The sequence below is a fragment of the Spermophilus citellus genome (assembly GCF_964194105.1).
Source record: "Spermophilus citellus genome assembly, chromosome: 5".
Classification (NCBI taxonomy): domain Eukaryota; kingdom Metazoa; phylum Chordata; class Mammalia; order Rodentia; family Sciuridae; genus Spermophilus; species Spermophilus citellus.
Window position 1 is genome coordinate 23,072,866 of NC_138186.1, and position 72,089 is coordinate 23,144,954.

At 40.7% G+C, this 72,089-nt stretch overlaps 3 protein-coding genes and 2 pseudogenes across 6 annotated transcripts in view; 3 read left to right on the forward strand and 2 right to left on the reverse strand.

The window, feature by feature from the left end:
• The window catches only part of LOC308649749 (serpin B9-like), a 12,019-nt gene extending 5,255 nt beyond the window's left edge, over positions 1 to 6,764 (forward strand). For both annotated transcript variants that reach the window (XM_081295562.1, XM_081295561.1), the window contains exons 3-7: positions 992 to 1,129; positions 1,710 to 1,827; positions 3,175 to 3,317; positions 4,455 to 4,610; positions 5,192 to 6,764. In XM_081295562.1, coding sequence (XP_081151688.1) covers positions 992 to 1,129; positions 1,710 to 1,827; positions 3,175 to 3,317; positions 4,455 to 4,610; positions 5,192 to 5,596 — 960 coding nt within the window. In that variant the 3' untranslated portion in view covers positions 5,597 to 6,764. The remainder of the gene's footprint in view (positions 1 to 991; positions 1,130 to 1,709; positions 1,828 to 3,174; positions 3,318 to 4,454; positions 4,611 to 5,191) is intronic.
• A 10,113-nt stretch (positions 6,765 to 16,877) lies between these two features.
• On the forward strand, positions 16,878 to 27,526 carry LOC308649750 (serpin B9-like). The gene is made up of 7 exons (XM_081295563.1): positions 16,878 to 16,918; positions 18,409 to 18,586; positions 22,135 to 22,272; positions 23,094 to 23,211; positions 24,528 to 24,670; positions 25,527 to 25,682; positions 26,797 to 27,526. Exons 2-7 carry the CDS (start codon positions 18,419 to 18,421, stop codon positions 27,199 to 27,201), a joined length of 1,128 nt encoding a protein of 375 aa, XP_081151689.1. The 5' UTR covers positions 16,878 to 16,918; positions 18,409 to 18,418; the 3' UTR covers positions 27,202 to 27,526.
• An 11,136-nt stretch (positions 27,527 to 38,662) lies between these two features.
• LOC308649289 (pseudouridylate synthase PUS7L-like) lies at positions 38,663 to 39,313 on the reverse strand (annotated as a pseudogene). Its single transcript has one exon. The product of its transcript is annotated as a pseudouridylate synthase PUS7L-like (transcript).
• Positions 39,314 to 39,649: 336 nt separating this feature from the next.
• On the reverse strand, positions 39,650 to 41,846 carry LOC308649290 (pseudouridylate synthase PUS7L-like; annotated as a pseudogene). Its single transcript has 2 exons — positions 41,619 to 41,846; positions 39,650 to 40,022 (listed from the first exon to the last, which is right to left on the reverse strand). The product of its transcript is annotated as a pseudouridylate synthase PUS7L-like (transcript).
• Positions 41,847 to 44,084: 2,238 nt separating this feature from the next.
• Positions 44,085 to 47,275, forward strand: LOC308649291 (serpin B9-like; the record flags this gene model as incomplete). Its single annotated transcript, XM_081294926.1, has 2 exons — positions 44,085 to 44,252; positions 46,883 to 47,275. The coding sequence occupies 2 exons, from the start codon at positions 44,085 to 44,087 to the stop codon at positions 47,273 to 47,275; spliced, it is 561 nt and encodes a 186-aa protein (XP_081151052.1).
• Between the last annotated feature and the right edge of the window lie 24,814 nt (positions 47,276 to 72,089).

A 72,089-nucleotide genomic window follows, 5' to 3' on the forward strand; every position in this document is an offset into this window, starting at 1 on the left:
AATATTTATTTTGATTATTTTCTAAATCATCTGTCATATATTTAGGATAGTAACTTAAATAACTCTTTAGAATCATTTATTTAGAAGAGAATTACTTATTTAGAATAAACAACTTGTTATTTGGCTGTTACATAGAGGAGTTATTTCTTTAGAAAGTGTTTTTAATAATTACTTAGTAGGTTGAAATTCCACATTGTTGGTATTTTATTTGTAGTGCTATTAACTTTAAGTTTACTACATTGAGCTCCTTGAATATAAACTGTGTCAACTGTGTAATTTGTAATTTTAGAGTCAATTGAAACTTTTCATGGCCTAGTATGTGACAATTGTTTTGAAGTATTAAAGAATCTTATATTATCTCTCAAGAGTACTGTTTAAGAACTCATTTACTCTAGCTGGGGATTGGTTCAGTGGTAGAGCAATTGCCTGGCATAGGTGAGGTCCTGGATTCAAATCCCAGCACAGCAATAAATAAATAAATCTTTTAAAATACAAATAAATAAATAAGTAAAACTGTAAAAAAAGGAACTCTGTTCTTATTAATCATATCAATTATTTTACACTTTCATTTCTTTTCAAAGATTATTGTTATAACCTGTCCAATTTTTTTCTTGGATTTTTGTGTTTTTAACCGCATATTTTTTTGTACGATAAATTATAGAGGCTAGTTTTTCTCTATTTCTAACACATTTATGCTCTCCCTGTGATGAAGGACTTAAGAATAGTCCCTTTTCTGAACCTCTCTTGCCCCTTTTAATTTTTTCCTAATGCTCATCTATAAACTATGCAGAGAGCTCCGTACAGGTGCAAAACCCGTATCTTTTACTCACCAGTTTCCTGGCCCTTATCTCCACCCACCCCACCAGTGTCACTTCTCAATGTGAACAACTTCCCATCAAAGGATGAATTTTATGGAGTATTTGAGAAAAAAAAATTGCTTGCAAATTCTTATTGAGACCAAAATTCAGAGTTTTCTTGCTTTCCTTCACAGGCAATGTCTTTAAACACAGAGGAAGACATCCATAAGGGCTTCCAGATGCTTCTCACCCAAGTGAATAAGCCTAACTCAAAGTACTTGCTTAGCATAGCCAACAGGCTCTTTGGAGAGAAGACCTGTGATTTCCTCTCAGTAAGTTGAGTCAGCAGAACAATAAAAGTTATATTTAAAATACCTGGTGATATACGACCCAGAAGAGAAACCCTAGAGACCAGGCAGGATGGCACACTTGGGAGCCTGAGGCAGGAGGCTGGTGAGATTTAGAATAGCTTGGCCTCCTAATAGGACCCTTGTCTTAAAAATAAAATGGAAAAAGGTCTTGGGATATAGCTGCTTGATGGAGCATTTGCCTAGCATGCTGAAGGCCCTGGGCTCAATCCCCAGGACTCAAAAAAAAAAAAAAAAAGGAACAGAACCCTAGATAACTTGAGAAATACATGGCAAACTTTATTTTTTATAAAGACCCAAGTTCTATAATCATACCTTGTATTATTTCAAATTATGCCACATCTAAAATTTTATTGCATTTCATTATTCATCTGTGGTTATTCAGGGAATAGGACATACCTCCTTACAAACCTCAATATTTTATCAACTAGTAGCTTAAAATTTCATTAGGTTTAAGAGATATTCCTGCATTCAGAATGTTTTGAAGCTCACTGACATTTTTTATTTGGCAACATGGCCTCACTGAACACTTTTCTCTCCAAAGACATTTAATGCGTCCTGTCTTCAGTTCTACCATTCGAAGCTGGAGCAGCTGTCCTTTGCCAAAGCTACAGAGAAGTCCAGGAAGCATATAAACACCTGGGTCTCAAAAGAGACAAAAGGTCAGAATTATGAGTTAATTTACCCCACTCCCACCCCAGCTCTCTCCTCCTCTCTTCTCTCCTCTCCCTCTCCTCCTGACTGCTAATGTCACTGGTGTTGCAAGAGGTCAGAGCAAGGTTGCCTGGCTGAGCCTCATGGTGTGTGTGAACCTTAATGGCTCACAGAAGACCTTATCAATGCTCAGGTTTTCAAAACCAGAGGATCAATGCTGTCTGTTCTCCTAGGATGAAAGTGACTGATAAAAGTGTCCAAAAAAAAAAAAAAAAATCCTCATAGGCCAGACTTTACATTAGAACATATTGTCACTGTCCTGTAATGTTCACATGGCAGCTGACTGTCCTCTCTGGGAGAAGATCAGTGGCCAGCTCTTCTCCAAGTCATGCCCTTGGCCCTCCTCTTCCTGGGGTCAGTTTGGACTGCATTCCTCCCACTTTTACATGTGAAACTGACTTCTACTGTTTCTTTCCTATCTCTCACTTAAGTGCCCTTCATTAGACTGAGAAGCCTCGACTTGATTAGTCAACCACGGAGCCTCTCCCAGCACAGATCAATTCCACACACTGAAAACACTTTCCGAGTGGAGTAAAAACTAAACATTCTAACCTTGGTGCTCAAGATCAATGATGGTTTGATGTTTGAACCATTCAGACACTTATGTACTACTAGGAACATCCCTATTTCTGCTAACAAATGAGACAGTAAAAAATAGAGGTAATTATTTCCACTATTTCTTTTTGGAATCTTTATGTCTTGTGCCCCTTTGAGGCAGCAAATTAGCAGGTAATACTCTTATTTCTTGGAAACATACCCTTTGATATCCAGGGTAAGAAGGAAGTACCTTCACCTACCCAAATCATTGTCTGTTCCAGGGATACCAGGAGGATGCAATCATAATATCTCTTCCAATAGTTTCCAGAAACTCCTCCTGTGCCCCTTGTGTGGAGCCATCCATTCCGGCTGCCTCTGGAATGTTGCCAGGTAGCTGTACAATGTTAGAACCAGGCCTGACCACAGGGCCTTAAACCTGACACTGCTCTTACCCACAGCAGGTAATGTCAGCTCCGACCTAGCCCCTCTCTCCTTTCCTACTTGTCTTCTCCAACCTGGTGTCAAGTTTCTTCTTTGTCCCAACCTGCTTTCCTCCAGTGACTTAGAAGTCTTTCACCATCTTCAACTTGGTGGCTCTTCTAGTGTCTGTCATAACTGAGATTTTTGACTTTTATACATATCATCAAACTCAGCACATTTGAAAACAGAATATTTGGATCTCCAAGACATCATTCTCATGCTTAATTCACCACGGATTCAGAAAAAGCAACTGACAGAGTTTGTGCTTGTTTTGAAAGGTAAAATTCCAGACTTGCTACCAATGAACTCTATTGATAAGCAGGCTAGGCTGGTTCTTGTCAATGCCATCTACTTCAAAGGAACATGGAATGAGCCATTTGTCAAATCATGCACGTGTGAGATGCCTTTTAAAATAAACCAGGTAAGGAAAAACTTTAAAAAAAATCATGCTTGTCTGATGAAAAACTTCAATAGAAAAGGTTAACTTCATAAGGTATAAGTGGTTAAAAATAATTTCAAACTTAACATCTATCTGAATGAATTTTTAATTTATTAGAAAAATTCATATGAATAAATAATTTCCTATCTATTATGATTTGCATCTTATTACCTTTAACTGCTTTTGATTAAGTCTCATGCATATATTGGTTTAACCTCATTCCGGAAACAAAGAATTTCTGTAGACACAAGTTACCTAGATGGATATATATATATATATATATATATATATATAATATATATATATATATATTTTATATATATATATATATATATATATATATAATATTATATTATATACACATATATATCTCACACATAAGGCAAGGTACAAAGAGGGAATATGATGTCACATTTCTATAATTGTGGTTTTGTTTTTGTGATATTCACAGTGCTGTTGATCAACCCCAGGACTTGTGCATGTTAAGCAAACCCTGAATCACCATGCTACAACCCAGCCTTTTATTTATTTTTATTTTTAATTTTTTTGGTACCAGGGATTGAACTCAGGGACACTCAATCCTTGAGCCACATCCCCAACCCTATTTTGTGCTTTATTTAAAGACAGAGTCTCACTGAGTTGCTTAGTGCCTCACCATTGCTGAGGCTGGCTTTGAACTCATGATCCTCCTGCCTCAGCATCTCGAGCCTCTGGGATTACAGGCATGCACCACCATACCCAGCTATTCCAGCCTTTTAATCAATTATTTTAAAAATTAAAATAAACTTTCATTTCAATTGTTGTTAGTACTAACTTATCATTATTAATTCAGCATCTGTTGCTTTCTACTATTAAAAATGAGTGGCAAAGGCCTTTGTTGACTGTGAGGTATAACTTCAATTAAAGTAGAAATGAGATTAGTCTGCCAAATTCGATAATACCTTAAAATATAATTTAATGCAATGAGGAAACTTGTATGCATTAAGCCCTCCCCTTTATAAGGCATGTTTCAGATAACTGTTTATTAATTTCTAGCAGTGCTGGACCACAGCAGGGTTGAATTTTCTTGTCTCTTTTTGTACTATTTTAAATTTGTGCTCATCTGTTCATTCCTCTCAGAAGGAGGAAAGACCCGTGCAGATGATGTGTCGGGAAGCCTATTTTAAGATGGGCTACGTGAATGAGGTGCAGACACAGGTGTTGGAGCTGCCCTACGCCAGCAAGGAGCTGAGCATGATCATTCTGCTCCCGGACGATGGTGTGGATCTCAGCTCGGTGAGTCAGGAGGGGCTGCAGTCCTTTGCACTCAGAATTTGTGTGGGAGGATTCCAGTTATATCCTGTGCACCTTTTCACCAGATCTCCAATCCATCAGTTTAAAATGACCCATCCCTCTTCTTGCTTCCTTGTGGTATGATCCCTATATTGAGAAAGTCACCATCCTCTCAATGGGGCGGGGAGGGTAGTGCACTGTGATACCCTAAGAGATCTCTGTGCACAGAGTGGCCTCCATGGGCTCTCCCTCTCTCCAGCTCCCTAACTATGATGAAGAACTAAGCCTCGTTCAAACCAACAAATATCACTAGATGAGCACCATCCACTGGGCGTGGACACTTGTCAGAATGACACATCCACAGTGGATGGATAAGGAGGGGCAGCCACAGTCTTCCTGCAGGGAAGTCACATATGGGATAGCACGTGGGGGGTGGACAGGTCAGAGCCCTCACAAGCTTCCGAGCAGCTGAAGGAGCCACCCATCCTGTGTGGACAGTCAACATGGAATGTTCATGCAAATGTCTGTGTGTCCGTTGATACCCACCATAGTCTGACTATGAACCTGTGATTCTGGTCTTTCAGGTGGAAAATAACCTGACTTTTGAGAAATTCATAGCCTGGACCGAGGCAGCCTCTTTGCAGAATACTGAAGTAGAAGTTCTCCTTCCAAGATTTAAACTGCAGGAGGATTATGACATGGAGTCTGTGCTTCAGCGTTTGGGAATGGTCGATGCCTTTCAACGGGGCCAGGCTGACTTGTCTGCCATGTCAACTGAGACAGACCTGTGTCTGTCCAAGGTTGTGCACAAGAGTGTCGTGGAGGTGAATGAAGAAGGCACTGAGGCTGTGGCAGCCACGGGCATAGTCATTGTGACAGACTGCTCAGCATGTATACCAACGTTCCGTGCTGACCATCCCTTCCTTTTCTTCATCAGGCATAACCAAACCAACACTGTTCTGTTCTGTGGCAGGTTTTCATCTCCCTAAGGGTTGTACTTCCTCTCCATGGAGAGTTGTTCTCTTTCTGTGTCCCCAAGTTTCCTCTACAGTTTATAAGGATGGGCCTTTAGCTGAACAGGGTCCTAAGCCTTCTGAACAACTTACCAGTGTGATCTCATGATGCAGCACACTCAGCCGTCCCCATACTGTCCACTGATTTGAACCATAGAACCAGGTCATGGCCAATAGGCTGTCCTGATTCCCTGTTGTATTAGGATGAGTGCAGTACAGATGCCATAGCATAGATTGCAAACTTTCCCCTGATGGCCCCGAACACATTTCCCAGTCATTCCACATGCAATGCAATTCCACCTGCCTTAGCCTGAATGCCACAGTAGTAATAAATGCTAGTCTACTATTACTACTATTCTAGTTTAAACAAAAAAAACTTTAATGCACACTTTAATTTTATCTTTCTTTGGCTTTCACCATTCACCTCGTATATGCTAAGCACTGAATTAGACACTGGGGATACAAGGGGATAGAGTCATGGTCCTTTGACCCCTGCTTTTTTATGTGGGTTCCCAATTCATATAGTGTTTATGACAACCAGATTGGATGGTTGTATAACTTTGAACTACTCTGTGATCCTCTTGCAGCCAGGACACCTTGCCTCATGGTATTGCATTGCTCTACCTCCTACCCCAATAGTTAAATGACATTCAGCCCTCAAAGTTAAAAAACAGTTCAAATGTCACCGTCTTCAAGACATTTTCCTATTCTCCATAATCAGATATACATCTTTGAACTTTCACAATAACTCCCCATGGTAGTTGAATTATTTATTTATTAACTGTCTGTATTCTTAGTTATGACTAGGCCTTAAACTCGCCAAGGCTTATGATTATGTCCTGCATGTGTTCATGCTACTTATAGTGCAATAATAAATAATTTGAGCATATAAGACCTCTGTAATGTGTGTTTTTTAAGTGCCTGAATAACAACAACTCTATTATTCCTTTTAGATATTTTTATCCCAACGACACTTGCATTTACACAGTCCAATGCCATCAAAATATGTTGTGCAAAAGTATTGTGCAAACATTAGTTTTACTGTCACCCAAATTTTCATTGCCTCAAAGAAAAATCCATATCCACTAAGCAGTAAATCTTTATCCTCACCTCCCTCCAGCCACTGACAACCATGAATCTGCTTTTTGTGTCCATGGATTTACCTGTTCTGCATATTTCGTATAAACTGAATCATGAAATATATTACCTTTTGTGTCTGGCTTCTTCATTTAGTGTGATATGTTCTAGGTTGAGTCATTTTGTAGCATGTATCTGTATTTTAATCCTTTTTATGACTGAATAATATTCCAGTACCTGAATATGACACAATTGTTTTATTCACTCATCCAGTGGTAGGAATTTGGATTTTTGCCCTCTTGTGGTTGTTTTTAATAGTGCTGCTATGAAAGTGCATGTATGTGAATTTGCTTGAATACCTATATACACTGTTTTGTGCATATACAGATTTAGGCATGAAATTGTTGGCCATAAGGTAATTCTATTTAACATTTTTTTTTGGGGGGGCACTGGGGATTGAACTCAGCGGCACTCAAACAATGAACCAAATCCTCAGCCCTATTTTGTATTTTATTTAGAGACAGGGTCTCACAGAGTTGCTTAGAGCTTCCATTTGCTGAGGCTGGCTTTGAACTCTCAGTCCTCCTGCCTCAGCCTCCTGAGCTGGTGGGATTACAGGCATAGTTTAACTTTTTGAAGAACCACCAACCATGTAACATTCCTACCAGCAATGTATGAGATTCCAATTTCTCTGCATATCTTTGTTTCAAAATCATGAACACACTAATGGTGATTCTTCTCATGGTGTTGGATACTCTGACTCATCCCTGGTTCAGAGCCCTGGAGCTGGCTAACCATGGACAGAGACTCTGCAACTGTGAGCCAAAAGGAAATCTCCTTCTCCTGGTCATTCTGGTCAGATATTTGGCCACAAGCAATGAAGAGTTGACACAAATGTCACAGGTGATTGCAAAAAAAGCCTAGGATAAGTGGTCCAGCTACTTTCCTGCTCGGGGTGTGGGGTTGGGGGGACCCCCCCTCTGGTGAGCAGAATTAATAGTTTTCCATTGCTTTTAGGATAAAGATTAAGCTCCTTTTGAAAAGCTCACCAGGTAGTTCCTAATTTAGCCTTTTCTCCTGTCCCCCTTTGCCATTTCTCAATGTCAATACTTCACTCCAGCCTTATAGAATTTTTTGCAGTTTCTGACTATTCCAAACTCTGCCTTTTCTCTGGGGCTGTACAGTTGTGACCAATTGCTAGGAGCCACAACCAAATAATATGATACATGGCACTTTTTGGTTATAAGGTGATGCCAGCTAGCCATTGAGATGATATGATTATGTTAAGATTTACGTTCATATGGAAATTGGATTCCTGCTGTTCACCTTGGCGGGCTACGGGACTCATGCTACAGGACTCCTGGAGAGTTCCCATTGGTTGGGGAAGGATAATAGGAGGGAATTCCGGGGGGAGGACCTGGGCCCCGGTTCCAGTAGACGCGGCGCGTGGGTGGACCGGTTTTGGCTTGCCAGCGGGTAAGGAGTATTGACGGCTTTTTCAAAAATAAAGTTTTGTTCCTGCTTGAGTGGCTCGTGATTCTGTGCCCAGCTAGACTGCGGCAACCAATGATAGTTAGCTTCCCATTATTGTGACAAAGTACTTGTGATAATCAACATAAAAGAGGAACCGCTTATTGTGGGTCACAGTTTCAGAGGTTTCAGGCTTGGTTGGCCTCTTTGGTTGCTCTTGGGCCTGTGTCAGGACAGTTCATCATGGTGGCAGTAAGTGATGGAGCAAAGATGCTCACTCACTGTGGCCTGGAAAGCAAAGGCTGGTGTCCTGAATATTCCCTTCCAAGACACACCACCAATGGCTTAACTTCCTCCACTAGGCCCCACCTCCAAAGGTTCCCCCACCTCTCAGGATGTGGTCCGCAGAGTGTCAAATCAAGGGGACCACACAGGTTGCAGGCTCCTGAAGCAAGCTTCCCCTAGAAATTTCTATGAGTGGGGGGCAGGAGGGTTCTGAGACTGCCTCCTCTGTTAGCAAGCCACTGGCCTGTAATATAGTCTTAAGAACAAGTTCCTGTTAGTCCTCAAAAGGTGCTTGTGATAGTTTAACATTTCTATTAAATGCATGCATTGGATTATTTGTTAACTAAGCACAGAAGCTACTTCTTACCATCCATCATTAAGAACTTTGACAGTCTTTTCTAACTTCGATCCTTTCTTCACCATTCTGGAAAATTTTCTTTGGGGGTGATTTTTCTGTCATTTCTATCTTAGAAGAAAAGTTGAAGTCAAGAAAATCCATGTCCAAATGATGTTAATTCCCCAAAAGCAAAAATTAAAAAGAAAAGAAAGAAAGAAAGAAAAAAGAAAAAACAGCCACAACTTTGCTACTGGTTTGGAGCCCCCAAAATCTTCAAATGGTCTTCAAACGATTATAATGACAATGGGTCCCTTCCACCAAAATATTGCTGAAACCATCATCTTGATTCTGGATTGTGAAGTCAAATTCAAATAGACTGCGAAAATGACTTCCACCACCTCCTTCTTTGCCACATTTGACATATGTGTCCCATTTTTAGCATCTGAAAAAATCATCATATGCCTCAGCCACTTGTTTGAATTTTCTCTCTGCATCTTCTTTATTCTCAGGATTTTTTTTTTTCCTGGATGCCACATTAGTGCCAGTTTCTGCTATGTCTTTTTGATACCCATGGGTGAGGTATGTGTCTGCACACCTAGAACTTCATAGCAACACATTCTGTTTTAATCCAATTGTTGGAATGAGTTTGAGGTCACCGCTGCAGGAAGTAAGAAGGACAACAGGAAGCAGTGGGCCTCCTTGGTCTCCTCAGGGCTCCTCCCACTTTCCTGTCCCTTCCTCCTCACTTGCCATCATCTATTTAATGAACTTGTGGACAACTTGGATAATTACAATTATTTGTATTATATACTAGAGTATTATGAACGTCCTCAATATTTTCTCATATCCTTTGTATTTAAAAAAGAAAAATCCCTGAAAATGGTGCTGTTGAGATTAAAGTTGGGCATATTCTGAAGCTTCTTTCCAAGCTGGTCTCCAAAATGTTGTACTGATTTTCGCTCCCACATACACTACCATTTACGCTACTAACTGCTGCCAGCTTTTTTATGAACTGAGCTGCACACAGTGTCCACTCCTGGTCCTTATCTTGGACTCACAGTTCGTGACCTGTTAAAGAAGCCATTCACAAAATAGCTCTTACTCAAAATTTACCAAGCTGGATCATGTTCCCCCCAGGACCACATTCATTTCAAGGAACATGCTTTTACAAAGTGGATTTGGCAAAAAATAAATCTACAGAACTTCGCAGCTTGTACCTAAAAGTTTTTTTTTTTAATTTCATTTACACCTCTAATTTTAAAAATATATTGTTTCATTTTTATTGAGGTATAATTGATGTGATAAACTTCATATATTTAATATATACTGTCCCAAGCTGTCATGGGCTGTGTGTGGAGTGTTGCACACACCAACCTCCTGAGGGGATAGGTCTGGCATTGCAAACTTCCTGTAGCACCCCCTCAGGGACTGATGGCCTGAGGCAGGTGAACCTCCCCCTCCAGCTCTGCGTAAGATCTCACGCAGCCAAAATGTCCACAAGACATCACGAAGCAAGACTCTGCCCTTGAAACCTTACCCCTACGTTTAATATACCCCCTTAAAGAAAATGTCGGAGCCATTTGGTCTTTGTCTAGTTTAAGAAACTCATGTGGACTAGATCTATCAGAGGCTTTGCTTTTGTAAATCTATTTCTGAGTGTTTGTGTTTTCTTATTTGTTAATTATAGGACATATTAATATTTAGAGTGGCTTAATTATTTAAGATATTAAGATTTGGAGTGGCTATTTAGGGTGGCTTGGATTCCTCTGGGCAGAAGAATCCTCCAATGAGACACTGACCATCTTCCCCTTGAACATATACAACTTAATGAATTGTGAACGTTGTATGCTCCAGTAAAACCATCACCACCATCAAGAAAATGAGCACAATCATTACACTCAAAACAGTCCTATTTTGCAATTCCTTTTTCCATTTCTCCTTATCTCACTCCACTGCAGACATGTTTTTCCATTTTTTAGAATGTTTTTACTTTATCAGAGTGTCATTTTGTAGTTTTTAATGTATATATATGTGTGTGTGTGTGTGTGTGTGTTGTACATTGTTAGTCAGGTTTATTCCTAAGGATATCCTGCTTTTTGATGCTGTTATGAATGGTGTTATTTTTTATTTCAATTTCTGAGTATTTGTTGCTAGCATATAGAAATATGGTGTTTTTTGTATTTCAACCTTGTAAACTTGTTAAAGTCACTTAGTAATAGCTTTTCAAAAGAGATTACATTGGATTTCCTATATAATTTTATCTCCAGCTAATAAAGACATATTTTCATCTTTATTTCCAATTTAAAAGTCTCCTCCTATACCCCCTATCACCTTTTCTCTTTCTTTCTTTCTTTCTTTTTTTTTTTTTTTTTTTTTTTTTTTTGCTTGATTGCACTGGGTAGAGCCTATAGCACAGCACTCAGTCTTATAAATTATTTATGATGTTAGCTATTGTTTTTTAGTAGATGCTCTTTATCAGGTTGATGAAATTTCCTTCTATTTCTAGTTTGATGAGGGTTTTAAAATAAGAATGGATGTACAATTTTGTCAAATGCTATTTCTGTATCTTCAAGATGATCATATTTTCTTCCAGATTGGTAATACGATGAATTACATTGCTTAACCTTCTAACATTAAACCAGTCATGCATTATTAGGTCACTTTTTAATTTTGGTTTTGAGCAATTGTATTATGACATGCCTTGGAATATATTTCATCCTGTTTTCTGTGCTTGGGGATTGTTGAGTTTTGTGGATCAACAGGATTATAGTTTTATCAATTTTGGACATTGATCATTTTTCAAAATATTTCTTCTGTCTCCCTTCTCCCTAGGGGATACCTATTACATACATATCAAGCTGCTTAAAATAGTCCCATACTCCTTTCCCCTCTGGATAGTGGTACATTGTCAACAATTTAAGATTTAATTTGCTAATATACTGTCTTAAGAGGGCATAAGTAGTAAAAATTCCATGAAGAAATGGGGGAAATCATTGCTCAGTCCCAAGGGAAACACTACCTATGTTAACAGAAATACAAATATTCCTAATAGTTCTCTAGGGTTTGACTAGGGCTTATCCGTGCCCTCTGAGATTCATGTTGAAATGTAATTCTCATTGTACAATATTAAGCAATGGGACAAGGTGGGACATTTAATAGGTGATTAGGCTCCAACCTAATAAACAAAGTTATTAATCCATAAAACCAAGTTAACTAAGGGTTAATGGGTTGAGAGTGGGTCCGATATAAAAGCTGGTTTGGCCATGTGTCTAGTGTGCTCCGCAATTCTTGCCATGGATACTTTGCATTGCACTGGGACTTTGCCCTTAAGTCGGCCATTGCCCGGTAAAGACCCTTGACCCTGGACCAGAACTGTGAGCCAAAATGAACCTCCTTCCTTTATAATAAAAAGCGTCTGTGGTATTGAAGATGAACTAAGTCATGGTACTCAGTTTCAATGGTGCTGAGGCACCTAAACAGTTCAACCATCAGGCCATTGTTGATCTTGGGGTCCAATGTTAGAACATGTCACTCTGTAAAAAGAAACAAATGAAGTACAAACACAAATGGAAGGTGTCTTCAATCTGTGGAACTGATCAGCCCTGAGAAAGGGTCTTTAGTTAATCAATCAAGTCTAGATTTATCAATTCTGATTAAAGGACCTTGAATAAGACACATGAAAGAAGCAGTCACCTTAACAGGTAAAGGTGATAGGAAAAAAGACTCAGACTCTAGGAAGAGGCTTCCCAAGTGCATGAGTTGGGGGAGATGGGTCCATCAGTCTCTGTCTCACAGAGATGGTACAGTCAGTCACCTGACGTGTTAGAGAATGGATAAGTATTTTAACTCTGGGAAAATTTAGAATTCACCACAGAGATGAGGAAATAACCAGAACTCGTGTAGTTAAAACCTGATGTTAAAAAACTCAAAAGTAAAATAAGTCCTAAACCATTTTAAAACTAGGCAAAAGCATTTGAATGGGCATTTCTTAGAGAAAGATAGATAATAAGCTAAAAAGCACATGAGAAGTTTGACATCATGACTCATCAGGAAACACAACTCAAAGCTGTAGTAAAATACCACATCATGACTCCTTATATGACATGTTCTCAGTAGGCAAATGCACTTAGAAAAAAAAAATGGAGTAGTGGTTCTAGGGCTCTGAGGAGACGGGGGGGGGGGGAATGAGTAGCCCATTTGTTTTTGAAGTAATGAAAATATTCTGGAGTTAGACAGTGGTGACAGTTGTACAGCTTTATGAATATACTGAATTATATGCTTTAAAGGAACAAATATTATTAAAGCAAAATTTTGAGATGGAGACATCTCTGAAATAAATGGTGTTATATAGCTGTGCAGGTTGTTAGCCTGGTCCTAGGGCAAATTCCCTAAGTCACCAGCAGCATTGCTAAGTAGCATCTGGAAAATGGCCACTGGATCTAAGGATATTTTATAATAAAAATCCAGAGATCAGTAGGCACAGACTGGTGAAGGCGTTCCTGCACCCATTGTCTGACAGGGTCACAGCGTGGGGGATGCTGAGGCAAGGCTGTGCCATTTGGAAACCAGAACCATTAGGAATATTAAGTGTCTTGTTTATGATACTCATGATATGGATAACAGAGCATACGTTAATTAATAATAAAAGGACGTATTGCCTGAGATTGCAGGAAAATTCCCAGAATGAGACTAAGGATACAATTGAGACATGCCATGAGGTGCATTTCAATGTCTCTCAGGATACAAACAATGGTGTTATTCCTCAAGCTTAAACAACAAGAAATATTTATTCCATGGTTAACAATTTACACTAGCCCCACCCCCCCCCACCCCCATCCTAAAGCCACAACCTGTACAATAGCCCAGGTACAGAAAAACAATTGCTGTGCCAACAGTACAAGGACCACCATAGTAGCTTATGGTACCTCCTCGAGGACAAGAGGCTAATAAAAATACATTCCCCAACCAATAGACCCTCCTTTGCTTTACGCAAAAACTTGTGATGAAAATGGAAAACACATAGTTAATATAAATGACAAATGGGTTGAGGTGTGAAGCCTGCCCTTTAGTTAAAGATTACAAAGACATAAGAATTGGTGTGTTTGACCAAGGATCAAGGAAGTTCTTTAAGAAAGCAGTTGAATAGGTCATATGAAAAAAGAAAATTATCTTGGAAATTAAAATAGAATAATGTAAAATTAACATAGATATATTTTAGAGGCACTTCAGAGTAGTAGGCTTTTAAATAATCGGCTTTCACTATGTTAAGTGTGTTTTACTGAGATTTTAGTTTAGAAGTAAGAAAGCTTACCAATAATCATAAGTATGCTTTAAAGTTAAAGGTTAATGAAATAATTATAGGTATGCTTTAAAGTTAGAAGTGAATAATAGGTCAGGAGTCGTGTAGTCTAGTTGCATCCCCTAGCACCTAGTGATGGAGGTGAAAACCTAAAAGCTTAATCATAATTGACTAAGGTTACAGAAAAATATTTTGAACAAGGCACTCAATATCTTAGGTAATCAATGTATGTCAGAAAAGATTGTAATTCTTTAAAATTATGTAAATCAAGAGAGTTTCAGGCTTTGAAGCTATCCATTATCTATCTGAAAAAACACCTGCAAAAAAGGTATAAAAATAAAGGTCCCTCCAGAGGCAGCATGAGATGTCTTCTGGAGGTTGCTCCTAACTTGCAACCTGTCGTCCAGACTCTTCTTCTTTCCCCTATGCCACTCCTCCTTCAGGACCATCCTGGACCCTCACTACCCCCTCCGGGGCTGGACCTCAGCAACAGATTACTTTCATGAACCCTACATTGGCTAGAGAGGAGAGGGACAGGACAACATGAAGTACACAGAGACCTGGGAGTGGAAGAGAATCTGTACAAACAAGTTTCTGTAGTTTCTTGGTTGGTTGAGTCTATAAGCAGGATGGAATTTAGTCATGATGGCTAATCTTGAAAATATGGGAAAGGAATGTGAGGCAGTTTTACTTTTCTTTCTTGGTTAAGCTTGAAACTATCAGTTAAACTCTTACATTTTCTTTCCTCCATCCTGCTGGTAACTTAATTCAGGATGTCTCAGAATACTTCTTTTCAATTTTATGATGTGCATGTTATATATTTAAAAGGTGTTATTTGATAAATATTTATTTATTTATTTATTTGGGGGTACTGGGGATTTTAGCCAAGGGTGCTTAACCACTGAGCCACATCCCTAGCCCTTTTTATTTTTTGAGACAGGGGATCACTAGATTGCTGAGGCTGGCTTTGAACTCTAGATCCTCCCACCTCTACATCCCTAGCTGCTGGGATTACAGGCATGGGCCAGAGAATAAAGATGTTATTAGAAAAAAAAATTAAGGAGGACCTAGAGTTGGGGCCTCCTTAAAATTTTAAGAAAGTGTGCCTCCTAAATGTTTGGTGGTAAACATCTGTCTTGCCTCACCTTAATTCTGGCCCTCAGGAGAGAACACTAATTTTCATTAATTTGAAACAGGTGGGGTAATCTGCTCATGGACAAGCTTCTGGGAAAGGTTCCCTGCTTCAGAGGAAAAGTCATTTGGTCTGTTCTCTTCCTGGGGACAACAACATGTCAACATGAAATATTTCCAATTGCTTCCAGCCTTGAGGATAAAGCTGATACAAAAAAAAAAAAAAAAGGACAGGGAAGAGTGTGGCTCTTGGATGACATGAACTACTAATTCAACTTGCTTAAAGTGGTCCCTGCTCTGCACCTCCTCATGAACACAAGCCATTTTACTCAGTATCTGTTTCTCTCACATTGCTAGAGAAGAGTAGAGCTGATTATATACCAGCACCACAGCCTCAGCACCAGAAGTTGGAAAAGAGCTCAGTTGCTAAGACTTAGGACACTTGTGTTCCCTATGAGGGTCCTGGACTAGTACTAATTAGTGGGGAAGGAGCTAGAACCAACAGTTTTTAAAAACATTTTTTAAACAATTATGAGTGGATAGAAAGCATACCAAAAATATTACGAGTGAATAGGAATCATACCAAAAAAAATGGGTTTCTCTGTTGCAGTTTCATACAAGCATATTCATATTTTCACTAGATCCACCCTACTTCTTAAATTCTCTTGTCACCCCATGCCATACCTCTGCTCCTATTCCCCTTCTCTATTAGTTCCTACTTTCATGTCTTTTTTTATTGCCCCCTACATTCCACATAGGAGAGAAAAAAGTGAGATATTGTTTTTCTGAGATTAACTTATTTTGCTTAAAATGATGATCGCCAGTTTCATCCATTTTCCTGCAAATTAACTTATTTGGTTCTTTATGATTGAATAAACTCAGCCATATATATGCACATATATGAATATATGTGCATATATATATATATATAATATTTTCTTTATCCATTCAACTGCTAACAGGCACCTAGGCTCATTCCATAACTTGGTTTTTGTGAACAGTGCTGGGATAAACAGGGGGATGCAGCTGTCTCTGTACTATGCTGACTCTGATTCCTTCACATACACATGGAGAAGAGTAGCATAACTGAATCATAACGGTAGTCCTATTTTAGTTTCTGAGGAACCTCCCTACCATTCCCATACTGATGGAGCTAATTTACATTCCCACCAACAGCCTGTAAGAGAAACAGACACATCCATCCAGCTGAATCCCTCCTTCCTGTCAGGCAGGACGCTCACACTTACAGGACTTTCCTCCCCTAAAATCCCAACCTCTCATTCTGCCTTTCTTTCTAGAAGCAGGAAAGCCCAGAGTTCTAGGTTTTGTGTCCTTCCCCAGCCCCAGCCTCTTCCTGTTAATTTATTAGTTTTTTCTTTCGGTTTCCCTGAGAAGGCAGTGCACAACAGCTCCAGCGTGTGGCGAGGTGCTGAAGCGCAAAGGGGTGGGTCACCAAGGCGAGGCCAGTGGCAGGAGGAGGGGATAGTGACTCATTCCTGGAAGAGTCACAGGTCACCCAGGACACCTCCACAGAAATTTCCTGCGGCCAAACAGGGCTGATTAAAGATCTCTGCGAGTGCTGAGTGTCCGGGCTGAACAAGCCTAGCTGCAGCATCAGGGTCCTTCCTGGTCGTGCAATTCAGAGGTCCTTATCCCGCAGCACTGCAAGTAGAAGAGGCCTTGGTGCAGAAGGTGGCAGGTGAGGGTTTCTCTGCGCGGGGCGGGGTTTAGCAGGGGAACCTGATGCAACCAAGTATTGGAAACCAGAGGCCCCAGCTGGGAGGTGGGATCCTGGAACATGGAATGTGAGCAAAACAAGAGAATCCCAGAAGGCAGGAGCTGGTCCCAGAGCAGTGCAGTGCAATTCCAAGAAGACAAAGATGCTGCTCAGCCTCCTGCTTCTCTGCTTGCCTCTTACCTGCCCCTGGCTGGCCCTGGCCCTCATCCTGGTGGGGGTTCAAGCTCCAACACAGCTCCCTCTTACTGGCCCTATTTTCTCCCCTCTCCTCTCTCCTCAGGGAGTCACAGCATGACTTCTGCCTTACCTTTCACTGTGCTTTTAAAATCTCCAGTCTCCAATTCAAAATCCCAGCACCCTTTATTCATCTGAGATTCCCCCCTAATTGATGGAGTTCTTGCTGTTTCCTGAGCATACTTCCAGGTGCTTAGACTCAGGATAACAGGCACCTTTCCTGCAAGAGCAGCCAGTCTTGTGGGTCCAACAATAGAAGAGACAAAGAATTACAATAAGGAGTGAAGAGTCAGGGTGGGGAAGTGGGGAGCTCTAGAGGAGGACATCAGAGGTCTCCTGGTGCTGAGCCTAGGAGGGAGGAGGGAGTGATTGGATCCTGGTGACAGGGATGGTGTAGGGAGTCTTTTAAGTTGTATATCACTGTTTTTCAAGGCTCAGAGGTGATGGGGGGATCAGGGAGGGTAGAGGTGGAGGCTGTGAAAGGTGGGAGACTGGAGCAGGGGATGGGGCCAGGCAGATGGGAAGCCATTTAGAAAAGGCATTTTTGAGCTTATTTCCAGGTCCACTGGAGATTTAAGGGAAGGTCATAGGATCAAGATAGTACTTCCTTCTCAGGATGCTATGTGTCTGTCCATCTGGGGTCCTGATGAGGGAGCCCAAGTTCTGAGGCTCCCCAGGCAACTTGAATTCCCTTTTAGTGAACAGGGGCTATTTCAATGGAGAGCTCAGGGGCAGGGAGGTCAGAGGCTCTGGAGAGGAGGCAGGTGGTCTGGACTAGGCACAGGGTCACAGGGGCTGGAGAAGTGGAGTAGGGTAGAAAGATTTGGGAGGGGTCTGAAGGCAGGCCTGGACAATAGGTTTGGGGAGACCTTGAAGAAATGGGAAGGAGTCAGGGGGGTTTCCCAAGGTTAAAGTCCAGCCCCTGGTGAGGGAGGGCCTTACTGCACAGAGCTGCCCACTGGTGTTTTCACTCCACCTCCTCTGGCTTCACACCTACCACCTCCCTGCTCTTGCTTTGACCTGTCACCTGCTGTTCCCTGCATGCTTTTCTGCTCTCCCTTGCCTTGCCAGTGTGCTGCTCTACAGACCTCCCCTTTCCTCACTTGCAGAATCTACTTCCATAGCTGTGTTCACTAGAAAAGTGAAAGCCTAACAGAGACCACACACAGTGTTCTGAGCCCCATTTCACTGTGTTTCTCTGTCTTCTCTGCCCCCAGACCCTGCATCATGGATTCTGTTTCTGAAGCAAATGGCACCTTTGCCTGCCAGGTTTTGAAGATGCTGTGTCAAGACAAACCTTCACAAAATGTGTTTTTTTCTCCTCTGAGCATCTCCTCTGCCCTGGCCATGGTCCTCCTGGGGGCAAAGGGCAACACCAAGGTCCAGATGGCTCAGGTAAGCTTTCTTGTCACCCTGGAAGAGGTACTGGTCTGCAAGGCTTGTCTCTTATCTCTCCTTGAGCTTTTCCAGAACTGGTGAGGAAGGAGGGGTGAGCCTGGACCATTTCAGGGAGAGGGGTGCAGGAAGGGAGAAAGGCGAGGAGTCTCATCCAATGAAATTGTTTGAGGGATGGCAGGGTTAGTTTCCCCAGTTAATAATCTGGAGAAGACTCTCAAAAGTTTGCCTTGCAATTTGTTTAGGAAATGACGATGAGAAGTTGGGGTATAGCTCAGCGGTAAAGCATGTGCCTAGCATGCCTGAGGTCCTGGGTTGCTAATATCTATTTTTTATTGGAGTAAACGTTTGCAACTGTAATTATTCATTGATGAGGAAGGTTAATAAGTTTTGCTTTGTTTCTCTACCAACCTGCCTTGCTGAGTGGGGAGATAAACAAAATAATCAAAGGAAGATTAACAGGTGTGTTCTTATTCACTTCTGTAGACCATGGAGACCTGAGTAGCTATAATGAAAAAGCATTCAGTGAACATCTAGAAATGATTACAAATCAGTCAGTGAATTAAGGTTGTTTTTTTTGTTGTTGTTGTTGTTTTTTGTTTTTTGGGTTTTTTTTTTTTTTTGTGGGGGAGACAGGTGCCTGAGAAAAAGCCTAAAAACCTGTGTCATTGTTGAGCTCTACCCCTGCTCACACCTTTATGATGGGAGTATTAGGCACTGATGATGCAGGGTGACTTTCTGTTTCCTGGAGGACCCTTTTCAGTGATATCTGCTTGTTTTAATAATTTCGCTGCTCTGATAAAGGAGTGAAGGTTTATGCATAGAGGAAGTTCTCTCTGCCTAAGTCTTGGGATTTTTTTCTAGGTTTTATGCCCACTGAGAGCCCCTTTCCAACAAAGTGTGAATTATGAATTCCCAAATGAAAGTGAAGAAACAAGAAGGGAGGGAAAGGTTGGTCAATGGGCATTAAGTTACAGTAGGTTAGGAGCAGGATGTTCTGGTGACTATAGAAAAGGATGATCTAGTACATATATTTCAAAAAGAGAACTATTGCCTGTGACTTTATCAGATGTGACTTGGGAGATCTGCATACCTCCAGGGTTCAACTGGATGATAAGCACATGCTCATGACACTTTACTGCTGATAGCCGGAAGGGAAACTGTAAGGCTGCAGAAATCTCCTTAAAGGTTATTTGTTTTCCTTCATGTTGTAAGTGGTAAGACACCATTATTAAAAAAAAAAAAAGCTTTTAAAAGGAAAGTAGAAAAACAATTAAAAGTCCCTAAGGACTCACTCTGCAGAGGCAGTTCTCTGAGAATGAGAGACACTTTCTTCCAGTCTCATGTCCACATTTTGTATTTAATTTTTATACTTTGATGACCCACTGTATTTTTCTTTTCATAAATGTTCTTTCAATTAATGGGAGGATTCAGTGAGATAATTCATCTAAAGCGAATGTTCAACATGAGTTAGCTATTATTATCATAATGATATCACAGTCTCAGGTGAAATTGCTTTTAGCTTTTAGTTTCCAATTGTGGTAAAAGACACATATAAAATTTGCCATCTTAACACAATTACAGCCTATAATTCAGTGGCATTTTGTTCTATATTTGACAGATTTTCTTCTTAATAATCTATAAACTTGATGAAATGAACTTAGTTGCTTTTTATCTTTTTCCATGTTATAGGACACTGTGTATGGCATGGGAAATATAGCTGTTGAATATTTTTAGAAAAAAAAATTCCCTCCATAGATCATCTACAGCTTTCAAGAATCTTATCTTTTATTGTTTCTTCTTTGTATATCTATATATTTAGATTCCTTGGGGGGCACTTTTTAAATCAAAATAACTGTTTAACTGATACCCAGAAACATAAAGATTATACATATTTACAGGGTAACTACTATGTGATGTTTTAATTCATATGTACATTGTGTAATGTTCAAATCAGGTAAACATATCTATCACTTCAATCATTTATCATTTCTTTGTGGTGAAAGCATACAATATTTTTTTCTTGCAATTTTTTGAAATGTACCCTATATTTTCATTCTCTGAGTCAAACCTATTGTGCAGCAGCCACCAAAATCTCTTGCTCCTATCTGTAACTCAGTGCCCATTGAGCAACTTTTACCCATGTCCACATCTCTGTATATTCACTTGGTAATTCATAATTTACACTTTGATGAAAATAATTTAGCTTTCATTTATTAACAATTCATCTGTATGCATTTCTGGATAATCTCTTTTTCACTTATAACTTGCATTCTGGGTACTTTTAATTTTTTTTTCTTCCAGTTGCTGATGTCTATTTTGCGTAGACATGTGTACTTTCTTTCATAGAACCAGTTCTTAGGCTTATTGACCATTTTAAGTTTTTCCCTAAAATCCTTAGTAATATTTCTGTACCTTTTCTAACATCATGAGTTAAAAATTTTGCTATTTCATTATTTCCTTGGCAATATGACAACAATTAATGCTGTTTTTACTTACCTTTTGTGGAATGTTATATTACCTTCTGGTAATATAACTTTTATTTATTTTTTAAGAGAAAGAGAGAGAAAGAAAGGAAGAGAGAATTTTTTAATATTTATTTTATAGTTTTGATGGACACAACATTTTTATTTTATTTTTATGTGGTGCTGAGGATCAAACCCAGGGCCCCACGCATGCCAGGCAAGCACGTTACCACTTGAGCCACAACCCCAGTTCCAATAAAACTTTTGTTTTGATCATTTGATAAATCATCTGTTACATGTTTAGAATAGTATTTCAAGTAATTCTTGACAATCATTTATTTAGAAACTGTTTGAAATAGTTACTTCATAGTTTAATTTCCATGGTGTTGGTATTTTATTTGTAGTGTTATTTACATTTAGTTCCCTACAATGAGGTCATTGAATATAAACTGTGTATTTTCTGTCTTTCAGAGTCAATTAAAACTTTTTATGGCTTAGTATGTGACACATTTAATATGAAGTATCATAAAATATGTGTGTGTGTGTGTGTGTGTGTGTGTGTGTGTGTGTGTATATATAATCTCTATAGCATACTATATTAAGTATTCTGTTTTGTTCATATGTATCACACTGCTCATTTTTATACTTTCATTTCCTTTTGAAGATTATCATTATGATTGCATCCCTGTCCAATTTTTTCATGGATTTTTAGTTTTACATGTTTTTTGGGGGGGGAAATTATAGAGGCAAGTTTTCCTCTATTTTTGATACATTTATGCTGTTCCTGGGATGCAAGACTTAAGAATAGTCCCTTATCTGAACCTCTCTTGCCCTTTCATTTTTTTTCCATTGCTCATCTATAAACTATGCAGAGACCTCTGTGCAAGCAGAAGAACCATATCTTTTACTTACCAGTTTCCTGGTCCCTCTATCCACCTATCCCACCAGTGTCACATCTCAATTAGGAACTAATTCCTCACAAAGGATAATTTCATGCAGTATTTGAGAAAAAAAAAAATTGTTTGCAAATTCTAGTTAAGACTGAGATAAAAATTAATAGTTTTCTCTTGCTTTCCTTCACAGGCACTGTCTTTAAACACAGAGGAAGACATCCATAAGGGCTTCCAGATGCTTCTCACCCAAGTGAACAAGCCTGGCTCAAAGTACTTGCTTACAACAGCCAACAGACTCTTTGGAGAGAAGACCTGTGATTTCCTCTCAGTAAGTTGAGTCAATAGAACAATAAAAGTCGTATTTAAAATACCTGGTGATATACAGCCCAGAAGAGAGACCCTAGAGACCAGGCAGGATGGCACACTTGGGAGGTTGAGGCAGAAGGATGGAGAGTTAGAGACCAGCTAGGGCAACCTAGTGATACACTTATCTCAAAAACAAAACGACTGGCGCACTGGCACATGCACCAGAGACTCAAGAGGCTGAGACAGGAGGATCATGAGTTCAAAGCCAGCCTCAGCAACATCAAGGAGCTAAGCAACTCAGTAAGACCCTGTCTCTAAATAAAATACAAAATTTGGCTGGCAATGTGGCTCAGTGGTCGAGTGCACCTGAGTTCAATCCCGGTACCGAAAAAGAAATGGAAAAAAGAAAAAGAAAACAATGCCTTGGGACATAGCTGCTTGATAGAACATTTGCCTAGCATGCTTAAGGCCCTGGGCTCAATCCCCAGTGCTTCAAAAACAAGCAAACAATGAAACAAAACCTAGAGAAGTTGAGAAACTTCTCGTAAATTTTTTTTAAAGACTCCTGATTCTATAATCATACCTGTATTGTTTCAAATTATACCATATCTAAATTTTATTTTATTTCATGTATATATCTCAGGTTATTCAGGGCTCAAGACATACTTGCTTACAAACTTAGTTATTTCAACATCTAGTAGCTTAAGATGTGATCATGTTTAAAAGATCTGTGTGCTCTTTTTAATTTTAAAAAAGCATATAGCTGGCATTGAGAATGTTTTGAAGCTCACTGACATATTTTATTTAGCAACATGGCCTCACTGAACACTTTTCTCTCCAAAGACATTTAAGGAGTCCTGTCTTCAGTTCTACCATGCGGAGCTGGAGCTGCTGTCCTTTGCTGAAGCTACAGAGGAGTCCAGGGAGCATATAAACACCTGGGTCTCAAAAGAGACAAAAGGTCAGAATTATGAGTCATTCCCCTCTCCTTCCACCCCAGCTCTGTCCTATCTTCCCCTAGTTTCCCCCATCTCCTCACTGCTAATGTCACTGATGTTGCAGGAGGTCTGAGCAAGGTTGCCTGGCTGAGCCTCATGGTGTGTGTGAACCTTAGTGGCTCACGGAAAATCTGATCAATGCTCAGGTTTTCAAAACCAGAGGATTAATGTTATCAGTTCTCCTGGAACCAGAGTGACTGATAAAAGTGTCAAAAAAAAAAAAAAAAACCTCATAGGCCAGATTTCCCATGTAATACTTTACTTTACAACATACTGGCACTGTCCTGTAATGTTCACATGGCAGCTGACTGTCCTCTCTGGGGGAAGATCAGTGGCCAGCTCTTCTCCAAGTCATGCCCTTGGCCCTCCTCTTCCTGGGGTCAGTTTGGACTGCATTCCTCCCACTTTTACATGTGAACCTGACTTCTACTGCTTCTTTCCTATGTCTCACTTAAGTGCCCTTCATGAGACTTGAGATGCCTAGACTATATTAGTCAACCACAGAGCCTGATGTTGAGCTACATGGCTGATTCATTCCACAGACTAAGAACACCCCCAAGATCAATGATGGTTTGATGTTTGAACCATTCAGACACTTGTACCACTAACAACATCTGTATTTCTGCTACCAAATGAAATGGTAAAAAATAGAGGTAGTTCTTTCCTCAGTTTCTTCTTAGAATCTTTATTTCTTGTGCCTCTTGAGGCAGCAAATTAGCAAGTAATATTCTTAGTTCCTTGGAAACATACCCTTTGATATCCAGGGTAAGAAGGAAGTACCTTCACCTACCCAAATCATTATCTGTTCCAGGGATACCAGGAGGATGCAATCATAATATATCTTCCAATAGTTTCTAGAAACTCCTCCTGTGCCCTTTGTGTGAACCCATCCATTCTGGCTGCCCCAGGAATGTTGCCAGGTAGCTGTACAATGTTAGAACTATGCCTGACCACAGGGCCTTAGACTTGAAGCTGCTCTTACCCACAGCAGGTAATGTCAGCTCCTACCCAGCCCCTCTCTCCTTTGTTGCTTGTCAAGTTTCTGCTTTGTCCCAACCTGCTTTCCTCCAGTGACTTAGAATTCATTCGCCATCTTCAACTTGGTGGCTCTTCCAGTGTCTGTTGTCATCAATACCACTCATAGCCAGAATTTTTAACTTTTGTACATAACCATCAGAACACCATATTTGAAACCCAATTGGACTCCAAGACATCATGTCATGCTTATTCACCACGGGTTCATAAAAAGCAACTGATAGTCTCTGCTTTAACCTAAAAGGAAAAATTCAAGAGTTGCTGCCACCTAACTTGATTGATGAGCAGGCCAGACTGGTTCTTGTCAATGCCATCTACTTCAAAGGAACATGGGACGAGCCATTTGACAAAACATGCACGTGTGAAATGCCCTTTAAAATAAACCAGGTAGGGAGAATCTTTACAATATCATGCTAGTCTGGTGAAGAAATTGGATAGAAAATTTTAACTTTGTAAGATATAAATGGTTAAAAATAATTTCAAATTTATCATCTCTCTTAATGAATTTTAAATTCACTAAATATTATATGAAAAAACAATACTTGTTGTGTGTGATTGTTTGCAACCTTTACAGGCCTTACTACTTCTGATAACTCTTATGCATGTATTGCTACTATTAATTCTGGAAACTATAGGTTTCTGTAAACCCAGGTGCTTAGATAATAAACAAAAAATAGGTCACACACACACACACACACACACACACACATACATACACACACACATGTCAAATATGGGACAGGCTGGAACAAGGGAATGTGATTATACATATTTTTTATTTAAGATTTTTTTATGTGTTTTGTTTTATGCTTTTTCATTGCTGGGAATCAACCCCAGGGCCTTGTGCTTCTCCTCTACCACTGAGCTACAACCCAGCCTTTTAATCAATTTTTAAAAACTAAAATAAGCTTTCCTTTGAGTTGTTGTTAATAATAACCTATCATCATTAATTCAACATTTCTTGCTTTCTATTATTAAAAATGAGTTGTAAAAGACTTAGTCAACTAGGAGGTATAACTTCAATTAAAGCAGAAATAAAAATAGTTTACCTAACTCCCTAATCCCTTAAAATATAAATTTAATGCAATAGGAAGCTTGAATGCATTAACTCCTCCCCCTCTTTGAAGGCATATTTTAGATAACTATTAATTTTTAGCAGTGCTGGATCACCATTCATTTAATAGTTTTCTTGCCCCTTTTTGTACTGTTTTAAATTCTGTGCTCATCTGTTCATCCCTCCCAGAAGGAGGAAAGACCAGTGCAGATGATGTGTCAGGAAGCCTATTTTAACATCGGCTATGTGAATGAGGTGCACACACAGGTGTTGGAGCTGCCCTACGCCAGCAAGGAGCTGAGCATGATCATTCTGCTCCCAGACGATGGTGTGGATCTCAGCTCGGTGAGTCAGGAGGGGCTGCAGTCCTTTGCACTCAGAATTTCTGAGGCAAGAATGTGGTTATGCCGTTGGCTCTTTTTCTTGAAAGCTCCACCACCATTTCCGACCTTTGTGTTAGCCCTTCAAGTGAGTGATGCCTACAAACTCAGCCTGCAGAGCACAGTTTTGTTCAAGACTGGCTTCCACTTTACTCTATGTGAGGCCCTTCCAATGACATAACCCAACTCAGCCTCAGCTTTTTCATTGCTAGAATTGGAAAATGATGATGTGAGCCTGATAGTGGTATTGGGAGGACACAGTGGGGGCAGCTTCTGTAACAACTTAGCATGTTGCCTGACAAACAGTAAACTCTCTCCAGATGGGTTTCATGGGCATCTCCATTGTTAGCATCATACTTAAATTCTAAGAACCTATGCTAGAGGTTGAGACAATCCTACACTTTCACCTAACAAAGCAGGAAGGGGAGAATGGTGGCACTTAGGGAGGTGTGAGGTCCAATGCTCAGATGGCGGAACCAGAGACAGCCCCAAATAGCCCATCCCTGTCCTCCTTGCTTCCTTGTGGTATGATCCCTATAGAGAGAGAGTCAACCATCCTCTCAATGGTGGTAGTGGAAAGGGATGACCTAGAGTCTGTAAGCAGAGCCACCCTATGGGCTCTTCCTTTGTCCAGCTCCCAACTGGGACAATGAACTTCCACAAACAGTGTCACATCCCGCATTAGGCAGATATCCTCTCCTGGAGGGGCTCACACTGAGAGCCCTTCCTTTTCCAGCCTTTTTTTCCTACCAGCGATGGTTCATTGTCTTCAAAACTAAGCCTCCTTCGAACCAACAAATACCACTAGATGAGCACCATCCACTGGGCGTGGACACTTGTCAGAATGACACATCCACAGTGGATGGATAAGGAGGGGCAGCCACAGTCTTCCTGCAGGGAAGTCACATATGGGATAGCACGTGGGGGGTGGACAGGTCAGAGCCCTCACAAGCTTCCGAGCAGCTGAAGGAGCTGCCCATCCTGTGTGGACAGTCAACATGGAATGTTCATGCAAATGTCTGTGTGTCCGTTGATACCCACCATAGTCTGACTATGAACCTGTGATTCTGGTCTTTCAGGTGGAAAATAACCTGACTTTTGACAAATTCATAGCCTGGACCAAGGCAGCCTCTATGAAGAATATTGAAGTGGAAGTTTTCCTTCCGAGATTTAAACTGCAGGAGGATTATGACATGGAGTCTGTGCTTCAGCGTCTGGGAATGGTCGATGCCTTCCAACAGGGCAAGGCTGACTTGTCTGCCATGTCAACTGAGACAGACCTGTGTCTGTCCAAGGTTGTGCACAAGAGTGTCGTGGAGGTGAATGAAGAAGGCACTGAGGCTGCAGCGGCTACAGGCATAGCAATTATGGGATGTTGTGCAACCTGTTTACCGAGGTTCTGTGCTGATCACCCCTTCCTCTTCTTCATTAGGCATAACAAAACTAACACCGTTCTGTTCTGTGGCAGGTTCTCATCTCCCTAAGGGTTGTACTTCCTCTGTATGGAGAGTTCCCCTCTTTCACTGTCCCCAAATTCCCTCTATAGTTCCATAAGCATGGCTCTATACATGAATCAGTTAAAAAATTGAGGGCAGTGTCCTAACCCTTCTGAACAACTTGCCGGCATGATCTAATAATGCACCACACTCAGCTGTCCCCATACTGCCCACTCATTTGTACCACGGAACCAGGATCCTAGCAAATAATAGGCTGTCTTGATTTCCTGTTGTATTTAGGATGAAGGCAATACAGATGCCATAGGATAGTTTGCAAAGATTTCCTAGCTGTCCCCAAATGTATTTCCTACTCATTTCACACGCGGTGCATACTTGTTATGCTGTGCTTTCCTGGCACCTCACATCTTGCCACACACTTGCGTTAACCTGACTACCTCAATAATTTCCTGTTGTATTTAGGATGAAGGCAGTACAGTTGCCATAGGATAGTTTGCAAAGATTTCCTAGCTGTCCCCAAATGTATTTCCTACTCATTTCACACGCAGTGCATACTTGTTATGCTGTGCTTTCCTGGCACCTCACATCTTGCCACACACTTGCGTTAACCTGACTACCTCAATCATTGTGGGAAGCCATTCTCGCACGTGATTGGGCACCTCCCTGACTGGGTGTGAGGCATTCCGGCCAAGCTACATCAGAACTAATGCCCACCCTTTTTAGGTGTGAGAGCCCGTCCATGTGGGGGTGTGACTGACCATTGACCCAGACACCAATCACTGACCCTGGCCTTAGAATGCTGTCCCCTTCGACCTTCATTGGATGGAATTTTCCCCTGAAATTCTTGTTCCCCAATAAAAGGCCACTCCCTGGCGTGCTGTCTCTCTCTCTTGCTAGTCTCCTGTGTAAACCTCGCTACACCACCGAGTGGCTCCAGGCAGGAGCCAGAGGGGGCCGTCTCTGACCTGGTCAAGAAAAAGGTAAATTGAGTTTATGTGTGTTTATTTTGATCTCACTAGTTAACTTCTATGCTTTGAACCTCTAGTATGAAGCTAGCGTGCTGGTCGCGTGGCAGACATTGAGATTCACATTTTTGCATATTCATGTCCAGTTGTCTGATGGCTATTTGTTGAAGAGAATATATTGCTCCATAGAATGGTCTTAGCACATTTGTTTTAAAGTAATGCATTGTACATGTGTGGGTCTATATCTGGATTCTCTATTCTCTTCCACATGTCTATATGATATAGACACATTTGTAAATATCTATATATCTCCTTAATTTTACGACAACATGATCTTGATTACTGGAGCTTAAAAATGTCTTAAAATAATGTAGTCTAAAGCTTTCAACTTTTTCCTTATTTTCTAAGTTGCTTAAATAGATTTATACTAGGTCCTTTGCATTTCCATGTAAATTTTAGAATGAGCTTCTAGATATCTATGAAAAAGGCTGCTGAGATTTTGATTGGAATTGCATTCATCAATAGATTAATTCACGGGGAATTGACATGTTAACAATGTGGAACTTTCCAATCCATGAGTACATTCTCATCTTTTCTTTTGTTTTATGTCCTTCCTCTGAGCTATAATTGTAGTTTTCAGTGTACAGGTCTTATATATATTTCACCAAATTTATTTCTAAGTATTTCACACTAATTCTAGTGAAAGTGATTTTTAAAAAATATTTTCAGTTTCTGATTATTCATTGTGCATACATGGATATATAGTTGATGTTTTTGCATACTGTAGACTTTATTGAAATTTTGTTAAATATTAGTTTCAGTAGCTTCTTACATATTTCTTAGAATTTTCTACATAGATGGTCATGTTGTCCATGAAAAAAGACAATTTTCGTTTTTGTTACACAATTGGATGTCTTTAATTTCTTTTTTCTTGCTTCATTGCATTGGTTGAAAGTTCCAGTACAATACTGAATAGAAGTTATGAGAACAGAAATCCCTGCTTTGGTCTTATTTATAGATTTGAAACTATTCAGCCTTTCACCATTAAATATGTTAGCTGTAGGGTTTTTGTTGTCTTTTGCTTTGATTTTTGTAGATGTCCTTTATTAGGTTGAGGAAGTCCTCTTCTTTTTCTAGTTTTCTGAGGGTTCTGCATTATTACAAATCAATGTTCAATTTTTTAATGTTTTTCTGTGTCTATGGAGATCATCATATTGAGATGACCATAAACATAGTATTTTCATGTTAGAATTAAATTGATTGTTTCTTAAATTGTGCTCAGCATGATGGCACATGCCTATGAGCCCAGCTCCTCAGGAGACTGAGGCAGGAGGATCACAAGTTGGAGGCCAGCCTGGGCAACTTAGCAAGAACGTATCTGAATATAAAATAAAAATTGCTCAGAAAATACTTTTCTAACATTCATGAGGCCCTAGGTTTAATTTTTAATATCACAGCATATAAGGAGAAAAAACACATTCCAACTCACTGAATCCCTCCTTTGTGTAAAGCAGGGACTCAGAATACAGACTTATAGGATTTTCCTCCCCTAAAATCCCAGCCTGTCATTCTGCTTTTACTTTCTGAAAGTAGGAAAGCCCAGAGTTCTAGCTTCTGTGCTCTGCCCCAGCCCCCATAGTGTTTTCCCAGCCAATGCCCCATGGGACCTTGCAAGTCAGCCTTTGGTTGTCAGTTTCAGAGCACTTTTCAGTTTACAAATCTCTGTACACAGCATGTGGTGCCCAACAAGAGTGGCCTCCCAATGAGCAGAATACATGGTGTTCCAGTGTATTCTGCTCATTGGAAAAGGCAAAAAAGTGGAGTGAGCAGGTGATAGTGACCCATCCCTGGGCAGAGAGGAGACCCTTTCCCTGCCTTGACCCAGGTCACACTGAATGTCCTCCCTGGGGCTGTGCCTGCAGACTGGAAATCCCACAGCCAAACAGGGCTCATAAAAGGTCTCTGGGAGTGCAGTGACCCCAGAGTGGACCTAGAGAGGCACAGCTGCAGGCTCCTGTTCCTGTGATTCAGAGGTCAGCACCCAGGCTAACAGCATTGAGACCTGAGGTAGGGGCTGTGTGGAAGGTCCAGGTAAGGGCTTCTCTGCACAGGGCCAGGATGGCAGGGCACCAAGAGAGGCAAGCACTCCACCAACTGAGCTATATCCCTAGTGCACTGCATATACACAATTTAACTGATATAATGAATGTTTCATCATATGGGACAGTGAAACCAACAAATATTAAGTTTTTCCAATGGGCAGAATGTTTTTTCTTGTAGCAACAGAAAAAGTAGAAATAATCCTCTTACTTATCACTTATGAAGATGAAATTGTCTTGATTCTCAAAAAGATTCAATGACATATGCAATGTTGGGCTGGGGATGTGGCTCAAGCGGTAGCACGCTCACCTGGCATGCGTGCGGCCCGGGTTTGATCCTCAGCACCACATACAAACAAAGATGTTGTGTCCGCCGATAACTAAAAAATAAATATTAAAAAATTCTGTGTGTCTCTCTCTCTCTCACTCTCTCTTTAAAAAAAAACAAAACAAAACAAAACAAAAAAACATGCAATGTTGAGGGCCACAGCCGAGTCTGGTGACACATGGCATTTTTGCCAGAACGGAGTGGTTGAGAGGTGACGCCAGCGAATTCTTGCAGAGTTTCTGTTCAGTTCCAGTTGAGCTCTCACGGGGATTCCCGGAGAGCTCCCATTGGTTGGGGAAGTGCCGGAGGAGGGATATTTCCGGCTGCAGGTTCCTGGACGAGCCGCGTGGCATTCGAGAGAATTCCCGGGGAGCATGTGTGGAATGTGCTGGTAGACTTCAGAAATAAAGTTTGTTCCTGCTTCAGTGGCTCATGATTTGTGCCCAGCAAGACTGCAGCATTTGGCGGCCCGTGCGGGGAACGCCTGAAGCTCGGGGGTAAGTGAAATTGCTCAACCCTAAGAGAAGGCAAGGGAATGGGTGACCATTTCAAAAAACAATGTGTTCTTGTTTTGATTTGTTTTGTTTTTGTTTCAAGCTGCCAATCCCTAGAACTTTCTCAGGCCAACTGGGAAAAATGGTTGGCTCAAGGTTTGAAGTTGTTCACCCCTGAGAAAGAGATAGAAATAGACCACAAATGCACATGTCAAGAAAATAGGAAAATTGATACGAGGATTTTTTGTTCTGTTTTTGTTTCATTCTGTTTCGGTTTCGTTTTGTGTTATCTTATTGGGTTGCGTTATCTTTATAGTAGATTAGAAATTAGTAAAAAAACAAACTGAAAGAGTGTTAAGTAAATTGTTAGAGGTTCAGACCATGGAGAAAGACATTTTAGATCAAGCAATAGAGAAGATCTCTCGAGCTAGTCAGACAGAGGAAGAAAATTTAAAGGAAAAGGGGCTATTAGGGGAAAAGCTACAACAGGAGGCTGCTACAAACACCGTTCTATCACCAGAGGGCATAATTCAACCAACAGCTCCACCTATAGAGACAGCTGAGTGGCCCTCAACCCCCGTAGTTGATAGATGGGATCCTGAGACAGGACCTCAAAGATTATCATGCCCTGTACTTGAGCAGGCAAGAGGGCAGCGAATTCACCATGCTTTAGATTTCAAAACAGTGAAGCAGTTAAAGGAGGCTGTAACAACCTATGGTCCTTAAGTACCCTTCACTGTAAGCATGGTGGAATCCATTACCAACTTGGACATGATGCCAGCAGATTGGGTTAGCATGTGTAAAGCTGTGCTAAATGGAGGACAGTATTTGTTATAGAAGGTTACCAATGAGGAATTTTGAATGGAGACGGCTAAGCGAAATGCAGCAGCCGGTTACCCTCAAAGAAATATAGATATGTTGTTAGGAAAAGGACCTTATGAGGGTCAACAGCAACAAAATGAATATGATCCTGCTATATTTCCACAAATTGTTGCAGATGCAGTTAGGGCATGGAAGACTTTACAAGGACATGGAGATTTACAAGGTCAATTATCTAAGGTAATACAGGGAGCTAATGAATCTTACGCTGAATTTGTAGGTAGGCTTATTCAAACAGCTACCAGAGTTTTGGGGGATACAGAACAAGCAATGCCATTTATTAAACAACTGGCTTATGACCAAGCAAATCATTGGTGCAGAGAGGTCATTAGACCATGGAAACATGGATATTTAAACATATATATTAAATTATGTAGAGACATTAATGAACAAGGGCAAGTCTTGGCAGCTACAGTACAACAGGCCTATAGATGCCAGGCCAAAAACATGCTACAATTGTGAACAAACAGGACATTTTAAAAGGAATTGCCCCATAGGAGGAGGGTTTAACAAAGCTAGGTATCAAAAAAGTAGAATACCGGATATTTGCCCACGATGCCATAGAGGGAGACATTGGGCTAATGAATGCCATTCTCAAACCACCATAGAGGGTACTCCATTATCAAAAAATGGACAAGGATCAGGTGTTTACCCATGATATCATAAAAGAAAGGCATCGGGCTCCATTGCCAAAAAAACGGACGAGGGGGCCCAATGCTCTAGGGCCCACGACCACAAATATATGGGGCACTGGAGGACCCAGAAACACCATGGAGGAACCCAGCAACACCATCAGGGTAGTGCCCAGGACACATTATCCATCAGATCTCTCATCAGATGAACCAGAGGGAGTGCAGGGTTGGACATCTGCGCCTCTGCCAGAGCAGTACTAACTCCAGAGATGGGAGTTCAAATCATTCCCACAGGAGTAAAAGGACCTCTTCCTCAAGGAACAGTAGGCTTATTGTTGGGAAACAGTACTTCTACTCTAAAAGGACTTATGATAAGTCCTGGGGTAATTGATCCTGATTATGAAGGTGAAATAAAAATTATAGCTAGTTCTCCAAAGGGTATATCAGTAATTTCACCAGGAGATAGAATAGCACAGTTATTAATAATACCCAGCCTGCATGATAAAATTTCCAGTCATACTGTAGAAAGATGTTCCAGGGGATTAGGCTCCACAGGTGTAGATTGGGCTATGCTGTCTTTAAATTTACATTCTCGCCCCATGCTAAAACTAAATATTCAAGGACATGAATTTAATGGGCTACTTGATACAAGTGCAGACCTTAGCATCATATCTCGTCAAGAATGGCCAAAACATTGGCTGTTACAACAAGCCACTCAAACGATTCGAGGCCTAGGAGTGGCAACTAATCCCCATAGGAGTGCAATGGTATTAGATTGGAAGGATCCTGAAGGATGTGAAGGAACTATACAGCCCTATGTATTGGATCATCTTCCCGTAAATTTATGGGGACGAGATGTCCTAGATCAATTAGGATTGACATTAACAAATAACATCAATCCTAACGCGCCCACTACTAGGCCTAACAAGGCTTTAGGAAAGAAAAAAGATTAAGAGAATAAGAACAAGGTATGCCAGCACCTATTCAAATAGATCAAGAAATAAATAGACATGGATTGGGTTTTCAGAAGGGGTCACTGAGGCAATAAAAATTACTTGGAAATCAGAAAGACCAGTATGGGTTGCTCAGTGGCCCCTGACTAAAGAAAAGATACAAGCAACCCATGACCTGGTCAAACAACAATTAGCGGAGGGACATATACAACCTTCCATATCTCCCTATAATACTCCCATTTTTGTCATTAAAAAGAAATCTGGTAAATGGAGATTATTACAAGATTTAAGAGCCATTAATAATGAGATGGTTATTATGGGACCTGCTCAATCAGGGATTCCTCAATTGTCTGCTTTGCCAAAAACGTGGTACGTTTTAGCTATAGATATTAAAGATTGGTTTTTTTTCAATTCCAATTCATCCTGAGGATAGTCCACATTTTGCATTTACTATCCCTGCACAGAATCATGAAGGTCCTGATCAGAGATATGAATGGAAAGTACTCCCTCAAGGGATGGCTAACAGCCCAACTATGTGTCAAATTTATGTTAACAAAGCAATCCAGCCACTTAGAAATCAAAATCCTGAACTACAAATATTTCACTATATGGATGATTATTGTTAGCACACAAAGATAAAAACTCATTGCTAGAATGTTATGCCACACTTACAAATTTATTTAAAAATTATATTCTAGAGATAGCAATAGATAAAGTACAATTAAATTTTCCAATTAATTATTTAGGAATTCTATTATCTTCAACCATGGTCTATCCACCAAAAATTCAAATATGAGTAGATCAACTCAAATCACTTAACGACTTTCAAAAGTTATTAGGAGACATAAATTGGATAAGGCCTTACCTAGGCATACCAACAGGAGAGTTGGGACCTTTATTTGATATCTAAAATGTACATCAGATCCAAATTCACCCCGAATGTTAATGCCTGAAGCAAGAAAGGCATTAAAAATTATTGAGACATATATGGAAAATATGCATTTGGATAGAATTGATATAAGTTCACCTTTATTATTTATTGTACTACCAACAAAAAATATTCCTACAGGAGTATTATGGCAAGAAGGTCCATTATTGTGGATACATTTATCTTATTCTCCTAACACTATTCTTACTAGGTATCCTGAGGCTGTAGGACAATTAATACTCAAAGGAATAAAATCAGCAAAGGGAGTGTTTGGAATTTCTCCCAATAAAATTATTACTCCATATACTATGGATCAAATTGATGAGTTAGCTAATGAGTTAAATACTTGGGCAATAATCATGTGTAAATCTAATGTTTCATTTGATAATCACTTACCATCTAATCCTTTATTGTCTTTTTGGTCTTCACATCCTGTAGTTTTTCCAAAAATGACAAGAAAAACACCTATCATGAATGCTCCAAATGTATTCACTGATGGGTCAAATAATGGTACAGCAGCAGTAGTTACCCCTGATCAAACTTTTACATTTTTAGTACCCAAACAATCAGCTCAAAAGGTAGAGCTCAATGCAGTATTGCAAGCTTTTGTGATGTTTAAAGATTCTGTATTTAATTTATTTTCAGTTAGTCAGTACATAGTTAATGCTATAGTATCCCTTGAAGATGCTGGTAGGATTTCCCTTCCTCTACTGTTTTCTCTTTGTTTTCCACTATACAAAGTCTAATCTGTAACAGAAAAGATCCATTCTTTATAAGACATATCAGAGCACATACAGGATTGCCTGGAGCCCTTAGTTTGGGCAATGATTTAGCAGATAAACTACACACATGACATATATATTTTCTCTACACTAGAAGAAGCTACACATTTTCATAAAAGGTTCCATGTCAATGCTAATACTTTACAAAAGCATTTTAAAATAACTAAGGAACAAGCTAGACAAATAATAAAAAAATGTCAAAATTGTGTGACCTTTTTACCACAAGTTAATCTTGGAGTCAATCCTAGAGGATTGACACCTAACCATATTTGGCAGATGGACGTCACACACTTGCCAAAATTTGGAAAATTAAAATATTTGCATGTTACAGTTGATACTTCTTCCAGATTTTTGATGGGTTCCCTTCATGCCGGAGAAAAAACTAAAGATATTATAGCTCATTGCTTACAAAATTTTGCCACTGTGGGCATTCCAAAATAGTTAAAAATGGATAATGGTCCTGATTATACTTCCACCTCCTTTAAACAATTTTGCTCATAATTTGGCATTACTCACATAACAGGAATTCCATACAATCCGCAGGGACAAGGCATAGTTGAAAGAGCTCATCAAACTATTAAAATGTACTTATTAAAACAAAAAGAGGGAATTGGAAAGGGGTATATATCCCCCAAAGATAAACTTAAAATAACCCTTTTTACTCTAAACTTTTAAAATTTGGATTCATCAGGGCTTAGTGCTGTGGAAAGGCATATGTGTCCAAAAAATGTACATAAGCCCAAGGTACTTTGGAAGGATATTCTAACAGGACAATGGAAAGGTCCTGACCCAGTGATTGTCTGGAGTCGGGGGTCTGTTTGTGTGTTTCCACAGGGAGAACAGCAGCCGATTTGGATTCCAGAGAGACTAACTAAAGCGATTTCTACAGACCAAAAAGAAGATGATTTGACTCAAATCCATAACAGCTGATATCCAGAGCTCCAGCTTGGCTATACTTACATCTGCAACAGTGATTAACCAGGATGCTTTTTTCAATATCCATTTTATTATTGCCTTTTCCCACATCATAAAGTTCTATTTTATTTTTTGAGCTCATATAGACCTAGGTTAATGTTTTTCTGATCAGTTTTATTTTTTGACTGTGGAGTTTTTAAACATTGCAATGGAGATTTCAACAGTGTAAAACTACAAGGCCTTTACTATTGTCTTATGTGTTGTATGTTTGTGTGCACACTTGTGTTTTGTGTTGTATGTCTGTGTGTGTATGTCCATATATTATATATGAGGAGCGCTCATGAAAAAATGGATCTGAATTTTTTTTATTCATGTGATTTTAATGGTTTAATTTAAATTGGGTAAACAGCTGTTGAGGATTGTTTTAATATGTGAACAAATAAGGAGTTTAACAGATCTGTTTGTTTACTTTCACCTTTCCTTTTCATTATATTTAATAATTCTGTTCAGGATAATATAAATTGTTCAGAAAATTGTTTTCTTAGTACCTGTTGGAATGTTACATAATTTTTTTTTTAGCATCATTGCCAGAATTCCTATCTTCATCCCAGTGCCGGTGAAGACAAAGATAAAACCAAACTACAGCTTCTTCGATAGTTATCACAACAACCTGTATAAACTGATGCATCAATGAATAATAACTCAACAAGTAATGCTCAATCAAGGAGTCGATTTACTTTGGGAGGAAATGGACATATTGATGGATTCCTCTGCTTTGAACTGATTGCAGAACTTACCTGGACTATGTATCACTTGTATGCATTGTGAACTATCCGTTGGTGCAGTGAATTGTGGTAGTGCTGACATATTTTTGCTGATGGTGTCACCGGTGATACAATTTTTCCAAAGGAGCCGTCAATTGGCTTGGTGTCATGGCATTTCTGTATTCTCCTCCCTTCTGCTAGTGATGGTCTAAAATTTGGGAGCCAACAGAGATGAGGAAAAGAACCTCACCCCGCCACTGGCACCAAGGCCAAATTGGGGGCCAACAGATGTGAGGCAATGAACATCACCCCCCCACCGGTGCAAAGGCCTATCCACAAGTATGGCTGTATGCTGGACCAGTAGTTAGTGACAGGTATGATCCATTTGCAGTAGTACCAACCTAAGACAGGAGGCTGACGCCTAGAGGTCAGCTCATCCGATGACTGGTAAGGACCATGTGTAGTATTGGACAGCCTAACAGGCATGGTCCCTAAGCCACATTGTTTGTTTAATTAAACAAAAGGGGGGAGATGTTGAGGGCCACAGCCGAGTCGGGATGACGCATGGCATTTTTGCCAGAAGTAGTGGTTGAGAAGTGACGCCAGCGAGTTCTCACAGAGTTCACGTTGACTTCCAGTTGAGCTCTCATGGGGATTCGCAAAAAGTTCCCATTGGTTGGGGAAGTGCCGGAGGAGGGATATTTCCGGCTGCTGGTTCGTGGATGAGCAGCGTGGCATTCAAGAGAATTCCCGGGGAGCATGTGTGGATTGTGCTGGTGAAATTCAGAAATAAAGTTTGTTCCTGCTTCAGTGGCTCATGATTTGTGCCCAGCCAGACTGCAGCAATGCAAAGTCACTGGTAAATTATCAGAGCTGTATCTGAGCACAGATCTGACTCTAAAGTGTGTTTCAAATAATAACCCCAAAAATTAGGGGTCAATATACACTGATATATGATAACTATATGAAAATATTTATTTAAGCCTTATCAAAGATTATCTCATAAAGGATTAGCTATCATAAAGATGGATAATTTCTTTATATATAGTTATGAGCAATAATTTCAAAAGAGGAATGAATGACATTATTAATTAGCAAATGCTTCATCTATGTTTCTCTCCAACCACGAATTATTTCATTGCAACCTAGTTTCATCTCCATTCTAAGGAAGAAGATAGAGGATATGAATTCTATTTCACAATTTTTTTCTTAAGTGTTAGCTTACAGTGATATACATTCCTAATTGTTTAGAAAAATTAGAACTTTTATAACGTAGAAAAGTTCACTGAAGCACCCTAAAATAGAAAGAACATAGGCTTTCACATACATCTTAATTCAGACTCTGACACTTATTTGCTATATGTCTCCTGGAACTTTAAAGCATCAGATTCCAGCTTCTCGGGATGTTGTGAAATTTAAAGGTGGCATCGATACATACTCCAAAAATTTTAGCTCCCTTTCCTTCAGAGTGACCTATATGTGTTAAGGATATCAGTTTTTAAACATTATGTTTTATTGTTTCCCTCAAATTGTGGCATAACATGAAGCCTGAAGATCAAAAGAGATCAAGTTGACTCATTGATGTGAGAAGCTTTCATTTTAGCATCATAATCGCCCATCCATTGGTATGAGAGGTGATGGGCATGTTTCAAAATCTGTCTATAGCATTCTGGTATATTCCTTTTCAGAGTAGGTACGTTAAACCTACATGTTTGTAGTCCATGTCTGCTAAGTATTTCATGGTACCACTGCTCAAATTGATTCTTTTGATATAGAATATTGTATCCAAGTACTGGAAGAACCCATGAAATGGGGAAAAGAGAACCAGTCCTGGATATAACCCTACTCTGTCATGCGAAAGTGATACAATGACTCTAACCCATGTTCTCTTTGAATTCGGGCATCAGTCAAAGTGTGCCTTTAGCATCCTCAGTTTGAAGAAAATATTTCTTTGCTTTATTCATAAGATTATCCATGTCTTCTTGTGTAAGAAATAATTTTATGGTCTTCAGCATTTCATTCTTCAGCAGAGCCAATCCAATTTGGTCTGTATGAACATTGCTTCCCTTTTCACATCTCTGTGGTCCATAGTAAGTCACAAAATTTTGATTATTAACATTTTCTATTGCCTTCAAAATTCTCTTTTTCAGATTTCCAGAATCATTTATGTGATTTTGTAAATTTCTGATGACAATATCAAAGTGATTCCCTTTGAGCTGTCCAAGTCTAAGGGACATTCATTCTTTTCAATTTTTTTTCCAATATTTGTCAACCTCCCTGAAGTCAGTTTTCTACAACCATTGCTCAACAGGTGACAGTTTTCTAGTCTTTAAGGCCTGCATAACTAAAATCTGAAGGAATCACTCCAAGTTTAATAGCTGAAAAATCTACCACTTCAAACATCTCCAGATTTTTTTTTCATAGAGTCAAAGCTGTATGTATAACTTTTTTTTCCTGTTTTTATTCAAGAAGAGACCTTTTCCTGTACTGTGTGTTTTTTGGTTTTTGGTTTGTTTGTTTGTTTTTTTTTTTTCAAAAAATCTTTTTGTTCTCACTACATTTAGATCACCAGCACTGTAATTCTGTTCAGGAAAAGATTTGGTTTCTACAAGCTTTCCAAACTTCTGTTGACAAAATGATAGCTTTTCTGTGGTCTTTGTATCAGGTTTACAGGTAATTTTGGAATTTTCTTTCTTGCATCCAAATATTTTAAAAACTCAAGTGATTCTTGTTCGGATATCAAAGATTTATACTTAAGATTTGGTTTATAAGAATTTCACTGTTTTCTCCAACAGTTACCAAGAAAGAAAATTTCTGCTTAACAGCATTGCGTAAAATAACCCTTTGTTTTTGTCAAGGAACCTGCCTAATGAGAATTCCCGAGATGGCCCAATAGTTCAGTTTTTGAATTCTGCTTCTCTTTTACATCACAGGCAAACTGATTCTGTAATTCTTTTTTTTTTTTTCATCTAAAAAGAAGCTTAAAACCATCAGCTTTTTCTTCTTCACACTTGGAAGTCCTATCACTGATGGTATCACCTTCTTCTAAATCAGACTGATGTCTTTGGTCACCATCAGAGCACCTAGCTAAAGTATTAAGTTCTTCAGGCGGGTGGACCAATGGTACAGAATAGAGGACACAGAGACTAATCCACAAAGCTACAACTATCTTATATTTGATAAAGGAGCTAAAAACATGCAATGGAGAAAGGATAGCATCTTCAACAAATGGTGTTGGGAAAACTGGAAATCCATATGCAACAAAATGAAACTGAATCCCCTACTCTCGCCATGCACAAAAGTCAACTCAAAGTGGATAAAGGAGCTAGATATCAAATCAGAGACTCTCCGTCTGATAGAAGAAAAAGTTGGCTCCGATCTGCAGATTGTGGGGATGGGCTCAAAATTCCTTAATAGGACACCCATAGCACAAGAGTTAATAACAAGAATCAACAAATGGGACTTTCTTAAACTGAAAAGTTTTTTCTCAGCAAGAGAAACAATAAGAGAGGTAAATAGGGAGCCTACATCATGGGAACAAATTTTTACTCCTCACACTTCAGATAGAGCCCTAATATCCAGAGTATACAAAGAACTCAAAAAATTAGACAATAAGAAAACAAACAACCCAATCAACAAATGGGCCAAGGACATGAACAAACACTTCACAGAGGAGGACATACAATCAATCAACAAGTACATGAAAAAATGCTCACCATCTCTAGCAGTCAAGGAAATGCAAATCAAAACTACCCTAAGATACCACCTCACCCCAGTAAGATTGGCAGCCATGACGAAGTCAAACAACAACGAGTGCTGGCGAGGATGTGGGGAAAAGGGTACTCTTGTACACTGCTGGTGGGACTGCAAACGGGTGCGGCCAATTTGGAAAGCAGTTTGGAGATTCCTGGGAAAGCTGGGAATGGAACCACCATTTGACCCAGCTATTGCCCTTCTCGGACTATTTCCTGAAGACCTTAAAAGAGCACACTACAGGGATACTGCCACATCGATGTTCATAGCAGCACAATTCACAATTGCCAGACTGTGGAATCAACCCAGATGCCCTTCAATAGATGAATGGATAAAAAAAATGTGGCATTTATACACCATGGAGTATTACGCAGCACTAAAAAATGACAAAATCACGGAATTTGCAGGGAAATGGATGGCACTAGAGCAGATTATTCTTAGTGAAGCTAGCCAATCCCTAAAAAACAAATACCAAATGTCTTCTTTGATATAATGAGAGCAACTAAGAACAGAACAGGGAGGAAGAGCAGGAAGAAAAGTTTAACATTAAACAGAGACATGAGGCGGGAGGGAAAGGGAGAAAAAAAGGGAAATCACATGGAAATGGAGGGAGACCCTCATTGTTATACAAAATTATATATAAGAGGTTATGAGGGGAATGGGATAACAAACATGGAGGGAAATGAATTACAGTAGATGGGGTAGAGAGAGAAGATGGGAGGGGAGGGGAGGGGGGATAGTAGAGGATAGGAAAGGTAGCAGAATACAACAGTCACTAATATGGCAGTATGTAAAAATGTGATGTGTAACCGATGTGATTCTGCAATCTGTATTTGGGGTAAAAATGGGAGTTCATAACCCACTTGATTCTAATGTATGAAATATGATTTGTCAAGAGCTTTGTAATGTTATGAACATCCAATAAAAAAAAAAAAAGTATTAAGTTCTTGGTTACTTCATCTTCAAAGGACACATTTTGAAGATCCAGTTTTGGGGTTTTTTGGCAAAATGATTCAGCTCAGGTATTTTACCAGTCTTATTAATTGGTTCATCAATGTCTTGTTAATCGGTCTCCATGATAATAAAGTCATACAGCGAGCTTTTCAGTGCCCTGAAATCCAACATGCTCCCTGATGAACCACAAAGAACTAAACCTGATTCTATAATCTGTGTCCTCCTCCATTCTTAAGTGATAATGCCTCCAAAAAATCCCAATTCCTTGCAGATCATGCCATCAGACATTACCAACTGCTGCCATCCTGTCTCTCCTGATGACTCTTTGTTATTCAGGGATAACATCTGGCTCACTATCTTCTTATCCAGGGTGACCGCAGGATCACCTGGTCATGGACACATGCATGATCCCCACGTGTATGTCCAGGTGTAGGCATACTTCTGCCCCTTCTTGTTTTTGATCTGTGATAATTGCCATCAAGTAGGCCATTGAAGATAAGAATCCTTGAACCTGGACCAGAACTGTGAGCCAAAATAAACTTCTTTTCTTTTTTTTTTTAACTTGTTTTAGTTATTTATACATGGCAGTAGAATGCTTTGATATATCATACATAAATGGGGTACAGTTTCTCAATTTTCTGATGGTACATGTTGTAGAATTGCTTTGGTCATGCAGTCATATGTGTATGTAAAGTAATAATGTCTGTTTCATTCTATAATCCTTCCTATCCGCATATCCCTTCTCCTCCCTTCATGCCCTAATCCAAAATACTTCTATTCTTCCCAGCCCCTCCTCCTATTGGGAATTAGCATCAGCATATCAGAGAAAACATTCAGCCTTTGGATTTTTGGCTTATTTTGCTTAGTATGATATTCTCCAACTCCATCCATTTACCTGCAAATGCCATAATTTCATTCGTATTTAAGGCTGAGTAATATTCCATCATATATTCCAGAATACTTGAGACATCAGGCCATCATTAACCTTGGGGGTCCAGGTTGAAACATGAAGGGAACAAAGACCTGGGATAGGTATATCTTATCTGTTACAGACAAGTTTTTGTGGCTTTTTGGTTGGTAGAGCATACAACCAGAATGCAATTTTGTCTTGATGGCTAATTTTGAAAATATGGGGAAAAATATGCAGCAGTGATTTTTTTTCTTCATTGGTTTAGCTTGAAACTATCAGTTAAACTCTGACCCTTTTTTCCCTCCATCCTACCAGTAACTTAATTTAGGCCTCTCAGAATACTTATAAACAGAATGGTATGCATATTTATCTTTGCAAAGGTGTTAATTTATGTTTGTTTATTTATTTATGTGTTTATTTTTGGATGCCAGGGATTGAAGCCAGAGGCACTTAACCACAGAGCCACATCCCCAGTCCTTTTGATTTTTTATGGAGTCAGGATCTTGATAAGTTGCTGAGAGTGGCTTTGAACTCTAGACCCTCCTGCCTCTGTCTCCCTAGCCAATGGGATTACAGGCATGATTTTTTAATAAAAGTGTTATTTAAAAAACCAAAAAAAAGTTATGGCACCTAGGGTGCAAAATTAAAAGAGGCCCTAACTTTCAGGGTCATGTAAATGCAGAGTTGGCACCTAAGTAAGTGTTCCTCAAATGTTTGGTGGTAAACATCTGTCTTGCCTCACCTTAATTCTGGCCCTCAGGAGAGAACACTAATTTTCATTAATTTGAAACAGGTGGGGCAATCTGCTCATGGACAAGCTTCTGGGAAAGGTTCCCTGCTTCAGAGGAAGTCATTTCGTCTGTTCTCTTCCTGGAGACAACAACATGTCAAAATGAGATATTTCCAATTGCTTCCAGCCTGAAGATGAAGCTGATACAAAGAGGGACAGGGAAGAGTGTGGCTCTCGGATGACATGAACTACTAAATCAACTTGCTTAAAGTGGTCCCTGCTCTGCACCTCCTGCTGAACACAAGTTATGTCCTGAGCCATTGGACTCAGTATCTGTTTCTCTCACATTGCTAGAGAAGGGTAGAGCTGATTATATACCAGCACCACAGCCTCAGCACCAGAAGTTGGAAAAGAGCTCAGTTGCTAAGACTTAGGACACTTGTGTTCCCTATGAGGGTCCTGGACTAGTACTAATTAGTGGGGGAGGAGGTTTCCCAAGGTTTAAGGCCAGCCCCTGGTGAGGGAGGGCCTTACTGCACAGAGCTGCCCACTGGTGTTTTCACTCCGCCTCCTCTGGCTTCACACCTACCACCTCCCTGCTCTTGCTTTGACCTGTCACCTGCTGTTCCCTGCATGCTTTTCTGCTCTCCCTTGCCTTGCCAGTGTGCTGCTCTACAGAGACCAGCCCCTTCCTCACATGCATAATCTACTCCCATAGCTGTGTTCACTAGAAAAGTGAAAGCCAAGCAGAGACCACACACAGTGTTCTGAGCCCCATTTCATTGTGTTTCTCTGTCTTCTTTGCCCCCAGACCCTGTATCTGTATCATGGATTCTCTTTCAAAAGCAAATGGCACCTTTGCCATCCAGGTTTTCAAGATGCTGTGTCAAGACAGACCTTCACAAAATGTGTTTTTTCCTCCTCTGAGCATCTCCTCTGCCCTGGCCATGGTCCTCCTGGGGGCAAAGGGCAACACCAAGGTCCAGATGGCTCAGGTAAGCTTTCCTGTCACCCTGGAAGAGGTACTGGTCTGCAAGGCTTGACTCTTATCTCCTCCTTGAGTTTTTCCAGAACTGTTGAGGAAGGAGGGGTGAGCCTGGACCATTTCAGGGAGAGGGGTACAGGAAGGGAGAAAGGCGAGGAGTCTCCTCCAGTGAAATTTTTTGAGGGATGGCAGGGTTAGTTTCCCCAGTTAATAATCTGGAGGAGACTCTCACAAGTTTGCCTTGCAATTTGTTTAGGAAATGACGATGAGAAGTTGGGGTATAGCTCAGCGGTAAAGCATGTGCCTAGCATGCCTGAGGTCCTGGGTTGCTAATATCTATTTTTTATTGGAGTAAAGGTTTGCAACTGTAATTATTCATTGATGAGCAAAGTTAATAAGTTTTGCTTTGTTTCTCTACCAACCTGCCTTGCTGAGTGGGGAGATAAACAAAATAATCAAAGGAAGATTAACAGGTGTGTTCTTATTCACTTCTATAGACCATGAAGACCTGAGTAGCTATAATGAAAAAGCATTCAGTGAACATCTAGAAATGATTGCAAATCAGTCACTGTCTCTTAAGGGTTTTTTTTTTTTTTTTGGGGGGGGGGGATAAAAAGCCTAAAAACTTGTGTCATTGTTGAGCTCTACCCCTGCTCACACCTTTATGATGGGAGTATTAGGCACTGATGATGCAGGGTGACTTTCTGTTTCCTGGAGGACCCTTTTCAGTGATGTCTGCTTGTTTTAATAATTTCGCTGCTCTGATAAAGGAGTGAAGGTTTATGCATAGAGGAAGTTCTCTCTGCCTAAGTCTTGGGATTTTTTTCTAGGTTTTATGCCCACTGAAAGCCCCTTTCCAACAAAGTGTGAATTATGAATTCCCAAATAAAAGTGAAGAAACAAGAAGGGAGGGAAAGGTTGGTCAATGGGCATTAAGTTACAGTAGGTTAGGAGCAGGACGTTCTGGTGACTATAGAAAAGGACGATCTAGTACATATATTTCAAAAAGAGAACTATTGCCTGTGACTTTATCAGATGTGACTTGCATACCTCCAGGATTCAACTGGATGATAAGCACATGCTCATGACACTTTACTGCTGATAGCCAGAAGGGAAACTGTAAGGCTGCAGAAATCTCCTTAAAGGTTATTTGTTTTCCTTCATATTGTAAGTGGTAAGACACCATTATTAAAAAAAAAAAAAAAAAAAAGCTTTTAAAAGGAAAGTAGAAAAACAATTAAAAGTCCCTAAGGACTCACTCTGCAGAGGCAGTTCTCTGAGAATGAGAGACATTTTCTTCCAGTCTCATGTCCACATTTTGTATTTAATTTTTATACTTTGATGACCCACTGTATTTTTCTTTGCATAAATGTTCTTCCAATTAATGGGAGGATTCAGTGAGATAATTCATCTAAATCAAATGTTCAACATGGGTTAGCTATTATTATCATAATGATATCACAGTCTCTAAAAGCTTTTAGCTTTTAGTTCCCAACTGTGGTAAAAGACACATATAAAATTTGCCATCTTAACACATTTACAGCCTATAATTCAGTGGCATTTTGTTCTATATTTGACAGATTTTCTTCTTAATAATCTATAAACTTGATGAAATGAATTTAGTTGCTTTTTATCTTTTTCCATGTTATAGGACACTGTGTATGGCATGAGAAATATAGCTGTTGAATATTTTTAGAAAAAAAAAATTCGCTCCAAAGATCATCTACAGCTTTCAAGAATCTTATCTTTTATTGTTTCTTCTTTGTATATCTATATATTTAGATTCCTTGGGGGGGGCACTTTTTAAATTAAAATAACTGTTTAACTGATACCCAGAAACATAAAGATTATACATATTTACAGGGTAACTACTATGTGATGTTTTAATTCATATGTACATTGTGTAATGTTCAAATCAGGTAAACACATCTATCACTTCAATCATTTATCATTTCTTTGTGGTGAAAGCATACAATATTTTTTTCTTGCAATTTTTTGAAATGTACCCTATATTTTCATTCTCTGAGTCAAACCTATTGTGCAGCAGCCACCAAAATCTCTTGCTCCTATCTGTAACTCAGTGCCCATTGAGCAACTTTTACCCATGTCCACATCTCTGTATATTCACTTGGTAATTCATAATTTACACTTTGATGAAAATAATTTAGCTTTCATTTATTAACAATTCATCTGTATGCATTTCTGGATAATCTCTTTTTCACTTATAACTTGCATTCTGGGTACTTTTAGTTTTTTTTTCTTCCAGTTGCTGATGTCTGTCTACTTTGTGTGAATATGTGTGCTTTCTTTCATAGAACCAGTTCTTAGGCTCGTTGACCATTTTATGTTTTTCCCTAAAATTCTTAGTAATTTTTCTGTACCTTTTCTAACATTGAGTTGGAAATTTTGCTATTTCATTATTTCCTTGGCAATATGAAAAAAATTAATGCTGTTTTTAATATTTATTTTATAGTTTTGGATGGACACAACATCTTTATTTTATTTTTAAGTGGTGCTAAGGATTGAACCCATCTCCCTATCCTGTGTGGACAGTCAACATGGAATGTTCATGGAAATGTCTGTGTGGTCTGTAGATACGCACTGAAGTCTGAATGTGGACCTGTGATTCTGGTCTTTCAGGTGGAAAATAACCTGACTTTTGACAAATTCATAGCCTGGACCAAGGCAGCCTCTATGAAGAATATTGAAGTGGAAGTTTTCCTTCCGAGATTTAAACTGCAGGAGGATTATGACATGGAGTCTGTGCTTCAGCGTCTGGGAATGGTCGATGCCTTCCAACAGGGCAAGGCTGACTTGTCTGCCATGTCAACTGAGACAGACCTGTGTCTGTCCAAGGTTGTGCACAAGAGTGTCATGGAGGTGAATGAAGAAGGTACTGAGGCTGCAGCGGTTACGGGCGAAGAGATGGAATATTGTTCAGCCTATTTACGGAGGTTCCGTGCTGACCACCCCTTCCTATTCTTTAACAAAACTGACACCCTTCTGTTCTGTGGCAGGTTCTCATCTCCCTAAGGGTTGTACTTCCTCTGTATGGAGAGTTTCTGTCTTTCACTGTCCCCAGATTCTCTCTATAGTTCCATAAGAATGGGCCTATACGTTAATCAATTACGAAATTGAGGGCAGCGTCCTAAACCTTCTGAACAACTTGCCGGCATGATCTCATAATGCACCACACTCAGCTGTCCCCATACTGCCCACTCATTTGTACCAGGGAACCAGGATCCTAGCAAATAATAGTCTGTCTTGATTTCCTGTTGTATTTAGGATGAAGGCAGTACAGATGCCATAGGATAGTTTGCAAAGTTTTCCTAGCTGTCCCCAAATGTATTTCCTACTCATTTCACACGCGGTGTTATGCTGTGCTTTCCTGGCACCTCACATCTTGCCACACACTTGCCTTAACCTGACTAGCTCAACAATAATAATTAATGCAGCTGAATACTGAAACCAGAATCTTGAAATGAAATTTGATTCACTAGTTCTATTGGCAGGTGGTGTCTGCACAAGCTGTGGGGTTCTATAGCTGAGAAGTGTTGTGGCTCTTAATGGTGGGCATGGCCACAGTATTGCAATAGACCTTAGCAGCTCACCTTCAATTTCTTCCTCTTTCTGGTTTCTTGTCTTGTGAAGTCAATGAATGAAATTCACACACCTGGATGAGGGAGTGTAAACGTAGAACTTATTGAAGAACAGGAACATTCTTTCACTGCAAGCAAGAACATGATAGCAGGTTTTCTCTGACAAGAGTGTCCGGGTCTAGGGTTTTATATAGCACTTGGTTCACTGCTTTTGGTCCAAGCGTATGCTAATTAGGGTTGGGAAACCTAAGAATGCTATTGATCAATTTCTGAGTTCCAACTTTCATTCAAGCCTGCCCCACTTCCATTTTCTTGTGGCAGGTCAAGAAACGGGAGGTTGAAGTTATAGATGGGGTTGCAGTGCTGTGGGGAGCAGGCTTTTTCAGCTGGCATCTATACAGTGCCCATCTCTGGCAGGTAAAGAATGACAGGTCAGCGGGCCTGGGCACTGACTTGGCTGGAGCTAGCTCACCTGGAGTTGGCCTGCCTGGGTGCTAGCTTGCCGCATCTGTGTGGTGGGCTCCACAAAGCCACAGGCCAAGCTTGCTGAACCACTCAGACTGAAACTCCTCTGCTCCACCAGTCCATGACTGCTGCAGCTTCTCAGCATAGAGCAGTAGGTTGGCTGCTCCACTTGGTAGCCTGGGAGCCATGTCAATACTATTGCTACTATTCCAGTTTTCCTGGCACCAGGACTTTAAAAAAAATTAACACATATTAATTTTATCTTCCTTTGGCATTCACCGTTCACCAGGTATATGACAAGCACTGCAATAGGCACTGGTGACACAAGGGGACAGAGTCACGGACACCTGATCTTTAATGTGTGTTCCCAACTTACATAGTGTTTATGACAACCAGATTGGATGGTTTAATAGCTTTGAACTCACCATGTGACCCCCTTGCAGCCAGGATACCTTGCCTCCTAGTATTGTATTTACCTCCAACCCAACAGTTAAATGCCATTCAGCCCTTAAAGTTCATTTCATGTGTCATCTTCTTCAAAACATGTATCTTCTTCTCCATAATCAGATGTACGTCTTTGAAGTTTAATAATAACTGCCTATGGTAGTTGCACTATTTATTAATAATTATTCTCAGTCCTCTAGGCCTTAAAGTCTGCAAGGATTGTGATTATATCTCACACATGCTTATGCCACTTACAGTGCAATATAAATAATTTGGTTATATAAGAGCTCTATAACTTTTTTAATGCTTGAATATCATCAACTTTATTGTTCTTCTTAGAATTTTTTATCACAGTGACATTCACATTTCATCACTCCAGTATCATCTAAAGATGGGTAAAGATGTACCCACCACCTTTATCGAGTTCCCAAAAGTTTTCATTGCCCCCAAAGAAATCCCCATATCTACTAAGCAGCAAATCCTTATCCCTTCCTCCTTCCAGTCTCTGGCAACCCTGAATCTGCTTTCTGTCTCCATGGATTTACCTATTCTGCATTTTTCATGTAAATTGAATCATATAATATGTGACCTTTTGTGTCTGGCTTCTTCACTTAGTGTGATGTTTTCTAGGTTAATTAATGTTATAGTATATACGTGTCTTTTATCCCTTTTTATTACTGAATAATATTCTATTACACGAGTATAATACAGTTGTTTTATTCACTCATCCAGTGATGTGAATTTGGATTTTTAACCCATTTGACTCTTTTTAAAGAGTGCTGCTATGAAAATGCATTCATGTAAATTTGCTTGAATACCAGTTTCCCATCATTCCCATATATCTGCATATATACATATCTAGGAATGGAATTGTTAGTCATAGGGTAGTTTTAGCTTTTTTAAGAAGCATGCATTGGTTCCTCAAACACAATTGCATTGGCTGAACCATGTACCATTCTTACCAGCAATGTATGAGAGTTCAATTTCTCTGCATATCCTCACCAACACCTTATTTCCTGTTTTTTTCTTTATTTAAAAATTATGATCATGCTAATAGGTATGAAGTGGTCTCTCATGGTGGGTTGTTTGTTTTTGTTTTGTTTGTTTGTTTTGTAGTTCTTTGATTGGCAATTCCTGAATGACTAATGATATAGAACACCTTTTCTTGTGGTTTTTGGCCATTGAAATGGTGTGTCCCCAAAAGCTCATAAGTTAGAAAATGCAGGAATGATCAAAGGTGAAAGGATTAGATTATAATCCTCATTGGTGGATTGATTCATTTGATGGATCAATAATTTGAAAGTTATACTATACTGTAATCAGGTGAGGGGGAGTGTCCTCATAGCATATGTTGCCCCTGGCTCCTAGATCTCTCTGTTACTTTCTGCTAACATGACCTGAGCACCTTTGCTCTGCCATATCCTTCCACCATGAGGCTCTGCTTCATCTCAGGTGGGGAGCACTGGAGTTGGCCAACCATAAACTGAGACTGTGAAACTGGGAGCCAAAAGAAAATTGCCTCTCTGTCATTCTGGTCAGATATTTTTGCCATAGCAATGAAAAGCTAACACGAATGTCCACAGCTGATTGCACTGATCTTAAAATATATGGTCCAGCCTAGTTAGAAGACCTGTCTCTGATGATCAGCTTTGATAGTTTTCCATTGCTTTTAGGATACAGATTTAGGTTCCTTTACAAGAGCTAACAAGGTAGTTCCTGATTTAACCTATTCTCCACTCTCCCATTTGCAGTTTCTCAATGGCACCCTTCACTCTAGCCTTACAGAATTATTTGTAGTTTCCTGACTATTCCAAAAGAGGAAGGAGCTGGAGTCCTAAATTCCCTTCAAAGACATACCACCAATGGCTTAACTTCTTCCCACTAGGCCTTACCTCTTAGGAGCTCCATAGGCTGGTAACTATACCTTCAACACATGGGCCTTTGGGCAACATCCCAGATTCAAACTACAGCACCATCTCCTCCCTAGAAACCCCTTCCCTTCTACTCTTCCCCTTCCTACCAACATTCTTACTCTCCCACCCTATCCCCAGCTAACCTTCATTATTCGTTGCCAAGGTTGAAGACTCCACCTGTGTGTTTAAATACTTTGCAGCAGAAGCATTTAGTGCACTGGATTAATATGAGCTGCTCCCCATCTGCCTGCACTAGTTTGGAAACTTCCTGAAGGTGGGATTTCTTATAGCTAGGAAATATACAGGATTTCCTATACCTAGCTCCAGATCAGGCTGTGTCATCCATGAGGCCCAGTGCAAAATGTGAAAGACCCCAGCCCCATAACCTGAGGCCTTGTTGTGAAAGTAAAAGTATGCAATAAACAGGCACAAGTACTGGATGAGCTTACCATATAACCGGTTGAGAAAGAGCACTGCACCCATATCTCAGGACATGCTTGAGCTAACAGGACAGATAAGCAGGAACAGAAAGAATGGAATGTAACCCTGTAGGTTTTCCGAGAACGTATAGTGAAAAGCAAGTTTACCCTAATGCTGGATTCAAAAGAACCAATGAGATACCTGTTAGTGTGCTAGGCGGGAAACAGCTCTCCTCACCCTATAAAAGAACTGTACCCCAAAGCCCAGTGTGCCAGTTCACCAAAGCTTCAGCTGAGGTTTTGCTGTGCACCCGCAGGCGCCTGTGTATTAATAAACTTGCCTCTTGCTTTTGCAGCCAGTGTGACCCGTAGTTCTCTTTTGGACGGGGGATTTGAGGGTCTGAGGGTCTTTCAAATGCAAATAAAAGGCTCTTGTTCAGATTTCAGAATGTGGACAGCAGAGTGTCAAATCAAGGGGACCACAAATGTTGGAAGCAGGCTGAACCTAGAAATGTTAATCATGCAAAGATTAACATTTTACTGGATTTTATCACAGTAAATAAAGACCTACTGATATTTGAGATAACATTGTAATTTTCTAATCCTTGGTTGAAAAGCGAAAGAGAAACCACATTTTTTTTTCTGATTAGTTTTTCAACAGGATGTTAAAATGCTAAACTTTCTGTCTCAGTTTTGCCTATACACAGAGGTTAAGAGTAAACCAACCACAAAACTGAGGCTATTCACTTGTTGTGCAAGGGCATCATCAGCAATTCTCTGAGTGGTTTGCTGAGAGGGAAAAGTCTGGAATGTTTTAAAGGCTCTACAGGGAGACGCATGACTGTGTTAATACAATAGTGTAATCCTGCGCTCTGGTCAGGACAGAGTGAGTCCAATGTCTGCGTAAGATCTCTGTTAGAAATGTTTGAGGTCAGATCTCATAGGGGCCTGACATCTAAAAGTAAATCAAAGCTCATGGTTTTCTATAGTCTTGGCTGACCATGCCACCGTGACAACTGATGGTTCTGGCAAGTCCTGCAGGAAGGGGACTGTGTGGCTGATCTTCCTCCCCTCCTATGTATTTGGAAAGAGACTCAGACCTCTGGAGCCTTCACAGATAACAAAGCTTTTCACAGAATACTGGCAAAGAGCCTTTCCCTGAGAGAGCTATTGTACTGCTAATGTCCACTGGTTCCCGCCCCCACCAGTGTACATGGGCTAAAGACAGCACAGCTTTTCCACAAAGCCCAGCTGAGCCCTCCTCACCAGCTGGTCTCAGCGCTGCTCTAACCAAGCACCTGCCCAAGGCCCATGCACTTAGCCCCAGTGACAAGAAACTGTCCTGATAATGGAAATGTGCTGAGGTTTTTCCCCTTTAAATGTTTTCTCTTGAACGACCCCCTATAGCCTGAGGTTTCAAGAGCGAGGGTAAGCAATGATCTCTGAAGCAGCATATTTCAGGAGGGAATGGATTGTGGTGCCAGCTGGACCAGCTGTGCAGCTGGACCAACACAGTTGAGGCTGTAGTGGGTTAGGGAAATAACCCAGAGAGGAGCCGAGTTTGGCTGACTGATTTATTTCCAGACCTCACGAGATGAGATAAAGAAGGCAGAGCTGCTCTGCCTAAGGTCAAACTCTCCAATGAGTCCAGCACCCCTTTGGGGATAGCAGCGGCCAGGCCAGAGCTGGCAGCAGCCTCCACACTAGAAAAGGAAGCTGTTGGGGGAGGGGACCAGGGAGGAAGGAAAGATTCACTCCTCTGGACAATTCCCAGCCTCCAGCCTGAGGCCCTGCGGGAGTCCGCCAGGATCCAGCTGCAGAGCCCTACAGTGCATTCCCTGGTGGAAGCCAACCTACTGGAGCCTGTGCCTGCTCAGATGCCTTCGGGGCTGGGAATTGGAGAGAGGTGGAACTTTAGGAGGCAGTAAAACTTTGGGCTTCGCTGGCCTTCTTTTACTTGTCACCTCTCCCTGGTCATCTTTAGGGTCTTAAAGAGAGTTTTAAAACCATCCTAAATCTTAGGGTGTAGGATTAAGAGAGAGCTGGTTGTACAGACAGAAACCACATCTTGGTGTGTGTTATGGTTTGGATATGAGGTGTTCCTCGAAAAGTTCATGAGTTAATGAGTGAATGATTAGATTAGGAGGACTGTAATCTAATCCGTGTATTAATCCATTTGATGGGCTAGTGATTTGAAAGGACCACTGTACTGAATGGTAACTGTAAGTGAAGCGGCACCCCCTTTCTCCACAGAAAAGCCCTCTTCACCATGGCTGATTTTAGGACTGTCAGCAAAAGAGTCCACTGTAGATAAACTTCCTATTTTTGTGTCACCCTGTTTACTTGGCCACTGGCCAAGAAGATACCAGCACTCCAGGTGCTGGACACCCCCTTACTAGTTTTTCACAAACGTATCCAGCATAGTACTTTGAAGAAATGTGCAAACAAGGCCTCTGGCCTTGAGCTGGGCTTCACAGAGATGTCTACATTTTTAAGATAAGTTACAAATGGGCCCATGGTAACAGCTGGCAGGGGGAGGAAAGAAAGGGGAGAAGAAGCTCTCCTCTTCTCAGGTGTTGTCCTTGAAGGGTTAACTTGTCCAGAACAGTGAAAGAAAAACCTGCTTTTATGTGAACTTCTGCAGACTGTGAACTTCTGAGCCCCTCCCCTTACACACTGGGTATAAAACTCTGAAACTCCCTGAACTCAGGGTTCATGGGATTGATTGATCACAGCAAAGGCTGTACCCTCTGAACCTGGCTGCAGCCAAATAAAACTGTTTCCTGCTATTTTCAGTGCCTTGCCTCGTTTGTCTCTACAACATAAGCAGATAGGGCATGGCTGGAGAAAGTAGGTGTGTGTGTGGGGGGGGGGGGAGTGCCCTTGGGGATTATGTTTGTCCCTGGCTCTTCACTGTCTCTGCTACCCAGTGCCATGAACTGAGAGCTTTCCTGTCATGCCCTTCCACTATATTTTGCCTCATCTAAGGCCCGGAGCAATGGAGTCTGTGACCTTGGATGGAACCTCTGGAACCATGATCCAAAATCAGCTTTTCCTTTTCTAAGTTGTTCTTGTGCTTTGGTCACAGCATGGAAAAGCTAACTAACACAGTGTCCATTGCTTTAAGGGCATGGCTCCTTAATTCCTATTTTTTTAAACTTGGGATGCCAGAGAGAGCCACCATGAAGTAGAAGCTGGTAAGGGTCAGAAGGGAAAACAGTGAACTCTGCAATAATGGTGTCCCTGTAAGAGCACTTGTTTTAGGTATCAAATATATGGGCCCTGGAATTAGTCAACTATTTAGGGAAGAGTCCGATGGGCTAATGTTTCATAAGTGTGCACTGATATGGCCCCCTTGATTGTGTGATTGCTAGTTGAGTCCTAGGCCAGAGGTCTGACTCTAGGGGTCCCAACAAATGAGGTCTTTCTACTCATCTCAAACAGCAAATGAAAAAAGTAATGGTGAAAAAGCAGGAAAGAAACTTTAATCTGTACAACTATACCAGGAAGGCAAAGAGTTCAAGTATCTGCAATTCTGACTTTGGGGTTTGCTGACACAAGGCTTTAGGTTTAAAAAGAGGAAGAATCCGGTATGCCTAATGAAGCAGTCTTGGTCAACAGAAGTCTGATTCATCATTATTTCAAGTCTGGTTCTTCCAGGTCCTGGAGAAATGGTTGAAGGATCTGGAATATAGGCCCCACGGAACTTCCCTCATCTACAACTGTTCACCTATCCGCCCTCTTGCCATGTGTGTGGGGAGATGTCTGTGGTAAATTGGAGCCTTTCATCATTGCAGCAGGATAAAATAGAAGCCCAGGCCTCAGCTGGAGGAAAGATAGGAAGGGAAAATGGGGAGTGCACAGAAGGAACTCACACCTGGCCCCCACCTAGAGCTGAACTGGCCCCAGTACTGAGCCCCCATAATGTCTATCCACACCCTTTGAAGGACATGGAAAATAACAACCCCCAAAGATAAAGGGAAAGTAATGGGCTCTGAACTTGTTGCAGTTTTCCTCATTTACAGTCATTCCCCTGACTGCCCAAGGTCTCCCTCCAGCTGTAACCAACACATGTCCTGCCAGAACTCAGCCCCTCTAAAGCCTATAAAACTCAGACCTTTATTGTAGCCAGTTGCCATTTTCCCTCTTGAAAATCTGCCCCTCTGCTGCTTAATAAAGCACTGCTGGTCCATTGAGGTCGACCCCCATTTCCTTTTTCTTTTTGTGATCTTTTTCATGTGTTTTCAATGGTTATTGTCATTCCTTGAGGGGACAATCTGGTTCCCATGAGATGTTACTCCTGCTTAGGGGAGCAACTTCAGTTCTGTCTTGGGGCAACTGCTCCTGATTAGGGTGGTGATCTCATCATGGGGTGTCTGAGATTTCTGGAATTCAAGGTGACTGCAGGTTTAGGGCAATGACTTGGAGACTTCTAGGTGCCATCTCAGGGGTTTGAAACAGAAAATTGTAAAAGCTGGAAGTTGAATAACACTGAAAATCTTGGAAAATACCTTCATCATCTTACCCTGGTGCTTTCAGTCTTTGAAGGGGGAGTATTATCAGCTTTAGATGAGCAATCCTTAAATAATTAACATGCCTACATGAAGAGGTAAGCAGGAATCTGACCCAGGGTTTAAGGCAATAAAGAAGACAGATACAAAATGAAGATTGAGATGACAAGCATTATCTTGCTCTTTATCCATTGGATATCTACAGGCCCCAGTGAAGAGCCTCTAAGTCCCTGTTCTGATATCATCAATGTTTATTCCGATTGGTCAACACTCAGAATATTTTTATTATCACGGGGTGGGGGGGCTTGCCCTCTGACAGGTGGACTCTAAGACTTCTTTCTACCTCCTAAATGATATTGTTTCCTGAGTCGGTGGGGCTTCCCAGGATATGAGCTATATGAGATATGGTCCCCACTGAGCTAAAGACAAGCAGCCCAGGGTTGGATCCCCAAGGAAGACCCTGCAGCTCTCTCCACTAAAGACTGGGGGAAGCAGAGCCCCCAGCTGGGCATCCAGTTTGTCAATGCCCATCTGGGAGGACCAAGGTAGGGGCAAGGGCTTGGAGGAACACAAGTCCTAAAATGTCAAGAATTAGGAGAAAGTTTTGGGCTTACCTAGGGCAAAGAGAAGAACCGGGACTCGGCAGAAGTCCTCTAGGGTCTGCCAGAGATCCTAGTCTGAGTGCTCTGGCCATTGGCTGAGAAAAATCTCTGCTCTGGAATGTCTCCCCTGATAGGAGATATCAGTTATACATATCAGCATGGCTGAGAGGCAGTATAGCAGTTTGGGGGCATGAATTCTGTAGCCAGATGGCCTGATTTTGACCCTTGCTCTGCCATTTTTGAATCCTAAAGAAGTGACTGCAGTTTTCTGCTAGGAGCCACAAGCAAATAATATGATGCATGGCACTTTCGGTTGTAAGGTGACTGCCAGCTAGCCATTGAGATGATATGATTTGTTAAGATTTACATTCATATGGAAATTGGACTCCTGCTGTTCACCTTGGCCTGCTACGGACTCCTGGAGAGTTCCCATTGGTTGGGGAAGGATAGTAGGAGGGAATTCCGGGGGAGGTCCGCACCCCCCCCACTTCCGGTAGACGCGCGCATGGGTGGACCATTCATTTTTTAAAGAAGGTGTATGAGGAGAACCTTATATGCAACCTGCTTTTTATCTACCTTGAGTGTCTCCTCTACCTGTCTATACTCTTTTGGGAAGCAAAAGAAAACACCACTGCCCAAACAGCCCAAGCAATGAAGCCTCCACTGGAAAAGGTAGAGGAATTGTGAAGTCTTTAGAGCTGTTTGCCAATGGTTTGGGTTTTTTTCCCTTCTAGCACAATATAGGTGCTATCTCTTGGATGTAGTTTGTCCTCCAAGGGCTTGTGTGTTGGAAACTTGGTCCCCATTGTGGCAATATTAAGAGGTTAGGGGGATATTTAAGAGGTGGAGACTCATGGGAGGTCATTTGGTCATTGGGGGACATGCAGAAGGAATTGATATAGTTTTTATGGGATCCCAATTAGCTCTTGCAAGAAGGTTGTTTTATAAGAGCAAGGTGGTCCCCTCCCTGTTTTCTGGCTTCCTGTCTCACCATGTGATCTCTTCCTCTTGCACACACTCACACTATACCATCTGCCATGATTTGACATCACCAGGGTGCCCTCACCAGAACCACTGCCTTGCTTGCTGTTTGGACCTTCAGTCTCAAACTAGAACTAAAACAATTCTTTTCTATATACATTACCCAGCCTTAGGTATTTTATTATAGCAACCCAAAACAAACTAATATAAAGGTTATTCCTTTCGGCTGTCTTTTAGGGCTGTGTGATCAGTTCTGATCATTGAGTGATTCCAACAGGAATATTTGACCAATATATTTAACAGTGATTCCAACAGGAATATTTAACTGGCAGGTTTTTTTTAATTAATCCATTTGAAATTTTCCATACTAACATATGAGAAACCAAACATCTAAGCTAATAGGATTTTTTTCTGTGCTTATTAAAAATACTGAATATATTAGGGAATCTGGTTTTATTGAACAAAGACATGGTAGAATTCCCCTAAAATACCCTGTATATGTAACTGTGCCTTGAGGAACAAATCAACTTTCATGACTAGAGCAGAGAGGACACAATGAACTCCATATGTCTTTTATTAACTAACCACAACTGATTAACACAAACTTATTTTTTTCAATAATTTTTATTTATTTTTTTATGTGGTACTGAGCCTCACACATGCTGGACAAATACTCTGCCACTGAGCTATAACCCCAGCCCTGCAAATTTAAACAGAACATCTTTTTTTTTTTTTTTAATTTGTTCTCAGGATGTAGGCTCCCTATTCTTTTTTTTTTTTTTTTTTTAAGAGAGAGAGAGAGGAGAGAGAGAGAGAGAATTTTTTAATATTTATTTTTTAGTTCTCGGCGGACACAACATCTTTGTTGGTATGTGGTGCTGAGGATCGAACCCGGGCCGCCCGCATGCCAGGCGAGCGCGCTACCGCTTGAGCCACATCCCCAGCCCAACAGAACATCTTTAATGATAGCTTATTTTCAAGGCAGCATTCCAATCAGGTGTTATAATTGGCACTTTTTATTCATTGTCGACTTCTTGTGAACAGAGAAAGTTTGTGTCTACCAAAGGTTAACACTGCTACATGGCCTCTCTCTGATTTTATCTTGTGATCTTTTCCGGAATGTTGGAAGCTCACAGGCAAAGTCAACCTACCTCCCTGTTGACATAGGAAAGACCCAATAGGGCTGCAGAGAAAGATTTTACTTAGTGAATGCTTATTGTTATTTGGGAAACTGGAGGGAACATTTAAGAGGCTCTAGTTTTCTTTTTCTTTCTTTCTTTCTTTCTTTCTTTCTTTCTTTCTTTCTTTCTTTCTTTTTTAAGAGGGTGCTTTCTTTAAATTGTGTGAAGACGTTCATAGGGCTTTCAGTCACTTGTCACAGACGTTAGCAAACCAGGAGCTGAGTTCTTGTTTGGTATGGTCAGTAGGTTCCTTGGAGAGAAGAAACATGATTTTCCCCCAAGTCATGCCTAATGAGGTCATAACAAATAAGAACAAATGGTGTAGAGCAGGCCCAACATGGCTAGAGTTAGTCTATCTGGCCAAGATTTCCAGCCAGCTAAGTTTTAGTATGTAGTCAATGTCTATAGGTCCTGAGTCAGCATATGATTCAAGGTCATAAATACCTGCTTGTGAGCATGTGCTCACTTATGCAGTTTGTTGGCACTGGTCCTTCTTTGTTTGCCTGTACACAAAAAAGGCCTATGAAAAGACTCTGGGGCTGGGGCTGAGGGGCTGCTGCCACTTTTGAATAAAGCACTTGTGCCTCGCATCTTTCACCTGCCAGAATCTGAATTTTCTCAGGTCTCCAGGAGAGAAGAAGATGTCTACATGGATATTCCAGGTTCCTGACCATGTCATGGAAAAAAAATTAAGGATGTGTCAGGAATGAGTAGCAGAACAAGAGATTTATTATAAAGGGAAAGTACCTTCTCAAGACTGGGGGTGTAGGTGATTTCAGAGAACGAGAGTGAGTTGCCTCATCTTGATCTGGGTTTGTAGCTTTTGTAGAGGGACAATATTTAGGGGGCTGAACTTGAAGTGGAGTTAGGGTGGGGTTATGCAATTTTGCACCAGTTTTCCTTGAGCTTACACATTGCCCTCCTATGTTCTGAGCATGCTGCTTCTTACATTGCATCTTAAATTTCCACCCAGTGGTGTGCATCTTACTATCATAATGAGGCTAGGTGGTTTCTCAGTCACTGAAGCTTTTAATGCACATGCTCCCTAAAGGAGTTTTTCCTCCAAATGCCTTGTGGCATTATCTTGCAGTTTGCTTCATTTTTTCATCCCCCAGCTGTGGGCTAGGATATGACTTGGGTTGGTCACAGGTTATTTGTTCTGCATCCCAATGATTTATGGGCATTTCTCTTTTGAGACTCAGTGTTCTCCCTCCATCCTGAAATTCCTATCTCAGTATGAGTCATAGGACTCAAAACAAATCACTTTAACTTACTATTATCAACTTATTTTAAAGGCTACAACTCAGGAACAGACAATGGAAAAGATGCATAGGGCAAGATATTGGGTGGGAGCTTCCAATGCCTTTCTGGGCATAGCACCCTCCCCACACCTCCATCTCTTCACCAGCCAGAAGCTACTGTTCTCCATCTTAAGGGTTTTTATGGAAGTTCTATTATATAGCCACAATAAACTACTTGTGATTGAACTCAATTTCTAGCTCCTCTCTCCTCCCTGGGAATCACAATATTTCTCTGTCAACCAGTCCTCAGCCTGAAGCCAACTAAAGAAGACCCACCATGAGTCACCTCATTAGCATAAACTCTGTTATGGCCAAAGGGTCTTATCTATTACAAAAGATACTCTTATCACTCAGGAAATTCCAAGAGTTTTATGAACTTTGTGACAGGAACTGGGGACAAAGATCAAGCATATTTTTTTATTATTCCACAACCATGAATGAAAGTACCCTATTAGGAAACCTGAAAAGGGATGGAAATTACTGGTCAGAAGTCAATGATATCCAGGTGCCTTGGTGGAGAACGCCTGTAATCCCAGTGGCTCAGGAGTCTGAGACAGGAAGATCCTTAGTTCAAAACCAGCCTCAGAGAAAAGCAAGACACTAAGCAATTCAGCAAGACCCTGTCTCTAAATAAAAAATACAAAATAGGGCTGGGGAATGTGGCTTAGTGGTGGCGTGCTCCTGAGTTCAATCCCTGGTACCAAAAATAAAAAGAAGTCAATGATAAGTGGGCTCTGTGCTCGGTGTTGAGTGGGTGAGGGTTGGAGGGAAACAGGGAGAAGTCACAAAAAATTCACAAGACTTCTGTCTTTAAGAACCTTAAAATCTGAATCACGTAAAGTCAAACAATCCAAACTCAGAAACTGCAAGAGTGAAAGGGACTTCATTTGTGATCTTAGGATTTGCAATTCTGGAGACACAGGTTCAGATAGCTCTAAACCAGTGCTCCAAAAAAGACAGGGAAGGTGGAAGTTCATATATGATTTACTGCCGAGTAGTAAAAATTCTTTTGTGGGAAACCATCTGTGGATATTGAGAATAGATGCGGGCACTCCGTGACCAACAGAAGATAAAGATACTTAGCAAAAATGTCCATGAAATGAGTCTGGTGACTTCTTGATCTGCATCTAAAGTCCCTGGGCTCAGTGTCATGAACTGCTCTAGAGGCTTGTAGAGCCAGAAGGCAGCAAAGATCACATTCCTAAAAGCAGCTGGATCTTGTGTAAGTCCTCCCTAATGGCCTCCTGACTCCATTTAGAAAGCTCTTTTGGTGTTATGTTTATCAGAATTTTCATTTTATTTTCAGAGGAACAAGATGGGTTTGTTGATTGGGGATTGGTCCTCAACACCGTGGGCTGCCCATCTCCATTTGTTGATGGCCGGTCACCAGCCACCATTTCTCTCTGTTCTGCTTGGGCTGTAGTCATACAGGTTACAGCAATCTGCAATTGCTGGTAGGAAACTGACTATCTGGTCAGGACAACTTTTAGTGATTTCATGTCTTGAAAATATGTTGACTATGTAGGAATGAGAAGTATTGTTGTAACATGTTCTCTCCTCCAGAAGTTTAAAGAATTTTGCAGGAATTTTTACTCAGAATTGCTGTCTGGAGGGTATGGAGGTGTCCAGACAATACTCAAATTCCCATGTGGCAGAAAAAAAACATGTTTTTCGCTTTTATGTTGTTTTGTATTGCTACCAGGAACCCCATGAATATTTCTACCACATGTAAAAATTATTAGACAAGGAAAACTATTCTATTTTTAACTATTTTCTATTTTCTGAGAGAGAAAAAAAAAACAAAAGCTTTAGGCTGGAGGAATAGCTCTGATAGAGTACCTGCCTAGCATGCATAAGGCTCTGAGTTCGAGCCCTAGAAACACACAAAGCATTAGGGGATGGGGTATAGCTCAGTGCTTAGCATGTACTTAAGGTCTTAGCATGCACATGGCCCAAGGTTCAGTACCCAGCATCAAAAGAAAGCAAGAAAAAACAAACTTTATAGCAATAGTCATCAACAAAAGAATTTTCCTTTCATTTTCTCTATACTTTTCAAGAGAGCAGCACCATGACTCAGCTCAGGACATAGCAGCCAAAGAACCATCTGGTATTTGGGGTAGATTTGTCTGGTTCAGTTTTGTTTAATAGACACACATGTGAATGACTTTGACTTAAATGTCAGGGACACAAAGATGGGGAAAGAGAAAAAAAGAAAAAATTGTACTGCCCTGTAAGATCGTGGGTTTACCTTACAACTGGGAGTGATTCCAGAATTCAGAGCATCAAGCCCACCTTTCCTGAGGAAGCTTCAAGAAGCTCAAGCTACAGGGATCACTTTGTGGCTTCCTTCTGGGGAGTGTGTTTTGAGGATTAAATAAATGAAAGCTGATCCTTGGTCCATAATACATCCTTTTTGAACTGTGCAGATGTGTCTAAGTATTACTTAGATCTGTTATCTTTCTTTCTCTTAAAAGACAATATTTTAGATGTATTGACTGCCAACTGGATTGATCCATGGACAAAACTTGCACTTATCAATGCTTTGAAGGAAAGTGATCTAAACAATTTGATTTTTTTTAAAAATAAGTAGAGACAAAAAGATTTTTAAATTAGCAAGGAAAAGCTATGTCTATCTGTGCAAAAATCCATCTTAAAACACTGGGAGATGGATTGTTATGGGCTGTATTGGGTAAGTTCATCCCCATCCTCAACTCACAAGTTGAATCCCCAACTCCCAGTACCACCCAACATGACCATATTTGGAGACAGGACCTTACAAAAGTAAGTAGGGAAAAATGAGGATATCAGGATCCCTGATCCAGTCTGACCAGTGTCCTTATAGAAAGGAGAGGTTTAGGGGTATAGCTCAGTGGTATAGCTTGAGTAGCATGCAGGAGGTCCTGGGTTGGATAACCTGTGCCACCGTGGGGTCAGGGGAGTGGAGGGTGAGGAATTTGACATAAACACATACAGAAGGAGGACAATGTAAAGATATAGGGAGATGACCATTTGCAAGTTGACAAGAGAGGCCTAAAACAGATCTTCCCTCTTGGCCCTCAGAAGGAACCAACCCTGACAATACCTTGATCTTGGATCTCTGGCTCCCAGAATTGTGAGACGATAATTCCTATTGTGCTACTTTGTTACAGCAGCCCTGGACAACTGATACAGAGGTCAAGAATCACAATTATTCCTTTGGGGTTTTTAAATGCACATGGTGCCTAAACACCAGAGCTGATTTTCTCTTCAGCTGCATCATGTGAGTATTTTCAGTCAAGTTTATATTTTTTAATGAGTTCAACTTCAGGCCATCTCCTTAGCATCCTCTGGTTATAGTCATCTGGTTTCAGTGACATCTGCTTCCTTTTAGAAGGAGAACTCAATAGTACATATGATGTACCTGCAGGTTCTGATTCTCTTGTGCTAAACACAGAGACACTGCCTGGTTTGTACTGTCTGCTCACATCTAAAACACATCCTTCCTAGCACCTGTTCTTGGGGTTAGAGATAATTTTCATAAAAAAAAAACAAAACTTAACCACATTTAAATTTTAAAGAGCTTATGTAATTATTCATTGATTCATGAATTTGGGTTAGCACTTCCTAGGTAGGATCGGAAGGTAAACTTAGAAAGTATTTGCAGAAGCAAGTCAAAGAAAACAGTTTTGACTGGCTGGAGTGGAAAGTTCCTACTTAGAGGTTAGTTGGTAGTAAGTAAAATTATAGGAGGTCATTGTTTGAGATTAGGTTCCTGCCCTGGGCTCCAACAAACCAGATTAAAAAATCAAAATGGGCCAGACAGGATGGCACATGCCTGTAATCCCAGTGGCTCCAGAGGCTGATGAAGGAGGATCGCAAGTTCAAAGCCAGCCTCAGCAAAAGCAAGAAACTAAGCAGCTCAGTGATACCCTGTCTCTAAATAAAGCACAAAATTGGACTGGGGGATGTGGCTCAGTGGTCAAGTGCCCCTGAATTCAATTCCTGGTACAAAAAAAAAAAAAATCAAAATGGAATCACTAATGCTAAAGTTCCAAGTAACCAAATCAATCAAAGCTAAAATGGTATCTGATTTTCTGACAAACCAGGAGAGAAAACATCCAAATTTCTCAAATAGGTCAGTTTCAATCTGCAAAATAATGAAATTTCCTCTGCTTTGATTCTTACAAAAAGTAACCTGATTTTTTTTAGTCAGATTTCTGTCTCTGTGATAAAATACCTGAGAGAATCAACTTAATAGATGGAAAAGATCATTTTAGCTCATGCTTTCAGATGTTGCAGTCCACAGTTGCTTTGGGGCCTGTGCCAAAGCAGAAAATCATGGTAGGAGTGCATAATGGGCAAACCTGCCCACCTTGTGGCAGCCAGAAAGCAAAGAGAGAAAGGAAGGGACTGTGATCCCAATATTCCCTTCAAGGGCACTCCCCAATGACCCAATTTCCTTCTAGGGGACCCCACCTCCTCAGGGATACATCCCTCCCAATATCTCACAGGCTGACAACCAAACCTTTAACACATGGGCCTTTGGGAGATTTCAGGTCCAAACTATAGCACTGATGTTAACCAATCCGTTATTTTTCTATTGTTCTGTCTCCGGGTCCCCACCTGACAAGACAAGTAACTTTGAAATTGTTTCTGCATTTGTCAGCCCCTCCGCTCAGTTCATGAGAAAACACTTATTCTATTTTATGGAATGAAGAATTGTCAGGTTCTACAACAGAAAATAAAGTTGATTAAGATTTTTAAACTCAGTTGGGTGTAGTTTTGTTTTTTGACCGTGGTTTCTGATGAGTGTGGTTTCTACTCTCCATTCCTGTGACATTGGGCTTTGGTTTGTTCACATAGAAATTTAAAGAACCACAGCCAGCCCAGTCTAATGGTCTTCTAAATTGTGGCCAAACTAGTCACACTCATTTCCTGATCTGTCCTGGGGCCCACTTCATTTGTCTGGACCTGGACATTGTTAAAGGCTGTTTTAGTCAGCTTTGTGTGGCTGTGACCAAAAGACCTGACAATAACGATGTAGAGGAGGAAAATTTTATTTGATGCTCACAGTTTCAGAGGTCTCAGTCCATAGACAGCCAGTTCCACTGCTCTGGGCCTGAGGCAGAACATTATGGTGGAATGGAGTGGTGGAGGAAAGTAGCTCAGGGTGCAGCAATCAGGAAGCAGAGAGAGCTCTGCTCACCAGGGACAAAATATATACCCCAAAGACACAGCTCCTATGACCTGCCTCCTCCAGTCATACCCTATCTGCCTACAGTTAACCACATAATTAATCCATTCAAGTGAATTAGGTTAAAGCACTGATTAGGTTAAAGCTCTTATAACCCAATCATTTTACCTCTAAACTTTCTCGCACTGTCTTCTACATGAGCTTTTGGGGACACATCAGAACAAAACCATAATGCAGGCTTTAATTCAGAAGAACTCTACACAAATATCATGGGTATTCCCAGGTGCTGGGTACCATGGAAACCCTGAAAATAATTAGAACACTGTTGCCTTCCTCAAGGACTTCACACAATCTATTTTGAAAGAAAAGAAATCTATCTTTAATACAAGATAGAGCATGATAATAAAATAGTTGTGTAGAGAACATTTCCAATTTAGAAATCCATTTATTGATTTTTTTTCTAGCTTTATTGAGGTACAATTGACAAATAGAAGTGTGTGTGTGTGTGTGTGTGTGTGTGGTGAGAATACTAAAGATCTACTCTCTCAGCAAATCTCAAGTACAGTATTATTAACCATAGTCATCAAGCCATGTATTAGACCTCTAAAACTTATTTATCCTGCATCACTGAAACTTTGTATGCTTTGACCAACATTTTCCCATTTCTCTCCCAATTCTCAGTTCCTGGCAATCACCATTTTACTGTGGCTTCTTTGACTTTAACGACTTTAGAGTTCACGTGTAAGTGAGATCATGCACTCTTTGTCTTTCTGTGCCTGGCTCATTTGACTTAGCATAATGTCCTCCAAGTTCATCCACGTTGTTGTGAATGCAGATTTCCTTCTGTTTTTAAGGCTGAATAGTATTCTGTTGTGTATATACTCAGCAATTTCTTTATCCACTCATCAGTTGATGGACATGGGTTGATTCCATATGTTGGCTATTATGGAAATGGCTACAGTGAACATAGGCATGCAGATGTCGCTTTGACAAACTGATTTCATTTCCTCAGATATATACTAAGAAATTGGGTTGCTGGACCATATGATAGCTCTAGTTTTAACTTTTGGAGGAACCTCCATACTATTCCATAGTGTCTGTACCATTTAACATCCCCACCAACAGTGTAGGAGTGTGGTTTCTTTTCTCCACATTCTCTCCTCTAATGCCTGTTATCTTGATTATTTAATTTTTACTTAGTTATACTTTTTGTATACTTTTTTAAATAACTTGAAGTCACAGACAAGACAGGGCCCACCATAAAAGAGGAACTGAGTCAATAACTTGCCTAAGATCAACCAGACACTTGTCTAAAATCACACAGATTGTAAGCAACAGAGCTAGGACTTAAGTTCAGGTGTTTGATAACAAACACAAAAATACAAGCCCAAGCATCTATGGCTGTAGAGAGATAACCCATAAAATGTTCAGAAGGGACCAGCTGCCTACAGAGAGAAGGTTGAGGCTGCGTTTGTACTTAATTCCAGGGCCATTATCTATGATCAGAGGAGTCACATAACCTCCTTGAAGGCTGGGACAGTGTTTCGATCTTTCTACCGGAGATTGAACTCAGGGGCACTTGACCACTGAGCCACATCCCGAGCCCTGTTTTGTATTTTATTTAGAGACAGGGTCTTACTGAGTTGCTTAGATTCTTGCTTTTGCTGAGGCTGGTTTTGAATTCACAGTCCTCCTGCCTCAGCCTCCCAAGCCACTGGGATTATAGGCATGCACCCCCGCACCCAGCTGGATCTCTCTTGATTTCCCAGAATCTATCCCGATTCCTGGCATTTTAATTGAAAGTACACTCTGAATGTTTATAGAGCAAACAAATGAAGCTTTAATTCAGGGAAAGAACAGGAAGCAGCAAAGAGGCTGGTGGGGCCTGGACAGATCTGAAACAGAACTGAGGCCACAGGAAAGGGAAACTCAGGTCAGAACATATACTGTTCTGTCAGGAACAGATTCTGGATTTTGACAAGAAAGTCATTTGCAGTAAACTGGAGAAAACAAAAGGAAACACAATTATTATTATTATTATTATTATTATTATTATTATTATTATTATTATTATCTTTTGCAGACCTTGAGAGAGAATTGTTTCTTTTTCTGGTTGCATGATAAAAGAAAGAGGGGGCGGGGAGGCAGGAAGGAAAGTGTAAGGATGGCCTTAGGCCTTAGCCTAAGCAACTCCATTTTAAAACTCTATTTGAACCCTGCAGTCTCACCAGGCACGCCTACGGAGCCCTCTGATATGATCATCAGGCATAGCCCTGACCTAAACAAGTCGCTTGTCCCCACCCTGACAAACTCAGAGTGAAGTCTCTGTCATGTTGCCCTCACCCCCATAAGGCAAGAAAATCAGGGTGGGGACCACCAGACCAGATGCTTTAACCTCAGGGTAAATGATGTCACTGAGAAATCTGGTAGCAGCTGATAGGGATTGAAAGGGTGGTCAGAAGCCCCCAAAATTAGTATAAACGATGGAGCAAATGAACAGACATTCAGCCAGCCAACACTGATGCCCGCATGCCGGAGAGCCTGATGAGGACCTGGACTGACATCCCAACTCTTCCCATTGTTTTGCCTGATCCTCTGCATTTTCCTCACCACTCTCAAACTCTACAGCCACATCTTGACCCTGGTGAGAACTGCAACTTCTCCCTGCCACCATCTCCTCAATCGGCTGTCAGCTCCACCCCAGGAGAAGCCTGCCTCAGTCCCTGACCTGATCGCTGCAGTCTGAGTGAGCGTGCATCTGCTGGACTTAGAACCCAAGCCTTGAGACTTTAGATCTGGCACTTGAGCTTAGCAAGAGGGAATGTCTGTCATGAGCCTGTCATGATTAAGTGTGTTTGCAGTGCTTAGAATTAATCTAGAATTGTTTGCTGTGAGTTGATTATGTCTATTGCAGTGCCTAGCATTAAGGATTGTCATTTTCTTGATTAAGAACCTATACAGTGAAATTGTATTGAGTGATTTGAGTGAATAAAGCATTGTAAAGGGCAGAAGTGCATGAACATTCTTTCTCTCTCCCCCTTGACTCCATAAGTTGCACCTCTGCCCACTGCAACAGAAAGGAAGGACAGATAGAAACTCTTAAGGCCTGTCACCTATTACTTTTGTCTTGTGGACCATAAACACACCTGAACCCTATGAAAAGGGAACTTTCCCCCCATTCCCTTCTCCTGCTCAGTAGAAACCTCTCCTCCCACCTGTGAAGTTTAACTCTGTGCTCTTTTCAATCTCTCTCCCTCTCCATTGTGAAAACAGGAAAACCGTTTCTGGCCACTTGTTTGTTTATATGTGTTATTCATGTTTTAAAGACCCTTTCCTCAGGAAGGCCCACCTACAATCTGCCCACATTGGGCCTTGACCACGTATCCTGGTAACCCTGCACCTTCCATTCACATAAATTGTGCTGTTTTATTTCCATGTTGACATGAATTCCTACCTACTCGAGTAACACATTCTTCAAGAGCAGGAACATTCCATTCTCTTGCCTAACAGTTTTTAAACTGTAGCCACTTACTTTTATTTCTATATGGAAAGGTGCTTTCCCACCCAAAAGTACTGTTTCAGTAAGCAGGCCACAAACTTGAATGTGGTAAAGTGGGGGGAAGGGAGCCATCATCCTTCATCCAAGGAGGAAGAGGGGGTGAGGGTGGGGTGCACATACGTATAGTCACTCTGGCTTCTCACTCCTTCCCTGTGCCCTTTGCAGAGGACTCAAGTGGGTAAAGATCAGAAGCAATGACACACAGCCCACCTTGACTTTACCCACATATTTAGGTACAAGAAGCAGGGTTGCTTTGGCAGACACTGACTGAGGTCAACTTTGGGAACGCTATATGAAAAAGTATTTGTGCCCTTTCCTTGCTAATTTTTTTCACAATGGGGTGGGTAGTCTCCCAGTCTGGTTCTGACTATCTTCAGCTGATCCTCCTCCCACATTCCTGCCCGCCCTTGTCTAGGTTCCAACTCCTCTCTTCTGCTCCCACAGCCAGAGCCTGGAACCTGCGATCCTCTCCCCGTGGCTGAAACACTCAGACACCCAGAATTTTTCAGTTCTGTTTTCTTTATATAATATCCTGGGACTGCCTACTGCCTTTCCATTGTCTTCTGCCCCAGCCTCTGTCAGAATTGGTAGCAGGGCCTCTATGCTCCAAGGAATTTCTTGTTTTGTGCCCCGGGTTAGCAGAAGGCAAAGATAACCCCATTGCGTGTTTTATCCACACCAACCTGCTCTCCCCAAGAGAGGCATCTGTGTAAGTAAGTTGAAAGTAGAGCTCTTGCCCCTACCTTCCATGGAAATGCCTTATGGATTTCATTCTCCATAAAGATTAGCAGCTATTTGTCTGAAAATCTCATAAGACACAATTAGTCCCTTCTTTCCAAAGAATTGTTTGGGCCATTTGGTCAGAGCTCAAACTTTTGGGGCCAAGTTTTATCCCCATTTTTGAGGTAGAAGAAAATGTACCAAAAACAAAGCCTTCTAGCACTTTGAAATTACTCAAAGATTAGGTGCAAAATGACTGTTGTGACCTCTGCTGCCATGATACCTAAATGTACAAACCACATGGAAAAGTTTAATGCAGATCACCCTCCCTTCCTATTGTGTATCCAGCACAATAAGTCAGAGACCTTTCCTCTTCATGAGCTGATTCTCTCTAACTGCTTTGCTTGTGCCTTTGCTGTTTTCCTTCACATTAATCAGGGAGCAGCCCTAACCCCACAGCAAGGAGAAACATCAAATAAAGGAGTTGCATTTGAAATTCTGAGCTCAGAAGTTAATGATGTGTGTATATTTACTTCATGTTTGCTGTGACTTCTCAAACAACCTTAGGAAACTTTAGGATGCTCTGGGGTACATTGGAAATTAGAGCAGGGTTGGAGTGTTCATTTGGGTTTAGAAAAATAATGCCTATTCTATATTTGGAAGTTCCGGTGGCTGTTCTAATCTTCCTCTCCCATGAGCACATCTTCCACTCCTGGATGTCCCACTTTATCAGCCACAGCTTGACCTTTATGAAGTCCTCCAGTGGATCAAACCCCATACACTTCCATCTCTGTAATGCAACTTCGGTCCTCAGCAAGGCAGGCCTGTCCTGCCCACTGTGCAGTAGGCCAGTCACTAAAATCATGAGCTTTTCAAAAGAGTCTATGAGGAGGCCAGGCTTGAAGCCAGACAGCAAGTCTGAATTCTGCCTTCCCCAGGACAGGGCTTAGGAGCATTTGTGGGATAAAGAATCGGGGTGATTTAAGGCATAGTGAAGGGTGATCAGAGGTCGGGTAATCAGTGGTCTGAGCATGCACAGCCAATCTTCATGGCTTCTCGTGGGGTGCATGTAGTGGCACTAGCATGATCTGAGGGTGGAGCTTTCAGTCCTCCATGTCAGAAAGTCACTCATCAGAAACCTGTGCAGGCCCAAGTGAAGAGTCAGTGGTTTCAACGGAAGTGGTCTTCAAGTCCCTGACAAGTAACCAAGTCAACTGTTATCATCATGACCCATACATCAGAGGTGTTATCTATGACGAAGCTCGTGGGAGACCGAGAATATACAGCTCCTGAGGGACCTTTAAAACTTGTGATTTTTAAAGTCAACTAAAAGCAAGTGTGGCAAGTCCAGACTTGAAGCATTTTGACAACAGAAAGAAAGGAAGTAGAGAAGATGTGGGACAATAAAGGGGTTCAGAAGCTCCTGAAAAGCTGACCTCAGTGAGGACAGGGCAGACAGAACTCCCTGAGCTCTGGGTTCTCGCGGCTGGGTGGTGTGTCTCCTCTCAGATCTCCTTTAGCTTGGGTGCATGTCCTTATTTGGACACATGTGGCTGATGTGGTTTGGATCTTGAAGATTTCCCAGACGCATATGTGTTGAAGTCTCAGTCCCCAGGTGAGGGTATTACCAGTGATAGGGCCTCGTAGGAGGAAGTAGGTCATGGAGCTGTGTCCTTAAAGGGGACTGTGGGACTTCTTTCCCCTCTCTCTCTCTGATTCCTGGCCACCGTGAAGTGAGCAGTCTCCTCGGCCCGGCCCTCCCCTATCGGGATATTCTGCCTTGCCACAGAAACAATGGAGTCAAATGTCCGTCAACTGAAATCTCCAACATCCTGAGCCAAAATAAACCTTTTCTCCTGTTAAGTTGTTTATCTCAGGTTTTTTTTTGTTACAGGGATGTAAAGCTGACTACAACAGAAACTGGCCCACAGTGTGCTCATGCCATGATACATTTCTGGGAAAGAAGAGTCGGTCAAGACTTCTGCTTGGTTTTGGTAGAGTTCTGGTTTCTTTTAAGGTACAGGATCTTCAGACAGAGCTTAATATAAAATAAAGAGCAAGGGGATTTTAGGCCTCTTGAACACACACACAAAACACAATAGATCATGGGTTATAAGAAGAAATTACAAAGTTTATTTTACTCAGGGAAGGTAACAGTTTAATTTCTGTACAGTTGATATCTTCTTGTGGTTTTTATTTGGATTCCCCTGGTGGTGAATGATGTTGAGCATTTTCTTGGTAAATTTCTTGGTCATTTGAATTTCTTTTCTTGATTTGTGTCTATTCACATCCTTTGCTCATTTTTAATTTTGTGTGTGTGTGTTTGTTGTTGTTGAAATCTTTAAGCTTCCATAAGCTTCATAAATAAAGCTTAATATTCTGGATATTAATGTTCTGGATATTAATCCTATATCATCTCATCCTAGTTAAAAATTTCATTTATCAAAAAGAGCATACCAAATGCTGGTGAGGATGTGGAGAAAAAGAAAACTACATATTGTTGGTAGGAATGTAAGTTGGTTTTGTCATTATGGAGAATGGTGTGGAGGAACCTCACAAAACTAAAAATAGACCTACTATGTGATCTAGCTATCCTACTTCTGGGTATATATATCCAAAGGAAATGATATCAACCCACTGAAAATCTATCTGAATGTCATGGCGCTACTCACAACAGCTGAGATGTAGAATCAACATAGATGTTCATCGGCGGGTGAACAGATAAGGAAAATGGGGTAAATATATGTACACATGATGAAATATTATTTGAAATATTATTCAGTCATAAAAAGGACGATGTCCCATCATTGGCAGCAAAATGGATGGACCTATGTTAAGTGAAATAAGTCAGACACAGAATGACAGCAAATACTGTATGCCATCTTTCATATGTGGATGTTAAAAAATCAGTCTGAATGTTGACTAGTGATTACTAGAGGCTGGTGAGGGTGAATGGAGGTGAGGGGTCAGAAGGAGCAT

Coding starts and splice junctions, on each gene's coding strand:
- LOC308649750 (XM_081295563.1), top strand. CDS start 18,419: ATGGATTCTGTTTCTGAAGCAAATGGCACCTTTGCCTGCCAGGTTTTG. Junction 23,212..24,527: donor GGTCTCAAAAGAGACAAAAG/GTCAGAATTATG, acceptor TTAACCTAAAAG/GAAAAATTCAAGAGTTGCTG. Junction 25,683..26,796: donor ATGGTGTGGATCTCAGCTCG/GTGAGTCAGGAG, acceptor CTGGTCTTTCAG/GTGGAAAATAACCTGACTTT.